This window comes from Ornithodoros turicata, chromosome 6 (genome assembly GCF_037126465.1).
Source record: "Ornithodoros turicata isolate Travis chromosome 6, ASM3712646v1, whole genome shotgun sequence".
In the NCBI taxonomy this organism is placed as follows: Eukaryota; Metazoa; Arthropoda; class Arachnida; order Ixodida; family Argasidae; genus Ornithodoros; species Ornithodoros turicata.
Window position 1 is genome coordinate 31225171 of NC_088206.1, and position 72089 is coordinate 31297259.

Sequence of the window (72089 nt, forward strand, 5' to 3'; positions counted from 1 at the left end):
ACTGCACTGAGGTACGCATCCAGAGGCCATTCGGACTCAATGCACAACGCTTCACATCTTCGTCTTACAAGCACTAAATTACCTTCAAAGTGCTTGTCGCTGCCACACCAGATGGCTACCTCTGTTTTGTATCAGACTTGTGGGGTGGGCAAGCAAGTGACACATTCATTACAGAGCAAAGTAAGTTTTTTCAGCTTTTGCAGCCAGGTGACGCCGTCATGACTGACAAAGGCTTTAAAGTTCATTCACTGCCAGATGGTGTTAAAGTATACATGCCACCATTTAAGAGAACTGCGCAGATGCCTGCCGCAGATGTGTCTTCCACTCGTCGAATAGCCAGCGCACGTATTCATATTGAGCGGGTAATTAGACGCGTAAAAGAATTTCACATTTTGGACAAGCCATTCCCCATTAATATGACTGACATTGCACCCCAAATATTCAGAGTATGTTGTTTTCTCAGCAACTTCCAGTCCCCCCTAATTGCAAAGGCAGGTCCATAACATTTGTAGGGCCCCCGACATTACACCCAATATTTACCCCTGATTCAGATAAGGAAAAACAGGGTTTAACCCGATATTTTCCCGAAAACTGCTAGACCAGGGGATCCAAAGTCATCACAACTACACAGAACTTTAGAAACGTTGTAATAGGTTGTGTCATTAGCCCTTTTGCACGTCTTAGGAGTGAGCAATGTAAACATTTTAGCTGTCTGTCATCTCATTCCATTTATCTTCCCCCCCCCCCTTTTTCTGAGTTTGGTACACAATATTACTTGATTTTGAGGCGTATTGCTGGTCCATTGTATTTATTCTGGCTTGCACATTTTTAGACAGTTAAAGGGTATCCCAGTTGCGTCCCTTTTCTTTATCATCCTCCTCTCCCATTCAACATCCCCAGTTGCTTTACATGCTTGCTTTGATAAATTTTTGAGATAAATTGAGAATGTGGAAGGACCACACTGTTCATATGTCACGATAGTGATGTTCGCAAATGACTGTAATGCAAAATTCTTTGCTTTGATTAATGTTCTTTCCCATAAATAAAGACTGCACTGCTTATGATCACAGTTGTCTCCAATGTACCCCGCCAACTGCCACCACTTGCACCGCACAATGCATGCAAGTATGCGTCGAAGAACGACAAGACTCGTTCATTGCATGTAAATATATGATTATCATTTAAAGAAATATGCACAAAAGGGTTACAAATGACATGATATGCGCACTTAACAATCACTCAGAAATTTACATAAATAACCGACAGGAAAGTTCTGCACTTTTTGCTCTTCTTGGAAACCTGCAGAAAACCCCTCGAAAGCCATCATCATACATCTAAAACAATATGCACTGCTACAAACTCCCAGGCCCTAATCATCAATATATAAAACTATTATTGCTCGCGTATGTACATAAATATGAAGGGGTCTCTCTTTTTGGAAACAACGGTTCACAAAGTGAGTGATAAAATGAAAACGTGCAGCATTTTTATTGTACTTGTCATACTTGTACACGTTACTCGAAACAGCTAATTGATTACCGTTACTAGTATTAGAAATCACTATTCCAAAATTGGTGAAAAAAGTGACGCATTACCTCGACCGGTACTTTCGTAATAATAAGTTGTATGGCTAATTCAAATTTGTGAAATTACACATACCTTGACCCGCTCTGAGAGATTGGAGCTGGTCGCCTTTGAATGGGAATAGGAGCTTACTCACAAAATTACTAAAACAAAACAAAGTAATTGATTACTAGTAAAGCAATTACTTGTAATGTGTTACGTACAAGCCTGGCACTTGTGCAGAAAACATGTAATACTTTTCATGTAATGCACAAATAGTAGAACAAGAGAACTGGTGTTCTGAGGCTGGAACAACACAGACAGGACAAACACATACAAAGCCTCAACTTATTTGAATGTGGGTTACTGTCCTACAGCTGGCTAACCTTTTCAGTGACTTTCATCTTTCATCGCACAAACAGTCTGTTTTCTTCTGCTCTTCTACTGCTGTTTGACAAGTGTTCTGCTCTCAATAGAACTGCATATCACGTAAAGAAAACACGTTACCTAAACCTTTTGATTTTCATTTTCTGTCCGCTAAAAGATGACACAACAAAGAACCCCTTCTTTGCCTTCTGATATGGTACATAGCCAGGAAAACATTCATATAGCTTGCCCCCGTTCCTAACACGCATCGTAAGCATTTCGGGCACAAGTGCATGCCTGTAAAAATACAGAAGACCATTCAGAACTTCCTCCTCCCAGAATGCTGCATCTGGGTATATTCGTTCAACACTTATTGACCGTGCAAGGCATGATGCACATTGTTCGCTACTCATACAAAGGTTACATGTAACATTTGTCCATACGACAAAATCACACCAAGGGTATGAAGTGACTGCCAGCTGTCCTTGGACCTGAAAATAATAAGCATGCCCACGTTTGAGGGTAACACCATCTTTTGTGAGGCTGCTGCAAAAACCATTATCTGCGCATGCATCCTCTGGTGTCTGACCCTTGTGCTTAAAGGGGCATTTCACTTCAACAATCCCAACAGTGTCTCCATACTTTACGACTCGATCAGGAGACGCAGCCAAGAACGGGTACTGTGGGTGAACAAGGAGGCCGGTCTCCTCACAATGTATGTCCTCCAAGTGCAAAGCACACATAATAGAGCGGTATGCTGTCACTGCATCCTCTTCGTGCTGTACGTATCCCGTATAACTGTGCCGCACATGAAGGTTGATAACTTGCAGGATACAAGATGCTCCTCAGTAGCCCCTCAGGAATCCGGCATTTCACTACACGCCTGAAAATGGATGATGTCAGACGGCCCCTCTCTGCTTCCTCCATTCAGTGTTCCTTGACTGTCCTTGTGTCTTTTTCACAATAGTGGCTACCTGTTCTGGTGACAGACACTTGTTTCCTGAAACACAGTATTAAAAAATGGAATATGTAAGATGGCCCAGCCCCTCCTCTAATATGTGACCCCTAATATAGGTCCTGTCAGGGAGCATCTATTGTACCTTGAATATGTGCTTCAAACAGTGCACTATTTCTGTCGCTCCAGAGCGAGGAGCCACTTTCGATGATTGGCTGAGTTCGATTTGTCGGTGGAGGTGTGGTAGGTGTGTGCTTCTGTATCTCCGCAACATCTACCTCGTCACTTCTGTTTCCTGGTCTATTGTATCGCAGCCAAAGGCAGTCAGGAAACGAAGCCTGGAAACAAATTTGTCAAAAGAACAAATGTACAAAAGCATGTAAATGACAGTTACAACATTATAAACAAATGTGTCATTGCAGTTTCATGCACTTCACTGCACCATCCTCTTCAGTAGCAGTGCAGTGACTGGCAATAGTGTCGGCCCAGCTACTGATAGTACTATTGATAGTGTGTTACGGACTACTACCCATTACTACCGTTGTGTGACATGTGGGGTATCTAGAGAACACGTTCTAACCTGGATACTGCGACAAAGCCCATCTGTATCGTCTAGAGCTGCTGTCGGACATGGACTGTAACATCGTTTCTTCTTTGGACGTGGTGTCGGATTCTCCATGGTGACCTTTCTGAACGTGATGTCCTGGAGGGGAATGGTTGGGCCAACTTTTTTGGCTGCGTGGAAAATGTACAAATCACAAATCGCTGGCACTCTGACAAAATACAAGCATGGACAAAATCAAGCTGAAACCCCTATTTCATATCTGTGATGGAATACTCATATACATTATTCATGAATTTATAAACAAATCTGCCCTGATACAAGTATGATACTATTTTACTGTAGCAAGTAATGGTTACGTACCATCCGGTGGCACGACCCAAGTACATAGGACGTCCGTGCAGGAAATATTTTCCTGTTCCTGGAGGCTGAACAACAGGCCAGCTACATGTTGGCAGTTTCCAACAAGACTGAAATGTAAGAACGATACGCCTCTAACGTTCTCAGTACGTAAAAAAGGTTATTGTTTCTGGCCCTTCAAACTTCCAAGGGGGCTTGGAACTAATACATGGATTGACAGAACGGTGATGAATACGCTCTCAAATTTATTAATGGTCCATATCACTCTCACGTTAAAAGCGAGAGGAATATCAGCTACGTACCCAACAGTACATCCGCAGTAGCAACCGAGTACGTCGTTTGTAGTCTTGTCAACGGCTGCGTAGACTTCATAAAACCCCTTCTTCATTGAAGGCAAACATACCGCCTTGAAGAGACGCACATTACCGCTACTGTCCAGCTCGTTCAGAAGTGTGTGACGAACATAACCTTCCGTATTAAAACGAAATCCCCTCTGCGTTTGTCGGGAACATGGGAGGTCCGCGGAACGCAAGTAGCGCAGTATTTGGTCACTACTTGGGCACAAAGAGGTTCTGATCTTGTTCCACCCTGTGGTGACCGATGAGTACCCGCCAGAAACGAAATTGCTTCCTGGGGGATCCATGAACTTCACGAACCAAAGCTAACGAGACCAAGACGCACAACTGGCACTGTGGCACAAACACACACGAGCAAAACGAAACCATATGTGCTTGCCAACCAGCGCTTCGCGCGTTTGCCGTTCGGTGGCGCCACCGATTCCTGAAAACGTGCATTCCCCGGAACACAGATACAGGCACCCAAACATTCTACAATACCAACTGACACTCACGCGCCAGATCCCATCGTCGTCGTCTTCCACGTAACCTCTATAGCTATAGACTATCACACCTCACCCCTTACCAGACTTGTGCCCGTTACTCGAAAAAAGTAATTGATTACCGTTACCGTTACTTGTACGGAAAAAGTAATTGATTACCGTTACCAATTACAGGACTTCAAATGTAATTGAGTAACGAGTAGAAAAGTAACGCGTTACTCCGGTCGTTACTCTGCATTCACGCAAATTATACCCGTCTCTGTGTGCCTTAGCAAAAGAAAAAAAAAAAAGAGAAAAAGAAAAGTTTAACAGTGCAACAGCTGAAATAACCCAAAAATATGTACGTCTACTGTAGTTATCGCCCGGGAAGACGTTAGGGTTGTCACCTTTCGTAGTGAAAAATACCGACTGGGGGAGAGGAGGTGGAATAGAGGGAAAGGAGGAAAGGCTTGTGGAAAAGGAAAAGTGGGTGATGGGTGGACGAGACACACACATAGAGAGAGAGTGCTCGCTCAAGATAATAGGAGGAAACATATGTCCCTGTGTTTGGCTGTATCATTGATGCTAGAAATAACAATGATAATAATAATAACAATGAATAATAATAAGAATGAATAACTAAGAAAACGACTGGTGACTGCGGAACTGGGTCTGTGTTCCAGATTTATTCAAGCTGTAGTGGAATGTTGAAGGGAAAATCCCGTAAAAGCCCTTATGAAAAGTGTTGAGCCCCAAAACCGGCAAAAGGCTGCCGGTATCACCTTCCTACGGGCAACCGGCAGAGCGCCCAAATAACCGGCCGTGTGGCAACCCTAGAAGACGTTGACCCGATTGTGGAAGATCATGCGTGGAACTTCCCCATGACTCACTAAACCTCCAAAGCTACCACCAAGGGAACCACAACACTGGTGTAGGAAGAGATCAGGGAGAGAGACTCTGAAATTCCAGAACAACCCAGCAAACCAGATACATCCAACAAATATCCGTAAGATATCTCGCCCGGGACGTTTGGATATCCAGTGGAGTTTGCCACAGATCCGTTTTACATCCATGCGATATCCCTGCGACTAGCATTTCTGCCATGTTTGTAGATCCACTGAAAGTCCCTGCGACGTCTGTCGCGGATATTTGGATATATACGGGAGATTACGAATATCGTACATATTTTGCTTTTAACAATTTTGTGCATCAGATATTTAGTGTTTGTAGAGTGCGTAGAGACCACTGCAACTGTGTTCCAGCAAATAATATTTATTGTGTGTTTTAACCCATTTGATACTATTGGGAACAAAAACATTACCTTAGCCTAACAGGATTCAACACAGTACAGCAACACCGTGGGATACGCCAGCGTAAGTGCCGAACCCTGCCCGCCTCACTTGGACCACTTGGAAAAACCCGCAGTAACCTCTATTTGCGAGCTGGATGGAACATATACTGAAATACAAATCGTTACACACACGTTCGTTAGGGGTAGCGTGGCGTAAACCATTTGTAACGGTGACGAGGATGTATCTTCGCAATTCCTGTGTTTCTGCATCAACCCACAGTATACCCAACAACATTTCTGACATCCCTTCCTATCAACTACTGTGTTTTTAATTCAGGTTACCGTCTCTATAAGGACAAACAAATATTTCCTGGATCTCCCATAGACATCCCTAGGATCTGCAGGCTGCTTGTCATGGGACATTCAAACATCCAGAGCGCGATATCCTTCCAACATACCAGGGACATCTGTTGTTTACTGGAGTAAGCCCAAAACGCAATGAAATTGTGCGATATCCCATAGATATCCTATGGATGTCGAGATATTCAGGGCGTTCGCGACCTTGTAGGGATGTCCCATGGATATTAATGGTTTGCTGGGAAAGGCTGATGGCACGAAGATCTTGACTTGGGGCAGAACATCTAAAAGATGAGTTAGTCTCTGCCGGGAAAGTAATCAATTACTCAGTAATCGATTACTCAGAAAAGTAATTGATTACTCGAAAAATTACTTCGACTTTAAAGTAACTGATTACTCGAAAAATTACTCAAAAAAGTAATTGATTACAAGTAACGCAATTACTAGTAACGCGTTACGCACAAGTCTGCCCCTTATTAGAAAATACAGACACGCAAGTCATGCAACCTGTTAACACGATGTCCAGCAGTCCACACACAACTGTTCCACCAACCTGTCTTTAAACATATTGTAGTCTCTCAGGTTGCTTCCTCATTCGGCTTGAGCGACAATGGTCTCAGGAACGACAGGTGTATTCACAGGTGTTACTTGAGCGTGTTCCAGCTCACGAAATTCGGTCCAAAAACACTGCTCATCACCACGCAACCTCAGATGATCCGCATGACAAAATCGAACATTCTCCCCTACTTTCACCAGATATGACACGTCGGCCATCATCCTGATCACCTTTCCTGGCCGCCAACTTATCTTTTCAGTTCTTACGCTTTTCACACAGACGTCTTGACCACAAACGAACACCCGATACTTCCCCCTTCTGTGATCAGCCTTCACTTTGTTGTGTGCCGTCCTTTCTGCAAATTTTGTCAACGAGTTCGGTTTTAGCATCGATAATCTTGTGCGTACATGGCGCCTCAGAAAGATCTCACTCGGTGACTTTTCCGTAAATGTGTGAGGTGTCGCTGTATACGCAAACAGGAAATTGCCAATCTGGTGTTGCAAGGTGCGTTTTTTTTTTTTTTTTTTTCGTTAGCATTACCTTCACAACGTGCCTTTAACAAACGTTTTTTTACCGACTGCATTACTCTCTCAATAGCTCCATTGAACTGCGGATCATAAGGAGGGGTACATACGTGCCTTACTCCATTCTCACGCAATAAGGTTTTGAACTCATGTGACCGAAATTGCGGTCCACTAGTCTGTTACTGCCTCAACAGGAAGCCCATACGCGGCGAAACATGTCCTCACAGCCTCAACGGTTTGCTCTGCTGTCGTCGATGTCATTATCTTGACCTCGACCCACTTTGAGTAAGTATCCACCATTATCAGCAGGGATTTCCTTTTTACGCCCGCAAAATCAATATGTATCCGCTCCAAACGTTGCTTGCAAGTGGCCAAGGCTGTAAGGGCACGCACTGAGCGGATTTTTGTACACTTTGACAAATGTTGCACTCCTTGACTAGTTTTTCCAAGTCTCTATCCATATTAGGCCATAATACCCAGCTTCGTGCTAACATTTTTAGTCTACTTATGCCAGGATTTTCCTCGTGCAACAACCTTAACACTGCCTGTCGAAGCGAATGTGGAATAATCACTCGATTGTTCCACAAAATACATCCCTGGTCAGTAGACAATTCATAACGACGTACAAAATATGGCCTGTACTCTTCGTCTAATCTCTGTTGCTATCCACAGATTACCATGTCATACACTTTGCTCAATACCACATCATTTCTAGTTTCTAATTCCACCTCGTGAGCTGTGAAGGGTATTTCAGTAAATGGAGATTTGTAATCCACGAATTCTTCCGTTCTTTCGTTTTCCGGCAAGGGTAACCGCGACAGTCTGCATGGCTTATTTCGCGACCCTTCCTGTATTTGATCTCATAGTCGTAGCCCATGAGCAGATTTATCCACCTTTGAATTCTGGCGGCTGCCACTTGGTTAGAGTGCCTCTTCGGATTAAAGATCTGCATGAGCGATTGATGATCCGTCACTATTTCAAAATGACGACCATAAAGATACGTGTATTTGTTTACGCCAAATATTATGGCTAAGCCTTCTCTTTCGATGTGGGCGTAGTTACGCTCAGCACCGGACAACGTTCGTCAGGCAAACCCAATTGGCCTGTCAGTTTCGCCGTCATACTGTGATAATACGACCCCAAGGCCGTAAGATGACGCGTCACAGGTCAACTTCAGTGGCTTTTTACTGTCGTAGCGGTGGTGCGGACTTGGGTCTCCCTTCTCCTACTCTTCTTCCTCTTCTGAGTTTAATGTCGTATAATGCAAGAACCTGACTATTCTGCAACAACCCTTGTGCGCTTTTGAAACTGTTTTCACAGTCTGCTGACCATTGCCAGTGTGCATTCTTTTTCAGGAGCTTGTACAGCGGTTCAAGCACAGTCGCAGTGTTTGGCAGAAACCTTGAATAAAAATTCAAGAGCACTTAGAAAGCCTTCAACTCTGTGACATTACTTGGTGTGGGAGCTTCCTAGATGGCTTTCAGCTTATCTGAAGTGGGACGAAGGCCATCTTTGTCCTCGTCTATTTCGTGACCCGAGTATATGACTTTCGACCGAAAAAACTGACACCTGTCACGGTTAACCTTGATTCCGTGATCTCTGAGTCTTTGCAAGACTTTTTCTGTCCGCTCTACGCACTCACGATGGTCTCGGCCTGCAATCAGAACGTCGTCCAAGTAGCGGCGACACGCTGTAAGCCTGTTGTGATTTGGTCCATCACTGACGGCGCGCTTGCAATACCGAATGGTAGTCGGTTCATCCGAAAAAGTCCCAGACTAGTGTTACCGTTAACAGCTCACGACTGGATTCATTAACTTCCAACTGTATGTATGCTTTAGATAAATCGAGAACAGTAAAATTTCTTCCACCACTCATCGACGCAAAAAACAGCCGCAGGTAGCTTTAATGGGTAATGTGCAACAGTGATAGCGGGATTAACAGTCACGCGATAATCCCCGCATAATCTCACACCATTGCCTCCGTTCGTTTGCACTACAACCAACGGTGTAGCCCGCTGACTTTGCTGCACAGGGCGTATGACACCCTGTTTTTCAAGTCTTTTTCGACTTGATCACGCGGCACGATCATACGGCATAGGATGCGCTTTACAGAATACTGGGCGTGCTCCTTCCTTCAATACAACAGATGAACTGAAACTCTCTATCACACCCATGTCTTTAGTGAACACATCACGGTAGGATTCAACCATCCGTTTTTCATTGACGGTGTTAACATTCGCTATCTGGGACCAGTTTAACCTTACATGCCTCATCCAATCACGTCCAAGAAGCGTTCGCATGCGACTGTTGCCACTATTCTTAGCAATCAGCAATGGCAATTCATAGGCACTTCCAATGTGCATGACTTTTAAATCCACACAGCCTTTAACAGGTACGGTACTACCATTGTAGGTTCGCAACGTTGCACTGGCCTGTATTGCACGTAACAAAATGCCTCCGCTTCTTTTTCAGACATCAAAGACACGGCTGACCCAGTGTCTACTTACATTGGAATATTCTTCAACTCGACCACAATTGGCTCATTCCGTTGGCCAGTTACATTGTGCAATTCGAGCTCGTGCAAGCTGGTCGATTCGACATACTTCATGTCAGACTTAGTTCTACACATTGACGCCAAATGTCCTATCTTAGAACAGGAGAAGCATTTTGCCCTACGATGAGGGCACTTGGCTGGCGAATGTTGAAATCCACATCTGTAGCACAACGATGGGTCTTTTTTCCGACCAGAGAGTCCATTTCCACCCTTCGTTCCTTTCCGTGGACGATTTCCTCCCTTCGTGTTCTCTTGACCTTGCCACATATCGTCGACTTCCTGCGGCGTCTTGCCGGCTGGCCGTAGAATCATCTGTTTCGACTGCCCTTCGGCAGCTTCCATTGCGGACGCCATGGTGCACGCTTTCTCCCATGTGAATTCCTTGCAGTTTTCAACAGCTCTAGTCCACTATTCCGTATTCCACTAACGAGCTGATCTCGCAAAGCGTCGTTCAGTAATGTTCCGAAGTTGCATATGTTAGGGCTAACCTCTTCAATTCGACAATGAAGTTTTCCACCGACTCTTCATCCTGCTGAACATGCTTATGGAAGGCATATCTCTCCGCCACCGCAGACCGGCGTGGCTCATAGTGTTTGCTCAACACTTCTTTCATTTCATCGTAGCTCTTGGTTTCCGGCGTCGCAGGAAATAGCAAATTTGTCAGCGTGACGTACGCGTCATCACCTAAAACCGTTACGAACATGTCCTCCGTTGTGGATGTCGTCAGACCATTAAAGGGGCAATAAACAGGTATGCAAGGTAGACTTTTTTTTAATGCACTGTGATTCGTTTCCTACAGTGACGTTTAGCAAAAATTTTTGTCTCAAAAAAGTAAATAATGGCTTCAAAACAATCGAATATTCACTGCACTCTTTCGCGCTCATGCCCCGCCCTGCGATGCCCTGGCGACAATAGCCACACGTCATTTTGACGTCGCGCACCATCAACCATTCAAAATGCGGGGCGCCTATACACTGATTTTGTTTTAATATCGGGTAGTGAAGTCAATTCTAAACATATTTACACTTGTCAAACCCAAGGTAGCCAGATCAAAAAGTACCAAAAGCCCACAATATTCCATTTCATGTGCGCACTATGTTTTCAGCGCTGTATTGCTCCGCGAGGTCACAGCGGTGTTCTCACAACCGGTTCTCCCCGCACGCTGCTGTTTGTGTCAAAGAGGCCCGTCATTGGCTAGGAGTCCGAAATCTCCCCCATCTCCAGTGACTGGAATGCAGCTTTGCTACACGTGCGAGACGTGTGACGTAGGTGCTCTCTGAGTAGGAAGGAGAGACTCACGCGGATTATGCTGTTTGAATGGCATTGTTTCGTGGTAAAGGCGCTCGCTAGAAGTAAACGAATTTCATAATTGCATATCGTTAGCCACGTTCTTTCATAGAGCATAATAACTGGAGAATATTCCTTGAGCTGTTTAGTGCCCCTTTAAGGGAAGGCTACGGTCTCACGGTAGCCATCTTGAATTTACTTACGGACTTGCTACAGCGGGGCGCCACCGTCGCGGTTTCCGTGGATGACCCCGTTAGGGAGAACCGCGCGTCAGCCGGGACGCGCAGAGCCGCGGACAGCTGTCCCACGCGCGATTCTCCCGACTGGACCCTTTGACATTGAGTCTCTTCTGTATGCCATTGTACCCGGTGTTTATACGCTTCGTGCAAAGCGTCCGCCGCGCCACGGAGAATCCTGGCGGCAGCCATAAGAACTTGTTGTGTGAGTCCGCTCGGTTCTCGAGGGCTATTCGTACGCTTTCAATATCCACATTGGACGCCGCGCCTGAATTCATAGCTGCTAAAACTAATGCCGTAGAGCTCGAACTGTTGCGCCGTTGGGTGCACAAATACGTACGAGAACGCCGGGTGTAGGAAAAAATGGTCCCTGGTTGTTTGGGCAGCAAAATGGTCCCACATGTTCCTGCGCGCCCAAAAATACAGGGGCGTAATGGCAAAAGGACAAGGGTGCAGGCCAGCTGGTACATGGTAAAAAATTGGAACCCGAGAAAGGGACAGAGGAGGGACGACACGACACGTTCGAGAACGTGTCGTGTCGTCCTTCCTCTGTCCCTTGCTCGGGTTCCAATTTTTTACAGGGGCGTGGTTGCGGATAACTGACGAAACAAATCACAGCAAACCGAGTGTTACCACTCGCTCTCCCGCCCATTCGTTGAAAAATGAGGCATATGCCTTTTTCATCTGTTAATAGATAATAAAATCCGCAGGTCGTTCAATGAGTTACATAAAAGCGACATCATTCGCAGCACTAGATCGCTAGCACTATCGTTCGCTGGATGCTAGTACTGTTCTACTGTTGGTCAGACACGAGTTTTGAGTCTATTAGTTTGAGCTTCATTCGAAAAGAAGAAACGAATAGGAAAAGGGGACACGAGTTTTACAGTTGTCTCCTGCACCATTTCCGTGTTGTGTTTATGGACAATAAAAGCTGTTGTCCTCTCATTCGGTGATTCATTGGCTTTTCAACTCCGCTTCTGCTGAAGCTACGGTTCATCGACATAGAAAGTATGACAGAACAACTGCAAAACCTGTCTGACCAATAATAGGAAAACACCAGCTTGAATTGGGAATTGTAACACTAGGTTGAATTGGGAACTACATCCAAGGACCCCCCGTACAGCGAGTGTGAGGTGGGAGCCAGGCTAGTGAGCTCAGTGCAAAGCGTTTATGTGTGTTTTATTTTATTGGTACGAATACAGAAGGTAATGTGCCTCTTTGCTTACTCCTCTGTGATCCGTCCTGTTATAAAAGAGCGCAGGTACCATTTTTCGGACATATCTGTAAGAAATCGCATTATCTTACTACACGCCAAATCCACACGAAGTCGACAGGAGAAGAACATGGGTGTGGGCCGTCAAACGTACGTGTCACAAAATAAGCTACTTGGTGAATTCTATCTCTCTTTTTTTAGGCCAATGATCCTAACCGATTGCCGTAATCAGACCGTATATCGTTCGTGATGTGTGTTCTCAATCCAGACATGAACTTCCAACTAGCTCTGACGTTGTCACTTTGTCCCACTCAGGTAATGAGACTTCTGTATCCTTTTGGTGTGGGTGCAACCTTTGCAAAGTTACTGTAAAAGGTATAAAAGAAAACACAGACAAGTGCTGTGCGCAGGAAGAAAAGCTCAAAAAATTTTAATTATGCTGACAAACCTGCTTCTGCATATAGTCTTATGCCTTTTTGGCCGCTGAGGACAGAAATTAGTCGTTGGCAGTTTAAAGCGATTGAGACCGGCAAAATTACACAACCGATTCACACATTTTTGATTTGCATGACGCCCGCCACATACACTTTTGACTGGTTCTGATATCGGACGACTCACACAAAAAGTTCGCTATCCCACCGCTACGTGCCACGCAAAGCGCCACCTTTAGTCTGTGCACGAGGCGTATACGAGTGTAGAAGGGAGGATTGTCTCGTAAAAGTCTTCTGAAACTGCAAGACGGCGAGTTGATTTTCGTGCTTTCGTGGTTTGAGTAGCACGGGGGGTAGCTGCCGCGCGCGTAGCGTGTGACGAAGACTGTGCAAAATATAATATATTTGAGGTATATAAAAATATATATCTCAAATGCAAAATGGTCAAACAACCGTCATAAAAAATGGACGCAAATACTAAATAATTGCAGTCAGCTGTGAAGAGTCTGTTCACGTGCCGATCGGTAGCAGTTTTATCTCAATACAGCTTACAGAAACAGGATTTCTTGAAATGAATTATGAAATTACCACTTCTGTTGAAACTAGAAGTTCAACTCACAGTACGCACACAAAATGATAAGAATCAAAGGAATGGCATAACCGAAGTAAAATAGGGAAGTCGACAATTATATGCTATGTAGCCTGTCCGTATTCCACATAGCAGCGGCCGTGACTAGTAGGTGAAGATAACTTTTTTTTTTCTATTTGGCTGCGATTCGTGTTATCGCTTTGTGAGATGACGAGAGGTGTGATCTTTCGCCACGAAATGTGGTCATTTCACTAGTTTATTTCAGTCGTCTCCATCGCATTACGCGGCGCTTATTGCCCACAGTTTGTCGTGAGACGATCGTTGTATTTGCGAGTAAACGGAGGATCCGTCTACAGATTTCAGAGTTCAATCCAAGAAATTGCATTTGCATTGCAAAATAGTTGTCGTGCGACAAAAATTCCTCGTAGCAAAATGGATGCGACAGCACTCCTTAAAATTCCTAACCACTTACTAAGGGTTTTTACTTTGAAAGCTCGACCTACTTTCACTTGCGATTTCTCGTAGGGAATACACTGCAATCAATTTCAGGTTCGTTGATACAACGTGACACGGGTTCGAATCCTGTCACCAGGTGTGCTCTCTGAGGTTTTCCTTGGGTTTTCCGTCGGACTTTCCTGACGAATGTCGGCTCACTTAGCCCTGAAGTCAACCCAGGACGCATATTTGCCCCCTGTCACCCTCCCTCCAGCTGTCCTCTGTCCACGCCTGTACACAGCGTACAGCAATAGTTGCTTCGCAGCGCTAACACGGAAAAACATTTTCTATGCTAATTAGCACAAATGTGAAGTGTCACAGAAAGTAGTACGACGTCCAGTTTCAACAAATCAGCAGAGAAGACGTCATTCGGAATGACCAGGAACACGTCGAGTTCTTTTTTAGAAGTGCGCAGATCGACGTGCACGGTGATGTGTAAAGAGGGAAATAAAATGCGGGGGGCAAGCAATAAAATTTACAGACAAAAATATATTTCAATATGTCTAGCGGTATCACATCTCGGGAGCCCCATGACTGTACAGGCCGCATTGTTGCAAGACACAAGGAAGTAAATTCACCAAAACTGACCCACAGCGACTACCTAGGCAAAGAAATGCTATGTGTGAATAGTCATTTTAAAATGGAATTGAATACGAATAAATTAAGCTACTCGTTGAATAACCGTAATTGGATACATATACAACATATATTGGAATACAAACATGCACGGTACGTATATGTATGCGTAAGTATAGCGCTTACTCTTTTTTTGTTCTCCATGTGCCGGGTCTCTTCAAATATATTCAATTTAGTAGAAGCATCAATTCCATTTGGAATTCGAACATTGAATTCCATATTTGATTAGGAAATGGAATAGGATATACGATTACTCGCTTCGGTGCAAACATTCACACCGTCCTATATAGTAAAAAGTCAACGTCCGAAGACAACCAGTCCACGCGTACCAGAAGTGAATTTTCCTCAGGGGACATTTTTTCCGGGGACGTTTCTTCCGGGGAGCATTTCTTCCGGAGACAATTTTTTCCGGGGGCATTTCTTCCGGGGACATTTCTTCCTGGACCCGTGCTCTGGGGAAGGGGATTGGCTTATATTCTTTTTTCTCTGAGCAATAGTATTGTACAATTGTTTTGTAACAGCCTGCTTTCCGCCCCTAACTGGCTTCGCTCTCATAGAAGTTGTCAGTGGCACTGGGAGACCGAAGTTGATTCGTCATGCGCAGCGAAGGGCGCAATTGTTATGATTCGAGCCTATTGTGATAATTGCAGTTTCATTGTGATAAGTATTGTAATAATAACGAATACAGTTCTATGACATTTGACAGCAGGGCTGCTTGTCCGTCGCGTAGCGAAAAGATTGCAACGAGACAGCTGTTGTACGAAATGCCGCAAGCGTTCATTGTACACGCACGCATTGCTTACTAGGGGCAAAAATAGGATGCTACGATTTTTAGTTCTGTGCACAACAGTTGTTTCGATCCAAAGCCAATATGTTACTCTGTGGAAACCTTGCAAGAATGTCAGAAATACAAGCGAAGAGACACTCAAAAGCCAAGCTCTAAACAACAGCTTTGTTCCGTTCCCCTGTGATTCTCTCTTACAATGAGAAATGAGATACAACAACCGAAGTAATGTCAACGCGTGCGCATTCTCGTTGTTTTTCCTCGGTCGTTCGTCCTATGGCCATGTGTCACGTTGACCCGGTTGCAGCAGCACAGTGGATGCCAATCTCCCGTGAGGTGGTCTATTACCAGGTCTCGCGTAACGGACTGTTACACTGGTTACACACTGGTCATTTCAGATCTATCCGCTGCGCCGTGGAGCACTACGTAGAAGGTGAAGAGCATGTTGGTTGGAACTCATCAAAGGAAGACGTCACCTTTGTCAAGAAACACGCCCCCGGGTGCGGTAGGGAGGATTTGTGTCAAATAAACCTGGGTTGCTAGTTGAACGCCGTCCGTGTCTGTCGTGTTTGTGTTCGTCCACCACGATGCGTCGCCGAGAAAGCACGAATTCAGCTGAAATCACCCGCAGAGCGCTGTCGTCACTTCCGCACTTCGTTCGCAGACTATGGCGCAGACGATATCCCCAGGGTTCAACTGATTTCGGTATTATCGTTGCTGAGTAGACTTTTCATGCAGCTCTCATTTGTTTTGAGCAACGACCGCTCGTCAAAAACGCTTAGGAAACGTTCCTGGGTGGGTTTCCGCGAATCTGCAGTTGTGAATGTAGAAAGGCGCGTGTAAAAAAGGGAAAAATAGATTTCCCCCATTTCCTGTCTTTTTGCTTTTTTCGCTAATAGAAAAATCGGTAACTCAGACTTCGTGAAAAGCATGGCGGCAAATGGTGCGCAATGGTTCGTTGTGCTTTGTTTCTATGATGTTGTTTTACGCTTGATACACATAACCAACCAGCCAAGCAAATACAGTCGACACTACAGTACGAGAATACAGTAGCATTTTAGTAGTTATATTAGTTTTCTCTTTGGAATACAGCGTACTGAGGAACGTAGACCGGGACAACGTCACACGCGAAACTGATACATTAGGGAAACGGCACAGGGAAATGTAACGGGGTTCATTTCGTCATTTCGACTGGGACATTTTACCCAACGCCGTTTCATCGAACGCCGATTTATCATCCCTTGCCTTTCGTCGTCCCTCGTCTCGGGATTTTACTGTCACGCAAAGACAATTCTCCAAAGCATCGGGGTGCACAATCGGTAATGAAAAGCAGAAAAGCGTAAACGCAAATACAAGAAAACGTACATCTGGTAAAAACGTCTGTGATCTTGTCAGCATGCTGGCCGGCATCAGCCCCACGCCATCATCGTGTCTTCGTGTGCGTGTGTTGTTGTAATCTTGTATTTTGTTTCGTTAGAACGGATGCGGATGCGTTTTCTTCCCTGTCCCGCAATAATTATACTTGAGCCACTACGCGAGGGGTTCCTCGTGGCATTCGCACTTTAGGAATTAGCTAGCTCTGAAATTAGCCGCAGGAATACCGCTGGTAGCCTGAATAACGCCGTCAGTCGGGGACATTTTTGGGGCGAGAACTGGACATTTCGGTGTGGAAGTTTCGGTGTACGGACTTTTTTTTTTTCGGTGATATTGTTTCCTACAACCATTCATCGCTGTTTGCGAAGGCAACGACGATAGCTACTGTCATAATAATAATATAATAATAATAATAATAATAATAATAATAATAATAATAATAATATAATAATAAGATGGCGCCCAGGTTGGAACCATGCGCTGTTTCCTCTGAGAATATTCCCAGTAAGCAACAGTCCCTGCGTTGTTCCGAGTGCGCACTGTGTTTTCACGTGACATGTTTAAACCTTCTGAGCACCGAATATGAAGAACTGTCTGCCGGTAACGCACCATATGTCTGCGAAACTTGCTCTACATCGGCTTCGGACGTTAGGGTTAAGAATGCCCCGACCCCGAAAGGTTCTGCCGCTGATGACGATCTTCGCACCTTGCTGTTGGATCTCCAAAAACAGATGTCGTTCCTGACCGATGAAGTGATCTCCCTGCGCGAAGAGAATCGCACGCTCAAGAAAGCTATGACTGAAGGATTCGCGGCGACCACTATACAGCTGAACGGTGTCCGGCGTGAAATCGGCAAGCTGCCCCCGGCAATGCAAGTGACCTTACCTCAAGGGAGTTCGGTGCCTTCCTCTAAACCACCGATGTTGATGCCGAGACACCCCGCCGCATCTGAGGACCGTCGAGTCCTGCCCGAAGCCAGTGCTTCAGCCTGGAACAGCCACCCCTCTAACGACGATTTCGGTCGCCCGCAGCATTTCCCGCCATTGAGGCCTCCTTCAGTGCCGTCTATTCCTCCTGTCGGCCATTTTTCTGTACATCCCAATATGACCCGCCAACGTGAAAGGAAGGAGGTCACACGAGGGAAGGCCACCGCCTCGCTACTCAAGGCCGCATCCCCAGCCAGCGCACACAAAGGTAAAGCGGTCTTTGTCACCCGTCTCTGCCCGTCGACTAGTTCTGAAGACGTCGCTTCCTACTTGCGAGACAGTGTAGGTGTAGTGTCTCCCGTGTGCACCAAGTTGATTACCCGCAGCCCGGCCTATGCGTCATTCCACGTTACTTGCAGTGACGCCGACATCACGAAGTTGCTGGATGAGAACGTCTGGCCAAGCGACTGTCTATTCCGTGAATTTTCTGGCGTTCTCCGACCTACCATGATTCAAGCGGCTCCCCGCGATGACGCAGCCACCTCCCCTCAACACAATGCAGTACCTGCATAACGGCAGAAATAATGTGTTTGACTGCACCGTATATTATCAGAATGTCCGCGGCCTTCGTACGAAAAACGTTGAGTGCTTCCACAATGTCATTGATCTTGATTCTGATGTCCTTTGTTTGACTGAGACGTGGCTGTGGCCAGGCATACCAAGTTCCTCGTGTTTTCCAGAATATTACACTGTCTTTAGGTCCGACCGTTGTCAGACGCAAGCCCAAAGGGGTGGCGGTTCGCTTATTGCTGTACGATCCCGTTATAGCTGTCGCCGTCGTTCCGATCTTGAGCTAGTGCCCGATTGTGTTTGTGTTGAGCTTATCCTCAGTGGCAATGACCGTATACTAATAGGCGTGCACTACTTTCACCCTGGATATAGCCCAGATGCCCTTGAAAGGTACTTCCTACTTCTGGGAGAAAAATTAATTCGACTACAATGTAAAATATTAATCTTGGGTGACTTCAATGCTCCTGGTGTCGACTTTACTAGCAATAACGTAACAGCGCATAGCTCCTTCTCAGTCCGTTTCTGCCATTCACTTCTTGACTTTGCTCACTTTCATCAGCTCATGCAACTGAATAATGTCCCTAACAAGGACGGTTACACGCTGGACTTATGTTTTTCAAACTTCAGTGCCTCTGTCGAGCGCTCTCTCTCGCCTATCGTTCCTATTGATGGTTATCAGCCCCCTCTGTCCATTGTACTCCCACACGTACGGGCCCATGTCACGCGTCCCCAGTCCTCGAGGTTGGCTCTCAATAGAGGAGACTATGTCGGCCTCTATCATCATCTTGATTCGTGTGATTTCTCGTCTGTACTTAGCTGTTCTGACCCCAACGACGCCGTATCCCGCTTTACCGAAATTTTTGTTGACAGCATTACTAAGTATGTTCCGCAGTATACGCCTCGTCGTTCAAAGTATCCACACTGGTTTTCCCCTGAATCGCGTCGCTATCTCAGTAAGAAAAAGTATTTTCACAGGAGGTATAAAAAACATGGGAAAGCGGCTGACTACGAACAATTTGTTATTTTTCGCGCACGTTTGAAAAAAGCCGTTGTGCACGACCGCAGGTTGCACTTGAGCACCGTCGAAGCGAATGTAAATGATAATCCTCGTAACTTCTGGAAGTGGCACAAACTTCAGAAACGCGGTCCGGTCATGTCGCCTTCTCTCAGTGACGGTCACGCCTTGTATTCTGACCCTCCAACCGTTGCAAAGATGTTTGCTGCGCAGTTTAGTTCGGTGTACGGCGGTACCAGTAACACTACTGCTTCCGCTGATTTCAAGACCGCACCGTACACTGATGATTTGCCTACATTTGCTATCACTGAGTGTGATGTAAGCGACGCGATCCGCAGGTTGAAACCCACAACAACACCTGGCCCTGATGGAATTCCAGCTATTTTTCTGAAAGCTTACTCTGATGTTGTTACACCTGTACTATCGTTTATTTATAACTTGTCACTGAGATGCAATAATTTCCCTAGTCACTGGAAGTCATCCGTTGTGATTCCTGTCCACAAGTCAGGAGACCGGCACATTGCGACCAACTACAGACCGATCAGTATTCTATGCGCGCCTTCTAAGGCGTTTGAGCACATCATATATACGCACTTGTCGTCGTTTTTCAAACGCAAGCTCGTTGACTCTCAACATGGCTTCATGGCAGGCAGATCTACGGTAACAAATTTGGTATCCTTCATGTCTTCCGTTGCCCCTGTCGTCAGTGCTCGCGGTCAGATTGATGTTGTCTACTTCGATGTGTCAAAAGCTTTCGATTTAATGAGTCACGGCCTCCTACTAGATAAGCTACGTACATCCGGTGTTTCTGACCCGCCTGTTGCATTCTTCGAATCATACCTAAGTCAGCGTTCCTGTTCTGTTTTTGTCTCTGGCACGTACTCAGATGCATATGTTCCCACATCTGGGGTCCCTCAGGGATCCAACCTAGGTCCCCTGCTTTTTAATATCTTTGTGAATGACATGCCATCCTGCCTCAAACATTCTACTCTACTTCAGTATGCGGATGATTTCAAATTAATGAAAGCGATCTCTTCGGTTTCCGACTGCTTACAGCTACAGGCCGATATATCCAGTATACTGTCATGGTGCAGTGCCAACGGTCTCAAAATTAACAGCGCAAAGACGAAGGTTGTCTCGTTCACACGCAAGACAAGTATATCTGTGTTTCGATACTTCTCCGACATTGAAATATGTCGTGTTGACAGTATCCGAGATTTAGGAGTTATTTTTGATGCCAAGCTGCTATTCCATGAACATGTCGCAGCGGTTCGTTCTTCCGCTCTTTGCACGCTGGGCCTCCTGTCATACACATGCAAGGAGTTTCCTGTATGTGTAGTTTCCTGACAGCAGGAGACTCCTGCTGCCTTCGTTAAACTTTACAAGCCCTATGTTCTTCCCAGGCTTGAATATGCCTCTGTTGCTTGGAACGCACTTTCAGGTACTGATACAAAGCGTCTTGAGGCTGTACAAAAACGAGCGCTTCATGTCATGCACAATGGCGTTTTACGAAAAAAGTTATTGTATGACTATGACGCACTATTGCAATATTTTCACCTTCACCCACTGGCCACACGTCGCTCTACCGCCGACGCCCTATTTCTGTACAAATGTGTCCATGCCCGTGTTGATTCGCCACTCCTGCTGAGCCTCCTAAACTTTTGTATTCCTCGCGCGGCTTTTCGTAACCCACCAGTCTTCTACGTTAAACGCTTCTGCCCCAGCGATCCAATTACCCGATGCCAAATTCTTCTGAACTCGCTTCCCCCCACATGTGATATTTTCCACGCCTCCAGCGCATCCCTTAAACGCGACGTTATTTCTTTCCTTCATCAGTGAATTTTCAATCGTGATATTCTTTCCTTTGTTTTGTACAGTATATCGTCTCATTCCATCTTATAACTTATGTGCTGTGCGTAATCTATGTATTGTAGTTTTGTTGCTGATATTTCATTGCATGTACTGCCTGGTATACTTGTCTGTAAATATGTAAGTACGTATGCGTGTCATGTAGTTTTGTTGCTGATGTTTCATCGCGTGTACTGCGTGGTATATTTGTCTGTAATTATGTAAGTACGTATGCCTGTTATGTTTGTAATGTACCTCTGTTCTTATCCCACTGTATATGTATTATATATATGTCTGTACATAATTATTTGTGCGTTTATGTCTGTATTGTATCCACTGTGAGTTATGTGTATTGTGTGCGCCAACACCAAGGCCTTAGCGGCCGTTCTTGGGCACTAATATAAATTATTATTATTATTATTATTATTTTTATAATTCGAGGCTTTACGTCGCGAGACAACTGCGATCAGTTACTGTCATGAAACAGGTTCTCCGTTCATGGGCTTATCCCCTTTACTATATACTGAGCCTATACTGATATTATGACAATGACGTGAAGGTAATAGCAAATGCTATGAGCACGATATGGGGAAATGCAAAGAAATCAAAGCAAGTTTCTCACAGACACGTAGCTGATTGACGTACTGTCACTGTGACTTCCCTGAGAGAAACATGCGACGCATATGACACGCTACTGCTATTTTCTTTTCATGTTCACTCCCAAAATCGAAAATTCTCTTTCCACACCCAAGGTCACCGAGTACAGCTTTAGAACAGGTTTGCTAGCCAATTTTAGATAGCTTTTAATTATGACACCCAAGTACTCATAACGTTGTACTCGCGCGCTTTAGCCCGAAGAGGACAAGCCAGTTCGTCGCGTGACTCAGAAGATGCACCCGAACATATGTATGTATATCCAATATCTTGTACATCCTCGAAGGAGGAGCAACAGTCGCCAAGTAAAGATGCTCCAGAGCAGTCGTGTGTTTTGAGCATCTAGACGAGCGAGACGTTGTCTACACATTGAACACGCGACCATTAGGATATCCCGCGAAACATTCGTCCTGAGTGTCAGCTGGATAGACTGCTTGGAGGGGACCTCGCCCCAGCAAGATAAAGTTGCGAGGGGCAGTGGGGCAGACACTCAAGCCCCCACGTAGTTGTGTTAGTGCATATCACACAAACAGATGTCGTTGACTAACAACGCAGTGTGGGGTTGGTATGACATTTCAGACGCGACGGAGCTACGGCAGACGAGGACAATACGGAAAAGGGCGGTGTGGTGCCTTTCCGTACTGTCCTAGTCTGCCGTAGCTCCGTCGTGTCTAAATGCCGTTGATCACACATTTTCCGCAGCACCCTTTTTTTTTCTTTTCTTCTTGTCTTGATGGGAAAGTTATGCATCAACTTGTACAACTTCAGGAAGGTGAATTGCATTGTTGCATTTTTGGTGATACCATATGTCATGTAAAACAGTTGACATGGTTGCAGAAATACGTTTTTTTTTACTAACTTATTTAGCTGACTAACTACTGACTACCATGTTTTTTGGCTTCATAAGAAGAACTATTACCTGGAAAGCCACATAAGTAAGGACGCGTACATGTTCACTTCCAAGAGTCAAGGACGTCGGCAGATGGAAGGAACGTTATAAGGAAGGTTTTCGAGATCGTGCAATGCGAAAGACAAGAATACATAATACAGAAGTAGTCCCACAGCATATGCCTAATCTAATTTTATGAACACCCCCCCCCCCCCAAAAAAAAAGGTAAATTTTATCACGATTTGCTGTTTCTTGTTCTCTCTCTTTCTTTTGTTTTTCCTTTTGCCATAAAAAAATGATTTGACCGACAAAATCCCCTTGCCTACATAACGAATGTTTATCATGGTGCAGACGGTACCTGAATTCTGTCATAGGCGTTACATTACGGCACACATGTGCGTGATTCGGGGACGTTTTTTTCTTTTGTGTGTTTGCGTGTGTGGCTGGACACGTTTCCTTGTCGACAGACAGTGCTGTGCGTAGCGGCGCTACTAACAGAGCAGCTTTTTTCGCTACGTTTTCAGTAGCGGAGGAGCGCTCGCGCTAAATTTCTAACCAATAGCGGAAAAATAATTCCCGATACAAATTTTGGTAACGTGTCCGATGCTGCTACCGCTACTTTCCGGCTACTTTAGTGGGCAAGACAAAAGAAGTAACTCGTATTCCACGCCATTTCACTTCGATAGGGCAGTATCCGTGTCACAATCCGGCACGACCAAAGTGATATTTTCTAATTTCTGTACGCTCTTATTTTGCCTAGGATAAAGTTCAGAGCTGGTATCGACATTTTTCGTGCTTATTGTTCCTGCATAAAACAATATTTTATTGCCTAAGCGTTGTGTGGGCTATACTCATCATGGTTACATGTTCGTCATAAAAAAAAATAGCTTACGAGGCAGCTTGGCAGTAGCGCCGGTACATATTTCCTTCCGGTAGCGGTACCGCGCTACGGTTCGGAATGAGTAGCGGCGTTTCAGAGGATTAGCGAATAGCGGTACTCCGCTACCTAACTGCCTACCGAACGGACAGGAGGCAGGCAAGCTGGTGCATAACCCGGTTCCTTCCGTTCGACTAGAAACAATGAAGCAAAAAATAAAGAAAGGAACAACACGAAGAAGCGTGTGTTTGGGAGACCGAGGAGAACTAGCTCGTAGCCTTTTCTGTGTTCACATTCATTGCCTAGCAGTGACAATTCTTTTGTAGGAGCCTGCTTGTTGCCCCTAACAGCTTTATCTAACACGCAGGATGTCAGTGACACTTGCAGTAACCAAATATGATTCAGCATGCGCGGCGAGCTGTGCAACTGTTCAACCATATTGCGATAATTATGTTCATTACGATAATTATGTTGATGATACCGATTACAGTTTTATATTCCCTTGAGACCATGGCTGCTTGCGCACCGAAGATAGTGCTGCACGAAATGCTACAGTCGTTCATTGTACCGCTAGATTTGGTCCACAGGCACACTACACGCACGTATAGCTCTCTAGGCGCAAACATAGGGTTCTACGATGTTTAGTTCGTTCACAACAACGATTATGAGCCAAGGCCAATATGTTAGGCCGAGGACACATTGCGAGAATGCGAGAAAGACAAACAAGGAAGCACACAAGAGACACATTTCGAATAACAGCCTTACGCGTTCCCCCACGATTTTCTTTTACAATTAGACAGGTGGTACAACAACCGAAGGAATGTGAACGGGCGCGCTTTCCCATTATTTGTCTCGGTCATCTGTCCTCCACTGGCCGTGTGCCATGCTAACCAGATTGCAGCAGGTCAGTGGTCGGAAATCTCGTGCAAGTTGGTCAATTTCCTGCTCTTGCATAACTACGACCATCTCTATAATACACGACCATCACACTCGCACCTAGCCCCAGCGCCACTGATGTAGTTTCGCCGAGCGGCCGCCGCGCGTTTGTGGCGCTGAATACGGGACCCTCGGCGACACAACCATTGAGGAGCGACGGCAGCCATAACTCACGCTGGATTTGGATACGGATTGCAGTGGCTATTTTGAGAAATAGCATGCTCGGTGCACATTGTTTGCAGATAATTTCTACTTCGGTACAAATCTAGGTGGCAGATTTTGCGATGTTGGCAAGAACTGTCCCACAAGATGGCGATCCCCGTTGTTTTACGCGGGGAATGGGCCGAAATACATGGCAAGATGGCGACTTTGACCCACCTGCCCTCGGCAGACGACGCATGCTATGCAGATACCGTTGCTGCCGTCATTCGCGTTTGGTTTTTGCTATTTTTCACGCGGTGGACAGTGTTTGTCTCCAGTGCATGGTTTGTGCATGGTGCAGACGTGATGGTGTACTGCACCGTCACGCTTTGCAAGCTGAAGAAAGCAGTGTTGAACACAAGTATTTCATTCCATGAGTTCCGCCCAAATGCTGTCTTACGGGAGAAGTGGCTCGAAATATATTGCGGTGTCTTGACACAAGTAACTTCATTGCGAATTGCGATTGTTTCATTTCACATAGGGTGCACTTTTTGGATGGCTGTGTGTACCATGAATAGTTTTGTCTAATATAGCTGAGTACCTTTTACGCATCTCTCTGAAAAAAACGCATAATGAACCGTGGTCTCCGACCAGGGGTGGACATAAATGCATTTTTTGAGTATTTAAATATAAATACAAAATACTTCGTTGAAAGGGGTGTTTAAATACACTTCATAAATACTTTTCGGTAGGAGTATTTAAATATAAAATATACAGTATTTAAATGTCGTAGCAAGTACCATAAATACTGTGATGAGGATGTCATCTGGAATTACAGAAATAACGATGAACATAACAAGTCAGCAAGGAAAAATAGCATTTATTTGTTAGATTATCACGGTAATTTTAATATTAGAAGTTTTTGACTGCATCACTTAGGATTCTTGTGTTTGGTCTGACAATCAGATTCGCAAAGGAGAACAGCAATTTCACTGGTGCCGATGAGTAAAGGCTTGCATTAAATTTGATGAAGATGCTTCGTACAACAAAGTAATCAGCCGCGACCATTGTTTGCAACAACAGCGAAATACTCTCCATCTAAAATCGTTTTTCACCTGCATGCTAGCTCGAACTCTGCGTGTTCTCGGCATTTCAAGGCCGAAGACTTTAGCATCGGCGCAAAACGCAAAATTCTCAGACGTGGCACCGTGGCTACGGTACCTACGTTTAGTGATCACGAAGTTTACACAGCCTTGCATCTCCCTGGAGTGCAAAACGAACACAGAAAAGGCACCAAAAGGTAGCGTCGCAGAAAAGCCACCATCAAGAAAAATTCTCAGAGTGGCGTACTCGTTATTTTATTCCCCCCATTCCATCCAGCAATGGGGTAGAGTATCGCCTGTGGCGATGAAACTCCCCACTCTCCAAGGTCGAAAATAAAGTTGTTGTTGTTCAGGGTGGCTTCTATCCGAACAGCATAATAAAGCTTAGCAGAGCATTGTAATGGCACACCGCAAAAGAAGAAAAAAAAGTGTAAAAGTAAAATAAAAAGGGACCAATAAGTAGGAAAACAAAACAAGCAACTTCTGATTTAAAACTGAAGTGCTTGCTTATACAACAAATTCTGTTCGACGTCGTAACAGGTGTCAGTCATCTCTCTGCCAGGAACAGTTTCTTCTTACGGTCGCACTCACCCATTCTCTGTAACTGCCCTGTATGTTAACACGGAACGCCTCTCACGTGAAACGTAAAGTATGAACGCGCTTGCGTCTGACAATCATAAACGCATGATAACTGGCCCAACACACAAGGTGCTGCTGCCAAGTTTATGTGTACGATGTACGGCACATAGTGCGCGAGTTTCACAGTTTTACATGCCACCTACGCTTCAGAGCACAGCCTATTTCTGAGTATTTAGTTTCAGAACTCTTAGCTCTACATGAACAGAGAACCTGCGACAATACACAAAGATGTACGCACGAAGAATTAACCACAAGGACCACTCATATTGCACACAGCTGAGCTACAACAGGCGCTCTTCTGGGTCCCGCAAGTGGCGCTCCTGGCGGGCGCTCCGCGCGTAAATACGGCACTTCCGCTCCTCGAGGCGCGGACGGAAGTCCCATAGGCGAACGGGCGAGTGTTATAGTCGTGTATTGTAGAGATGGTCGTGTGCATAACGTATTCAAAGTGTTCGAAGACTTTTGTGGGAGAATAATCTATACGATAACTTTTCACGAGACCGTGGGACGTTGGAGAAGGTAAAAAAAAGAAAGAAGAAGACGAGAACACATGGTGAGACTAAAGGAATGTACCGGTCAAATTTCAGGTATGTTAGTACGGGCATTGTGATATTGCTATGAACATGCCAATGCTGAGTTCATCGTACTGCGGAAGCGGCGATTCGCTTGTCGAGGGTAAAACAACGGGATGAGTAGTGATAGATATTGCATTTGGTAACAATGGGCCGCTCAGGTTACATGCGACACGCACACGCACGATAAGATATCTCAGAAAACAATGGAAATCATGTATCGATAGTGTGAACAATGGGTTCCCAGGTTTCAATAACATGCGCCGCCAGGATAAGGTAACGGTTAACTCGGGTAAACAATGGGAACTCACGTGTCGATAGTGTTTGATGGGCACCTGGATGCACGTTTAATGACATTTAATAACACGCAATGACATGTAATAACGCGCAATGACATGTAATAACACGCAAATGACATGTAATAACACACAAATGACATTTAATAACAGGCAATAACATCTGATGACATTTAATAGTATTTTTCCGATCGGGTTGAAGTCAGTCCGTCACCTGGTTTGGTTGCCGCGTCAGAGCGCCAGGTAGTTTCGGTTCCCACCAAGCGCCCTCTAGTTTTCAAGCTTTGGCCGTCTGTAGTTTCGGTTTCGGTTTTAAATGAATGGACGCCAAGCTTGGTTGCTCCACGTGTAGTTCTGGTTTCAGTTTCGAATTCCTACGTGTTGCCAGATGCCCTCTGGTTTCAAGCTATTGACCGACTGTAATTTCGGTTTCAAACCGCAGCACGCTAGTTTCGCTGTGACAACGTCAACGCAGGTTTTTGAATGGTTACCAGATGTCCCTCTAGTTTCAAGCTTTTGACCGTCTGTACTTACGGTTTCATTTGACAAAAAAATAAATGCCGCGTCACAGCATGATTTTTCCCCCCATTTGATAAGTACACTCAAATAATGATGTACATCAGAGACCAGACAACACTGTATATATTCCTTTTTTATTTCAGCACATTATTTTACTACTCTTTTATTCAACTAACGAAAGATATGTTACAAATTACTAGAGTCTTGCTTGACTTCATCCTTGTACAGAAGCAATCTGCAAAAACAAAGGGAAAACGAAACATCCTGTGAACGCTCTTCTCAATCAGGACAAAGTCTACGATGACTCAAATCTCGATCAGGTGTCACGCAACAACAACAAGCAGCATTATCAAAGAATCGGTTAACGTTTTCCACTTTCCGATATGTCTCTGTTACTGTGTCATGCATTTGCATAGGAGTACGACGTTTGGAAGTAAATAACCCAGTGACAACAATCACAATAAAATAGAGGTGTTCTATACACGCACATTTCCAAACTTGTGTTGCGCATTGCGACAACAGCATACAATGAATCGAGAAGCATTGCATGACTACGTATTGCGGTTACCAGCTGTGATGGTTTCGAAATAAAAATAACAACAAAAAAAAGGCATAAAGACAAGAGGTATACTCACATCCTTTCAAAGTTGCGTCGTCGATGAAGGTCTGATCGGTCTCAGTCGTCGACAGCTAGCTTATAAGACCCTTCATTTTTGTTTTATTTCAAGGGAAGGAAGGATCACGTGAATGCATCGTGGACAGCTTCTCCTTTCGCAGGAGCAGCATGTGAAATGCGATACCTCTTGCCGACGCGCTCTTTTTTCTTCTTCTTTTGGTATGATAACACAACCGCGAAACACCCGTCTGGCTTTTTCCAAACGCTCTTTGGGAACACCAACCACACACACAAAAAAAGAAACCGTTATCGCCCTCGCAAGATGAATTTTCGACTGGTGGTATACGCTGTCTGCCACGTACGAGCTTCCAGCAGTGAGTGTGCCACGTAAGAGCCAAGTGATGTGAGTATTTCAAACCATTTCTTGTGTTACAGTGTATCTTATAGCTAAATGAAATGCGGGCATGTATTTGTTTTAAATTCTTTTTATTGTTTCGCTCAGATGAGACAGCAGAGACATGGTAGCCGATTTCGAAAGAGTGATACCGTAACCGCTGTGCTTTCCATTCCCAATGAGTCTTGCAATATTGTACACATTGCCGGGACATCGTTCTATTACTTGCCTGGGTTCGAAGCTTATTTCACATAGCTTCGAGCACTCGAAGTTATAATAATTGTGCGCGACATTTGCTTCTTTCAAGCAATGCCATAGTTGACGTGTATCATTTTGCGACAGATTTACTCCGTATCTCGTCGGATGACCATTGCTGAGCCAAAGGCGTACGGCAGTTACTGCAGCTGGACATCGGTGGACGTAGATGTTATGGTCAATCTGAGTCACGGTAGTGCATTTTCCCTGTTTCAGTGTTGGTTTTGTAAATTCTGTTGTAGCTACGAAAACGAACAGGGAAACAGCACTCAGAAAGGACAAGGTGTAGCAGAACATCTCCGGACATCTATTTACCATGACGACCTACAGTAAAATGAGACAACTCGTCATGGATTTCAATATTTATTGGTAAGCGTCTTTGGGTGACAACCTATTTTGCAACAGGTCAATTGTCATGTCGTTTATGTACACAGCCAGGTAATGGTAGCCAGTCTTCATTGCGTAGTACATGATACATAGACTTTCGGCCACCAGTTGCATTACGTCGACGTCACGATCACCGTAATAGCTGAATATTGAGCTCATCTGTTTTCCCCATTCGGAGACCAGGTCGAACGGGTGGTCGGATAGGTGCTCACACTTCCTGTGCACTCGGGCATACATTGTTTTTGAAGACTCCCACACAGTCTTTTTCGCGGGAAGGTTCAGAGGCAGGGACTGGAACAGGAAAATGTCTCTGGTTATCTTAAATGCTGCGACGAGCACTGTGTCGTCCGTTGACTTCGATGAACCGCATTCTAACACGTCATTCCAACAGGTATGAGGACGGCGACATTTTCCTTGGAGTTGATGATCCTGGGTAACGTCCCGCATGCCGCACACATCATCACCCGATTGGGACCAGGAATCGCCAGCGTTGGTTGGCTGTTCGACATCGGACCAGTGATCGCCAGTCATTTCGTCGTCGGTGGTGGCAGGTAGTTCTCCGGAACCCAAGTCCTTCTACGACTTCCAGAAGGTTGCAACAGGTACTGCACCTTTCCATTCCGAACGCGTCTTTTTATAATGCGGTGGCCCTTTCCAGGCTGCACACGTGTTAATTCGCTTGCATAAAATTGACCTTCAATAGGTTCTTCCTGCTGGTCACGTAAGAGATAGGTATTCGGGTAACCAATCTTGACTGCTCTCACCACAAAAATTTCACGCGTAAACGAACCAAGATAACTTTTGACTAACTGGTGTCTAGACTTTGCTATTCTGACAAGCTGGCCAACGCGAAAACGTGGCTTCTCTGGGGGTTTGCTCGGAGTAGGATAGAGCTTTTGCCTAAATAAATGTTCATTTTCTTTGTTGACATCCACAGGCCGTGCCGACAGAGTTCTATGAACACGATGATTATATGCTTTGACCAGAGGCTGTAAAATTTTCAAGTACGATTTATGTCCCTGATATTCAAAAGCACGATAAAGTGGCGTCATAAGACTTCGAATAGATCGTTCTGCAATACTTGCTTTCGTATTTGAATTAGAGTGGAAGAGAGATATCCCTTTTGATTTTAAAAATGCTCCGACTGACTTATTGGTGAACTCTGTACCTCTGTCTGAATGAATCAGTCTCGGAGTCCCAATACGTCTAAAAGCGAGTCTCAGTCCACGTATAATTTCCGCTGCTCGTTTATTCTGCACAGGCACTACAGCAAGCATACGAGAAAATGCGTCGATACAAAACAAAAGATAGCGAAAACCCTTGTTGTATCTCGACAGTTTCTGAAGGTCTTTCAAATCTATTTGGAATATATCCTTCACACCCAAAACGATGGTCTTCCGGAACTGACGTGGTCGCTTAAGTTCTCTGAAGAGAGAGTACACATCACTGGTTTCCAGGAACTTGGCAACCTTCGCCGGCTTTTCACCGATCGCTCGTGCGAGTCGTTGAACACCACCTAGAGCACCAGGATGGTATACGTCCACGTAAGCAGCCATTAGCACAATTTTCTTCCACGAACACGAAGTCCGTCGAATGACAAGTAGGCATTTATAACGGCTGCCACGTCACCTTTGTACCAAGAGGGCGATCGATTGTGCAGTTCGTATTTTATAAGCTCGATGACGGAACTACTTGGAACAACGCGAGAATGACAGATAATCCTTCCCTCTTCATCTATCGCAAATACGGTCTTTAGCATCTGCAGAATGGCGAGGGCCTTCTTCCTGTGTCGTGCGGGAAAATGCGCCAGAATGTTTTCGTCCCGAAGGTAACCACAGTGTTCCTGTTGCGTTTCCAACGTGCTCAATACCGGTTCCATTCTCGAAGTCTCTTAGCCGCTCTTGTGATAACCGGAGAAATGCGTCGACGAGGTGTCTCAGGTGTGAACGTAGGACTACCGGCTGATGGCTCTGCAGTCTCCTTTTCAAGTCGAGATGGATGTACGATAAGTGTCGGTATATTTAGCTTGACCAATAGTGGTAGGATCCTCTCGAGATACGCGGGTCGCCACACATTTCGCGCTCTTGTGACCAAATAATAAACAAGGTCTACAACGTTGGTATTTGGTATTTGTTCACCATTGACAATGAGCTCAAACGTTTTACTATTCCAGCCGAGCACGGGTTTTAGTAAACGCAGTAATTGGCTTGCTCTCATCTTGTAGCCGCTGCTCATAAAATTAACGATGGCATCTTCCTCCTCGTCCGCTTGAATCTGTGTCTGCTCTCTTGTCGATGCCACATGATTTGTCTCCTCACCTGCTGCACTAGGCTGTCTTAATGTGTTCGCGGGAGGATGCAATAGCTTGTGCAAGTACTGGATGATCTCCTTGGCCTTGATATCATCAGGCTCCTGTTTATTCAATATCGACGGAATAGTGCTTTCCCGATAGGGAACAAGCTCGTATTTCTGCATTATTTAAATGCCGATTGCTTTTGCGATGCTTTTGCCCGCTAAACTTGAAACGAGACCTAACATGGGGGGCAACAAAAATTGCAAAAACCCGCCGGACTGATGAAGAATCCGTTTAACTTTCTTCACATCTGCACGGTCTTGCCTGGAAGCCAGTGTCCTAATGGGTGTTGCAAAAGGCTGCAATTGCTTTTTAACTTTCGCCGGTACGTCGATGTTTCCTTTGCAGAGGTTCATACAAATCTCCCTGATTGTTCGTAGCTGTTCCCTGCTGGCATGTTGAATCAGGTTGTAACGATCTTCCCCTGTCTTTGCTTCAGCGATCATACGAAGGAAACGAATGTGTTTGTTAAGCCTTTTCATGACCTGTATACGATCTGTCTGTGATCATCCGGGAAAATGTTGGTCCACACCTTATAGTGATCGTTGCTCTGTTGAGACAAGTCGATAACTAAGTATGAGTATGGTTTCTGACAGGCATCTTTATATATCGTGGGCAACAAATCATTTCGCCCGAAAATCTGCCTGGACAGCATACGCAGCTGGTCTGTAGTGCGTGGTGAACGAAATAAAACGAGAGCCGTGCTATTGAATTGTATTGTGCGATACAAAGGGTCGTTGACGAACAGGTATTGCGAGATGAACACAGCCGTGATTGACAGGTGGTGACACCCAGCGATATAAAATTTGCAGATTTCTTTGAGTCTTTGCCGGTCGGCTAAACAGTCGTCAAATATAAATAATGAGTGGCTATAATTCTCCGGATCTGCAGGGATGTCTTGACTGAAATTTACTTCAGGAAGAGTATCGAATACCGGCTGCTTATAAAGATAGATATACCATATTTGCTTGAACGGTTTGTCAAAGAGGACAGCTCTGTGTTTAATTAGTCGTGCCACGAAGGTGGATTTCCCACTTTGACTAGCCCCTGAAATTGACACCGAGGCAGGCGTCACGAACCTAAAAGGTGCTATCACTGTCATTTCGTGCAAGGGAATGAAGTCTGGTCAAGATACGTTTCGTTAGATAAACAAGTCCGTGCTTGCAAACTGCAGGGAAAAAAAGCAAACTGCAAAGGTAGGTTCGACTGCAGAGTTGACGATGTAAAAAAAAAAGAAGACTCCTCAAGGTTGCCATGCTGGCAACTTCTTATATAAGAACTGTCTGACGCTCAGCTCCTTCACTCTCGAACCTCCTTCTGAGGAGGTATGGTGTTCAGAATGATGAAATATTTTGCAGTGTTCTAACATGTGCTCCTTTTGTTTTCAGTCGGTCCAACGTGTCCGAAGGATCATCGTCGTCATCATTGCATCAGTGTACAAGTAAGCATCATGTCTTCGTCGATCTTGCATAAACTTGACAAGTTAAAGAAATGTGGAGAGTTTCAAAAAATGGCGACAATTCCTAAAAACATCAAGTATGATGTGGTTGATGTTAACAAAATTGAAACGAGGTATGGCGAGGCGGTCTACGTAGAAATTATGAAGGATCACGAGCACGTAAAGGTGTTTCTTCCAGCTCGGTTTCATAAACTAAGCACTCAAGACATCGAAGACATGAGGAACACGAGCGGGCTCTGGATGGAGAAGAAAGAGCGAGTTGGAAAAGAGGGGAAACGTCTTCTTTCGCCAGACATCGTGTTCGGTCAATCCGAGTAAAAAAATAAAAAGAAATGGTGACATGCCACCTTTGTCCTCCGGCCGATCGGCAGCACTACACAACAGCGCTGGGACTTCAAGTTCATCTGGCTAACGTTCATAACCTTGCAACACCCTGTATCCCATTTTGTGAGACACTCTGTACGCTCCGCAACTATACCAACCGCTATGAGCTTCATCTACATGACAGAGACGACGACGGGCAGGATGTCAGCACATTCTTTCATGAAAACGGACGCTACCTTGCCGGTGTACTTCGACATTTCGGATTTCCGTTACGCTTTTATGTTTTGCTGAAGGCGGAACTCGGTCGACATACGCCTGAGGATGAGATCATATTTGTCACTCAATTTATTCCTTCGAGTGTGCATACGCTGTGGTCGGAACGAGACGTAGAACGTGCTGTCATTGAAGTAGGCACTGAAGTCACCAACAATTTAGAAAAGCTTGAAATGCAAGGGTCGGGATTTTTCTTATTTCGAATTCACGCCTGCATTCTTCATGTCGGTCGTCTCGCACCACAGCTCATTGGTTGTACCGACTTTGAATTGCCAAACGAATTGAAAAAAAAGTGTCGGTGTCTTCTGAATGTCGACCTTCACGAGGATAGTGAACAGAACATGTGTTTCGCATTTTGCGTACTTGCCGGTCTACATCCTGCAAAGGGTTCTTACAGACGCAGAGCTTCATCCTACAGGTCATACCTGTCTCAATATGTATTTCCAGAGACGTTTCCTGTAGTGTTCCCGAAAGATGTAGAAATGTTTGAGAAGCAGAACGATGTGAGCATTAACGTGTACGGTTATGACAAAGATGAAAAATATGTTTACCCGATTAAGGTTGTTGACGACCAGTGCAAGAAGCATGTCGACCTACTGCTGATTGACTTCCATTTTGTACTCATTACTAATTTCAATGCTTTGTTCACACCACCTGGTTATTTTCACTGCAAACGGTGTACGATGGGTTTCACCACCCCGGGTGTACTCGCCGATCATCTACTAATGTGTAAACAACAAAAAGTGTCCAAGACTATTTTTCCAAAGAAAGGTGAGACACTGTCGTTTGCCGGAGAGCATTTGATGTCGGAAGTTCCCTTCTACTGTGTATACGACTTTGAGAGTGTACTATCACCGTGTTCGGGAGGCGGGAATGTCTACGAGGAACACATCCCTTCATCCTTCTGTCTCCTCGTCATACGCTCGTGCGATTCGTATGTCTTGAAGAAACATATTTACCGTGGTGCAGACTGCGTTTCCGTTTTCATGGAACTATTGCGTAATTTGCATGATGAGCTGTATGCGATGTTGCACGAGACTGTGCCCTTGCAAATGACCCCAGGAGACGAACTCGAACATTCTGAAGCCACTCACTGTAACATCTGTAAAGAACCATTCACTAAGAAGCAGAAAGTGCGAGACCATGATCACGTAAGTGGAGAATTTCGCCAATCATTGTGTCAGGGATGTAATCTGAAACTGCGGATACCACGGAAAGTGCCCATCATTGCACATAATGCCAATTATGACCTCGGATTCATAGTAGCTCATCTGCACCTGCTTCGGAAGACAGACATCAGAGTGATAGCCTCCAGTTGTCAAAAGTTTAAGGCTATAGACATTGGTGTGTTCCGCTTCATAGACTCGTTAAGCTTCCTCAATGCTAGTCTCGACACACTGACGAAAAATCTATGTGACAAAGGTGAATCTAACTTCAGGTGTCTGCGTCAGTTTTTCGCAGAGGAGGACTACTTCAGGTTGGTTGTACGTAAAGGGGTTTTCTGTTATAACTACGTTACCTCTTTTGAACGTTACGACGAGCCCTGTTTGCCATCACGTGACCAGTTCTTTAACCAACTGAACGGATCAGAAGTGAGCGAGGAAGATTACCGCCATGCGCAAAATGTGTTTGAAAAATTTCAACTGAAGAGCCTGGGCGAGTACTCGGATTTGTACCTTCTGACGGACGCATTGCTTCTGGCAGACGTGTTTCAAAACTTCCGAATATGGGCGTTGGAGACGCACAAAATTGAACCACTTCATTTCGTGTCACTCCCGGGACTAAGCATGTCTTGCGCACTAAAAATGAGCCGGATTAATCTGGATTTAATCCACGATCCCGATGCCTATCTGTTAATTGAACGGGGCCTGCGTGGTGGTATGACCCAGTGTTCAACGCGAATGGCCACTGCAAATGTCCCAGGGACAGATCAGTACGATCCCGAAAAACCAAAGACCATAATTCATTACATGGACATAAATGGACTCTATGGCACAGTGATGCGTGAACCACTCCCATTCGGAGACTTTGAATGGCTGTCACCCGAAGAGGTTGCAGGTTTAGATGTAACCCTTGTTGCAGATTATGCAGACGTTGGTTATTTTTTAGAGGTAGACCTGGCCTACGTACAAGAGCTCCACGAACGACATAAAGATTTACCGCTCGCGCCCGAAAAAATGAGCGTCCCGTATGAGTTGCTTTCGGATTATCAGAAAGACCTGATGAAAAAATTTAACCTCCCACAGCATGATATAGAACCGAAATTACTCCTTACACTGCTTGACAAGAAGAAGTATTTTCTTCATTATCGCAGTCTAAAGTTGTACCTACAGTTGGGTCTTCGGCTCGAGAAAATTCACCGGGTGCTCAGGTTCAAACAAAAACCATTCCTGCGATCCTATGTTGACTTCCATCATGAACTACGCAAGCAGGCAACCAATACCTTCGAACGTAACCTGTACAAGAGTTTAATTAACTCCGTATATGGGAAAACATGTATGAATGTACGAAAGTTCGTCGACTGTCGCTTAGCAACTTCCGAGGAGCAAGTGTTGAGATTCTTGCGTAAACCGAACCTCAAACAATTCAGGGCTCTAAGCTCTAACGTAGTCTTGTTTCAGTTCGCTCAATCGATAGTCCGTATGCGACAGCCTCTGTACCTGGGGTTCACTATTCTCGAGCTGTCTAAAGTCATGATGTATGACTTTTATTATAACAACTTGCTTCGGGTAGCCCCGGACACAAGGCTCTTGCGGAGCTCGCCGATACCCACCTTGATACATCTGGTCATTCTTGTGATGACTCGATGTATTCTACGAAAAACAAGATGGTGCTAGGAAAATTTAAGAACGAAATGCCCCACGACCACATCCTAGGGTTCTGTTGCCTGAAACCAAAGCTCTATGCACTAGACCTCCATAGTAAAAGACGATACAATCGTGCTAAGGGGGTGAAACAATGTGAAGCCCAGAAGTTGCATTATTCAATGTACATAGACTCTCTTAAGCTTGGTGAAGTGTACAAAGTTTGTCAGAACCTCATTGTGCGCAAGGAAAATATAAATAAAAGTGTATGTGTTACGAAAGTAGCTTTAAATCCCCTAGACACAAAGCGTTTCATTTGTGAGGATGGTATCCACACGTTACCCTTTGGGTACGCATCCAATGGAAAGATGTAGACAGTTTTTATGCATATGTTGCCCTACCTGGCTGTTGTTGTTGTAATGCTGTTTTTTATATATATATATATAAGATTGTGCCTGTAACGACATGGAAATAAATACAATTTTATTGTGTCAAAGTACACTGCAACATGACATGTTGTCTGTCTTTCTTGGGAATTGCTTCCGTACAAGGACGGGTACCAGCTTGTCGTTCAGCGTGAAGTTCGTTGACGAAAATCTCTGAGTGCACTCTCGGAGCGAGAATCCACAAGCGAGCATGCTGCCTACATACAGGCAGTAGAGGCCACATGTAGCTGATCCATAGCCCTGAAGTCTTTTCTTGTTATAGTAAAATGACCTGGTAGGATGAATGAATTGGTAGAATTCTTTGTAGACGGGCTGAATGCCGTAACTATCAAAATACGTAACTACATTGTCACCGGAAACATAAGTCATGGTCCAGTGTTCACCGTTACTGCTCCTTGGAGCTGTGTTAATCACATAAATCCCGGGTATGGCTTCCTGTCTTGCGATTTCATTGCATGCAAAGGTTCCCCGAAACAGTTCTCTGGTGCAGTAGTGTCTACTGAATGCTGCATAGAACTGCCACTCCTCCATGTTTATTTTTCAGACAAATTTCACTCGTCTGTCTTTGTTGATTTCTAGCACACGTGGTGTTTCGGATACAAACAACACCGTAACTGCTTCTGTTAGATTGGCAGCAAACGTTAGGGTCAGACGAACGTTGGCTTGAACAACAGGACAAAGAGCATTCACTTCTGCATCTGGAGTCAGATGGTAATAAAGCATAAATGTCTCTTTTGCATACGCAGCTGGAGCTATTGGTATATCCTTGCGTTTTAGTTTGTGAAGCAGGTGTATATAGGCTTTGGAATAGATGTCTCGTTGGAAGTCGAACTCATCCGTGTACTGTTGTCCACCAACGTCCAGTAGTGCTCGTTTTAGTTTGAAGTTCTCAAGCTTGAATGGGTTTCGTGGTCTGCTACCTTGGTAGGCATCGCTCCTGACCATCAATACTGTTAACTTGGAGGGAACTCGCTCGCTGTACAAGTCGTCAAATATCACCTGAGATTGGTTAGGGGCGATGGTTCTGTACTTAATTTCCAGTCCTCGGAGAAGGTATACTGCAGGTGTTGTTTGAAGTCTTCGTTCTATACCAACAAGTATACTCGGCGATAACTGAACACGTCGGAGATAGAGCACGATACGTGAAAATTCCACAGTGTGCTTTTCTGTTGCACCATCAGCTTGCAAGAGACGAAAATCATCCGACGCTTGACGTAGCACAACTCGAATATCGGTTCCGTTAAGAATGAGCTTCTGTTGTTGACATATGTCGCTGAAGATTGGGCTGTACATGTCACACAGTGCCGATCCTTTGGTTCGCTTGTAACGAGCGAAAACTCCTTTTGAATCAGATGTGGGAGCATATACCTCACTCGTGCCTAAAGGGTCTGGCTCGTATAACATTGCTGAAAGGGTGTGTGTCTGAGTTACATTGTTGGCATTCGTAATGATGTCCAAGTAGGAACGGTAGCCATAATGTTCGAAACTCGAAACCAAGGTTGAATTCAGGTAGATATGTACGTGTTGAAACAATGATGAACCAAACGCTTGGACAGGTATGACTGCATCAGGTGTTGTTGAAGTGCTTGTTGTAGTTACCGCTGGATCTCCATTCTTTCGAATGATCTTGCACTGAATATGCAAAAAGCTGGATTGAAGATCAAAGAAGCCCCCACCGAGTCCCGGAACATTGTACTCGATCACTCCGCTTGATGTCGGAGCAGATACTGGGAAAAACTCGACGTATTCAGACTTCTCCAAAGCAAAATTTGTAGGTGGAAGAGAGAAGAGTTCCAGCTGGTTTGTAGTACACAGACAAGAATCTTTATGCACTACTGCAATAGACATTTTTTTTTTTCTGTCAAGTAAAGAAGTCAGATTTCCTCCGCTTCTCCGCAGGTCGAGCTTTTTTAATGGCCTTGCGTTTTCTTCCTTTCCCTGTGAGTCTCTGAAGTAACTCGTCACGAGTTTTATGCACTGTGCGGTCTACTCCTTTCTTGACGGCTTCTCGAAATGATGCTCCTTGCTGGACTTCCTCGGCTATATGTCTTCCAGTATCAAGGAGCTTTCTTCCAACGTATGGCGCTACCTTCTTGGTCAGTATGGGCAAGAAACCCCTCAATACGTCACCAAATATGCCTCCTCCAATCTGATAAAGCTCGGGAGCAGTATAGTGTGGTAGATGCTCTCGCTTTCCTGCACCAAAATGTGCTATGCAACATGGTGGGTTTGTTATATACATTTACGTAGGTGGATCGTCAACCCGACACGTCCAGAGCCAGAAATGAATGGAATGAAATCACCTATCTCGTTTGCCAACTCGATTTGAATGGTTGTCAATTCCTTCGCAGATACATATTTATAGTACAGGTTTGTGAATAAATAAGACATCACATCATTCCTACCCTGGACTCTGAATGGTATCGATCGAAGAAGTGGTGCTGTCACGTCACCCACAAATTCGTTCTCGATGACATCGCAGTATATGAAAATATAGTTTTGAGCAGGGAATAGACAAACGTCTCGTTCGGCGACTGCATAACTTGAGAAAGTTGTCCTCTTTCCGAAGCCCAACATCAAAGCCAAATAAGGATGAAAGGTCACATAGCCATCGTTCATGCGTTCCAGGTGACAAATTCCGTTGTATGGGTTACATACGAGGAGACGAGCATCTTGCGACAAATGAAGTTTTGTTCGATAGGCATGGTTAATGGAATTAACGAGGTCCTTCCCCGATTCGTAGTAGCCTTCTGGAACTTCATACTTTACCGTTCGTGAACGATAGGTAACTATGTTAATCGTTTCTTCCGTATCCACCTGGTATTTGAGTAGCTTCACGGGTGACCCTCTGTCCAACTCTCCACAGCCGATTATCTTTTCAGCCATGCCAAGCTTAGCGGCAAGAGTTGCGCTAATTTCCAAACCATAGTTCAGAGGAAGTTGTATCTCATAATGACCGCTACCACGTATAATTCTTGTCTTATGCTGCAAATGTTTTGCTAAAAATTGTCTCAAAGACAAGAGAATGTTTTCATTAGCGTTGAACTTGACCTTCTCTGTTGCTTCAATCGTAGAACCAAGGAATGTCGTTTCCGATATACTATTGACTGTGTCAGTTACATTTTTAATCGCAAAAGGGATGTTGATTTCTGTTAAAGCGGCCTCCCACCTACCCTCCAACGTCTGTGGATGGGCTAGCTTTACTCGGAACTTGCTCATTGTGTTGTCGGGAAACACATCCAAAGATGCATTTGAGAGCAGGTTCACATAGAACTGGTCAACCATGTTTTTTTTTTCTTTTTCTGATGAAATTTCTACGCGTACGCTTAATTTATATCGCCAGAAAATGCGTTGACGTTGTCACAGCGAAACTAGCGTGCTGCGGTTTGAAACCGAAATTACAGTCGGTCAATAGCTTGAAACCAGAGGGCATCTGGCAACACGTAGGAATTCGAAACTGAAACCAGAACTACACGTAGAGCAACCAAGCTTGGCGTCCATTCATTTAAAACCGAAACCGAAACTACAGACGGCCAAAGCTTGAAAACTAGAGGGCGCTTGGTGGGAACCGAAACTACCTGGCGCTCTGACGCGGCAACCAAACCAGGTGACGGACTGACTTCAACCCGATCGGAAAAATACTATTAAATGTCATCAGATGTTATTGCCTGTTATTAAATGTCATTTGTGTGTTATTACATGTCATTTGCGTGTTATTACATGTCATTGCGCGTTATTACATGTCATTGCGTGTTATTAAATGTCATTAAACGTGCATCCAGGTGCCCATCAAACACTATCGACACGTGAGTTCCCATTGTTTACCCGAGTTAACCGTTACCTTATCCTGGCGGCGCATGTTATTGAAACCTGGGAACCCATTGTTCACACTATCGATACATGATTTCCATTGTTTTCTGATATATCTTATCGTGCGTGTGCGTGTCGCATGTAACCTGAGCGGCCCATTGTTACCAAATGCAATATCTATCACTACTCAGTGAGGCAACTGTAGCAAACATAGAAAAAGAGGAGATGGAACATAGCCATTAGGAATTGGTAAATGCATATATTGTTTATGATAACATCCGGGTCGACCTGAACCGCATCACATCGTACGCTCTTGGATAGCCGCAAGTGAAAGTTGGCACCACTGTGGTAATCTGAAAAAGTCAAAATGCACAAAAACTTGGCAATGCTCTCATGGGCAGAAATGAAATATCGAAGTGAGATACACAGCAGAAGACAGTTCCAAACCTAGGGAACGCTGTCCATCCTCACCCTTTTACTCCTGTGCTGTACCTCAGGCCATCAAAACCAAAATCATTGGGGGAGAGTCGTAATACAAGTGCTTCTCAGTCTTGCCCCCAGAGTCAAGGCAATGACACTAGACTAAGACCACTGATGCCTAAGACCATACAACGGGGGCAAAGACCACAGCTTGGATTGCCTACGGGGAATAACAAATAAATAAGGGCAAGCGCACTACACCAGTACAAAGTTACAATCACTTGGTACAGCTTACCGTTTCTCTCTCGCCAGCCGTTGACGCAGTTTGCGGACTGATTTCCGACCGCAACTCCGCGGTTTCCGAGGATTCTCGCACGGCCGTGTCATTGCCGCGCGTTTCCAGTTTGTGCGAAGCGGCAGCAGCAACGATACTATGAACATGCAGCCTACCGCAGTATCAACAATTCAAATCAGAACACGACAGTCAGCACCTATGAATGCGTCCCGCAGCACAGCGGCACAGCCAGAGCAGTAGCAGTACGCAACCAACGTGACGTAACGAACACAAGTGACGCAAGCGCCACCTTTCGCAGAATACTGGAATTGATCACACGGTAGTTACATTCTCCGCCACGATGTGGCCATCGCAAATTCTGTATAGTTTCGGTTTGGTCGGAATGTTTTGGAATGGCTTGAGAGCGTAATAACCTGAGCTGTGCTCTTCCAATCATGCTGAAATTTTCAGCAATTGTTTTGCGCATAATTGCCCATCCACTGCCACTTCTAGGCTGGTGTGGTGACATTAGAACACCTCGAAACAGGAAGCCAAAGAAAGGCATTTTTTCATGTTTTTCTGAAGGCGCTTCCGGATTATCGGCGTCATATATCAATAAGAGCGAGACGGTCCACCCTCCATGTATCACAGAACAACACAACGCAAGAAATTGTGCGCCGCTATCTGCTCTCCCTTTTGCGCAGGTTTCGTACAAAGACTACCCATAATCGGAGATATTGGCATGTTCCAGGCCTTATGGCGCCGCAACCGCATGCCTGACCGAAAATCGGAAGACGGTCCCCCCGAGTCAAGAATCATAACTTCCGAATGGCACCAGTTTCACCACCAACAGACGAAAATGAGAGCTACAGGTCTGGTACAAAGTTGCCTCTTTTTAACAGGGGAGTGAGATCATAGCCTTAAGTCGCGCAAAAAGCCTCAAAGCGCTTGGCGTATATTTCAAAGTTTCCCGTATTCGGGCAGAATTCGGACATTCGTCCGATGAGTGGCTGACCGCTTTTGGTTGATGCGTGTTCCATTGATCTATCTTCCTGCCCTTCCATTTCGATACCACGAGCCTCTTCATGTCTGGAAAGCCATCTCTCGGCGCATAGATGCCATCTTCCGTCGCCAGTGTAATAACTTGAGGTCGTGGTCTTAACCATTTATTCCAGTTCCCCGGAACACAGATACAGGCATCCGAACATTCCAAAATACCAACAGACACTCAGATCCCATCGTCGTCGTCTTCCACGTAACCTCTATAGCATTGACTATCACAGTATCTACTTGCGCAAGCATGCTTTAGAGGGACTGTCTGGAGCTGTCATGCAAAGTTTGCGGGCGTTGTTATACGATTTCTTATGTTTCCTGGAGCCACCATGCAAAAGCTTCCCGTTGGTTTCGGCCCCGGTAATTTTCTTATTGAATTTTGCACTTTGGACACTACCCCCGATTGAAAGCCTCACTCCCATCACTGGTGGCGTCACCGGTGTCGAGTTTCGGTGTCTGCTCCGCCGTGCCTCGGACGCCTGCGTCTAGCAGTCGCCAGTGGCTTTTCGTACTTTCCATATTTCAATACGTGCCGCCTTTTTGCTACTTCGACGTCGCTGAACGCGTTTGTGGCAATGGGAGGACACAGGTTCGCTGCAAGAACAACAAAGAGAACGCCTCAGCAGTATCGTTTTTCGGTTTTTCCGAAGTGCGAGTGTCGACAGCTATCGATAGCAAAGGTTCGTCGCCTCGGATGGCAGTTCTACGAATCAAGTACCCTCTGTTCCGAGCACCTTACCGCTGACAGACCTCAGCGGGAGCTCGCGGCATATCTCATCCAGGAAAGACGAAGCCACACCTTGAAATCTGACACGGTACCTTCGGTTTTCATTGATCCTCCGGTTGGTCTCAACGCACCATCAGCTTGTTCGAGCTACGATAGCGTAGGTCCCTAACTTTCCTGTTCATCTCAGGTTCACATATTGTTTGCTACACATGTTTGATTGATGCGCAGGAGCAAGGTCGCGGTGCAGTGTCACTTCCTTTTGAAGAGACGGGTGGGTACGGTGAAGAATCAAATTCTGCTTTGTAGAAATAGAAAAATACGTACTGAGCCGCAATATTTGTCATCGGCACATTTCCTGAAACTAATATCGCGCTCACAGCCGGAGTGGCACTCATGAGTTGCCCAATGGTTTGGCGTAGTCATGATCCCAGGTGAACTGCATGGGCAGGGGAAATGTGTGCTGTGCTTTCGTAGTTCAGTTGACAGAAAGAATATGGAGGAAAAATATACAGAAGAGACAAAGCCTGCATGCGCAACACTCTCCACCTGTTTCCCAGGAGTCTGGTGTGCATTACTTTGCATCTTCAGGGACAAAGGTGGCACAATTTCTGTTAATACAGCCTCATCAGGTTTGAAACTTTGCAAATATCCGTTGTAAAACCACATTGACTAACTACAATACATTTTGCATTCTGGTCAGATGCAAACTAGTTGTTCACCCTTACCTGTTTAAAAAGCCATTGATGATGTAGCTATATCTCGGTGTTTGTGTATAAGTTGAATATACCAAGTCATTATGGTCCTGAAAAAAAGTATTTTGCACACAGTCAAACTAGTCACTCGCTTTATAAACGTAAGTTGCTCACTGCAGCTCCGTCCCCATTCATAGGGCCTCGGTATGCAATGAAAGATGCAGCAACACAGAGAGATAAGAGACGTTTGGAAGAAAGCCCACAGTCGCACTATGGAGACCACCGGCACAAGATGCAACCACTCAGACGGTGCCTACAGAGGATCTACCTCGTTTGGTCTTAGAAGAAGTTCCTGAGCCATCAGATAGTGTCCAAGCTCTCCCTAGATCATCAACATCTGCTGTGGAGCCTCCACCTTTTTCCTTGTCAGTTTCATCACCAGGGCATGATGACACAGCCGATATTGTCAGTTTTGAGGAGGAACCCAGGTAATTAACTGTGCAATCATGCGTATTTTGTCAGTACTGTTCTGTTCAGTCTTGTCAGTATTGCACTGAAAAAGCATGGCATGTTTGGTATTTTTATACTGAATACATATGTTTGACCTTTGTTTCACAAAATTAACGAAGGCTATAGAGTGCCAATCTAGTAGTAAAACATAAATGTGGTTAATTTTATACATCTGTGTATGAGGCTGTACTGATGCCTCACTGCCATCTTACATAGGTCCTGGCTATGTGTGATGACCTGTCATGTCAACTCAGCTTAGCGCTTGGCTATGACAGTGATGGAGAGTGAGTGCACAAGTTTTTACGCCATGTACATTACCTAACCTTCTGCCACAAACCCGTGGCTTATTGCTTCCCTAACAGGCCAATAGATGTGGTAGGTACGTGCCATCTTGTTGATGAGTTGGATGGTGACGGCTAAGTATTACGATACATTGTGGGAGGATGCTCTTTACCTTCGCTGTCTGCTTCATTATCTGCTGCAAGAAAGCAGTTAGTACTTACATTCCTTTACAGCAATGGGATCTTGTCACCTGACTCCCCACTTGCTCTTATTATTACAAATGTAGGAGAGATGCTGTAACAAACTAGCAACGGCAGGAAAGCATGGTGTGATGTATTTCCTGGAGCATTGTTTAGTTCAGAGTGTGGGGTTGTATGACTTTTGAAGTTTTGTCATGTCAGTTAGATTAAATATTACTCTTCTCACGTCCGTAGTGCAGCCTTCGTACACAGCACATGTCTGGGTTTAAAAAGTCATCAATCATGTGATGGTCATGGCTTCCAGTGTTGACGAAATTAAGATTCAAATGAGCATGGAAAATGTGGCTCTGTGTCATTTGTCTGTCGTTGTTCAGCTTACTTGTTAGAATAAGAATCCACACCCATGTTGTGTATGCCAGTTACATCATTTAGTGACTGCAGAATAGCGAGACTAAGCTGCAAAATGCACAAATGCTTTTCTTCTTCTTCTTTTGTTTTTTGTTTTCTGAACATCACTTTAAATATCAGTTTGTGTCTTTAGTGTTTCACGTGGCTAAATTAGGAATATCTGGCATTGTGCGCTAGCATAAAGGTCATGGAAGAAAATGTTCAAATGTGGAGAAATTAAATACCACAAGTATGCTGAATAGTAATTGTCCTCCCCTGTTATTTGCACAAAATATAATTATATGAAACTAAAGTGTTTTTTCACAAATCAATTATTTCACAGCATTGTTGCAAATACACAAAAACTGAATATCTACAATAATATGAACACACCGCACAATACACACCAGCCTTACAACCTACATACTGCGCACTACATGCTGATGAAGAGGCCTACGACGCATTATCCTGCAATGAGAAAGAACGTGATTATACAGAGCAGATAATGGCAAGAAATCTTCTCAGTTCCCTAACTGGTTCAAAACTGAACTGGGCACTATACCCACACGTACTTCTATTATGATCCAGGATGTCTAGGACAATGTGCTAGACATGCAACGCCTAAATTTGAACCACATATGGATTTCATATCCGTTATCCCTGCTTGTAATATTTATAATATTAGTTTTCAGTGCAGGTGTTCCAAATGTCTGCCTCAGCTTGATGCAGAGGTAGGCATGCAATGATAAAATAATATTGCGGTATTTTTCAACATGGGTCTTGGATGGACATGCAACTTCTGCAAGCCATCCAGAAGTCCTGTAATCTCTGTAGCATCACAAGTGTGTGTTTTTATCAATGTAAATGAAAATTATTTGTTTCACGGTTTCTGTGTAGCTTGTACAAGAGTACATCCAGGTTTCAAGGCAGGCTGGGCAGCAAAATTGTTCTCCAATCATACAGGGAGCAATCTCTGAAAAAAAAAATCATTAGGTGGTCAATACAAATCATAGCAACTTCAATGAACTGCTCACCATCGGAACTGTTTGTTAAGTATATCTCTCCCACTTTGAAATCCGTGATAGACTGGTGATGGAAATACATTGCGAATAAATGATACACTGCAGCAAGGTATTTGCCTGCGATGTCCACGGCCAAGGCGGCCCCACATACCCGACATACGAACACGGTACATGCTGCAAACCGGACGGTACTGCACAAAATAAAAGGAAAGAATAAGTCAAATTTACGGGTGCTGTCCCGTAACTTTACATTTACATGTTTACATGTACTACTCACAGTTCCGTGGTTTTCATGTGTAAAAACACGGTTCAGTAAGTATAAATATTGTTGTTACAGTACCTGTTCTCGTCTCTGTGCCGCTCCAGTTGGGTGAGGATGTAGTGCCTCACGGAGAGAAGTTGACGGTGAAGGCACAACAGTAGAAACACGTGATGCTGAGCAATGCAATCAATGTTGTTTTGGTCGCACATTCGGGAAATAATCACGATGCTTCGGCGGCACAGAACACAGCCTAAGCACTAGCATCTAAACAAGATATGCAGATAATGGCTCAACAACATATGCCGTGTGAACAGACACAAAACCCGCGTGCGGACAACAGACAATGAGCTGTCACCTAAATAATTTTGCTGCTTGAATGGGAATGTCCGGCGACGAAGGAGCCTCATCGTTCGTACCCGTGCATGCTGCCGTGCGTACTTGCGCTACTGGCAAAGGGTCTGTTGTAAACTGACATTCGCCTTCGACGTAGTTGTCATAATAAAGGTTGTCGTCGCTCTCAGAAAGCAGCTCTTCGTCCGTAGCGCTCATGCATGAAAACACTTTCGATTGCATTGCGTCTCGCGTCGCCGCTGCAGACGCTGCTTTGTCTCGACACCCGTGACGTCACTAGTGTCGGGCGTGGTTGGGAGATACCGAAACCGGATAAGGAATTCACGTACAATTAAATTCATTTTCTCTACATCGAGGAAGAATTAAGCTTTATCGTTTCACATGTAGCATACACGTCCTGTTTAGAATCGTTATTCGAAAATCACCACACCTCCAGACTGTCGCATTAAAGGAAGTTCCTAAGGAAAATGCCTTTTCTTGTGGCTAGGAATACAAATTTTAACGATATTGTGGGATAGCGAAATGGCGAGAGAAAAGCCGTTTAATGAGGGCAGGAAGAATGAATGCGGGTGGTTGCAACTCCCGCTAAGATGCAGTGATGATCATGGCGATGATTCTGCCTCACATCTTCCCGGTGGCGAAGGGGAAGCCATCCTGGCTTCACACTGTTCTGAGAGATGACGTTCCTTGTAGGGTTTTAGGCGGCAAATGTGTGCGTTCTCGCGGGAACGACAGCGGCGGTCGGAAGGTGGTTGAAGAGGCTCGATGGCATAGTTGGCGGCAGAGTTTCGAGCTTTTCGAGAATCAGCTTTTCGCAGAGGCCAGGTTTGCGAATTGGGATCCACAGCCAAACGAGGTCGCCCACTTCGTAATGTACTTGCTTGTGGTGTTCGTCATAACGGTGCTTTGCCGTGGCCTGCTGCCCGAATGTGCGACACCGGGCAAGTTGGCGGCATTTCTCGGTTCGGGATGTAGCATCGGCCAAGGTGAGATTGTGGTCGGTGGAAGGATGATACGGGAAGATGGTGTCCGCGGGACCCGTTTCGCAGTCCGCCCTCCTTGGACCGCGGCTATTGGTTTTCGTCTTGCATGGGTGACCGACAGCGGTTGCGAGGCGGCGGCCGTGGGTCTCGAAACCGTGGTGACGGGGATCGTGATCGACGACCGTTGGGTGACATTGGACGGTCTCCGTAGCCAGTGCGAAGGGACACGTCAGGCCGGTCGTAAAACGTAGGGCGGGTCCGGGGTCCTGAGGCGCTGTATGAACTTGAGCCCCTTGAATCATACTCGAAGTCCCTGCGTCGGCGGCAACAGTCACGGGCAATGTGACCTCGGATGCCGCAGTAAAAACACGTAGTGATTCTCGGCGCGGGGGCAAATACGGCTGCTCTTGACGGAGTACGTAAGGGCTTCTCTGAGGATATAGAGCAGTTACAGGGCGACGGCTTCGTAGTCCGATGCTGGAGGCGCTGGAAGGTTATACGCAGGAACTGTGCGAACCACGTCGGCATAGGTGCGATGCATCGGCTGGAGAGGGTGCAACGGGCGTGAGTGAGTCACGTCCGCACTGGTTGGCGCTGTTACAAAGTCCTGCCTGGGCGTTACTGATACCGCGCAGAGCGCGGCGGACACTTCCTGTTGCACAAGCGCATGCAGACTATCAGGAGAGGGTGAAGACACTTGGCACGTTGGGCTCAGCCGGGCTAGTTTTTCCCTGAGAATCTGTCTAACAAGTGCCCGTACAGCTTCACTATCCGATGTGTCTAAAGTAATGGCTGAAGCAAACGGCAGCGACTGGGAAGGAATTCTCAAATTTTTTGCATCGTGAAGTTGCTGGCACGCAGCAACAACATCCTGAACAGTTGAGGGTGACCTTAGTACAAGCAGATGAAATGCATCCGGCGCGATCCCTTTCAGGATGTGCTTGATCTTGGCCTCTTCTGACATCGTCGGATCTGCACGGTTGCACAGAGACAGGATGTCTTCAATGTAAGAAGTAAAGGTCTCGTCGGCAAATTGTGTCCTCTGGGTCAGCCTGTGCTCGGCGTCGGCTTTCCGGAATGCAGGTCGTCCAAACAAATGAACAGCACGCGAGCGAAATACTGACCAGGAGTTGATTTCCGTTTCATGATTGATAAACCAAGTTGTTTTCGCAAGGTCCGTCAGGTAAAACGCCACATTGTTGAGCTTGCAGCTGTCATCCCAGGCATTAAATTTGCTCACCCTTTCGTAGCCAGCCAACCAGTCGTCAATATCGGACGTACCGGTGCCGGAAAATATGGGCGGGTCTCGTTGGCGTGCTGCTGGAGGTTGAGGCAGTCTCGCAGGCGCCGTTTCGGCGTCGCCGGTTGCTACATTGGGGGAAGCCATAGACAAAAGGGAACGTCCGGAGCGCAGCTCCAGCGTACAGGTAGAAAATGGCAACGGGAATTGGGGAATGCGTAGTCAGGAGAGGCGGGATCTCCAAGTCGCACCTCCACCAAATGTGGGATAGCGAAAAGGCGAGAGAAGAGCCGTTTAATGAGGGCAGGAAGAATGAATGCGTGTGGTTGCAACTCGCGCTAAGATGCAGTGATGATCATGCCTCACAATATTTACGACACGGAGGCCGAGAAAAAGGGTTGCCCTTCGCGCAGCAGATGGCGCTGCTCGTGCCGTACCGTGCCGTACCGTGCTAGAGGGTGGCTACGCTAGTCTGGAGGATAGCCGGACGCCGGTCGGACGCTCTTCGCGGGAAGTTTTGAAGTGTGGGAAAAGATAAGTATTGCATGCAGTTTTTCTGGGGTGCTTAGTGTTAGTGTGGAGGGTGGATAGGTAAATATAGCGTGCGTGACAGGTGTACAACGCGGTGCTCGGAGCTAAGTGGTTTGGGGCTGACGTGGAAAACCACCTGGGAGTTAGGCCTAGCGATGCCGCGACAGAAGAAGGGGCAACAGGTGGACAAAGAGGATTTCGAGGACATGATGGAATGCGAGGGATGTAAGAGGTGGTGCTATCTATGTGAAACACCATTTAATGAGCAATCCGAGGCGGAAGGGAAGGCTTTTCTGTGCAACCTATGTGTACAGGTGGGCTTTTTGAAGGATACTCTTAAGGAGGAGATGAAAAAAGAAAGGCAAGGAAGAACGGAAGGAGAAGAACAGACGAGGGCCCAAATTGTGGCGTGTAGAGAGGAATTGATGAGCATGATGGTTGAAGGGGTTGACAAAATGCAGAGAGGAGATGGTGGTGATGGAGGCAAAATGGAAGGAAAGACTGGAAGCGGCAGTAGCGAGGACGGAGGTGGCCGAACAGAGGGTTAGGGACCTGGAGAAGGAGGTGCAAGAGCTGAAGGCTGAAAAGGAGGCAGTCGGTGGAGGCAGGAAACAACAGAATCCCCGTGAGCTGACATGTAGCTGGGCGCACGCGGTCTCGGGAGCTCAGTCTGAAAAATACGATCTGGGGTTGGTAGAATCACCTTTGAAGGCATCGAGTGAGAAAAGTGACGAGCAGCTGGAGCGGTTTGTCCCATTTGCCCCATTTTTAGAACAAGAAAATGACCAGTCGGATGGGGACGACAGTAGCAGGGACAAGCAGCCGCGAGTGGTGGTAATCGGGGACTCTAACGTAGGCAGGGTTCGACAGGTGGTGATAGGGAAAGTAAGAACAGACACACGAGTCGAGGTGGTGGCGCAGCCAGGACGAGGCATGAGAGATGCCGTGCAAAAGATGAAGGAAATAGTGTGGGAAAACCGCGAAGGGGGGAGCCTCTACGTCATTCACTCTGGAGTAAATGACATCTTTCAGGGGAGACCTAAGGCAATAGAGCGTCATCTTGAACAGGAACTACTGGAGGTCAGAGAGCTCAACAAGGACGCGAGAGTCGCTGTGTGCACTATCCCCGAAGTAAGGGGCCAAGCCTTGGAAGTGGAGCGAGAGGTGTTGACGGCAAACAGAGCAATAAAGGCATTGGCTAGGAAATATGGAGCGGAACTGATAGATGTCAACCGAGATGTGTACCAGGCGGGCCTTTATCCCTTTACTAGGGATGGGATCCACTACAATGAGGATTTAGCGAGGCAGATAGGGGGAAGAATAGGACGCAGAGCAGTTGAAGGGACCAGCCTAACCACAACACATGCCAGGAGGAGACGTAGAGCTAGAGGGAAATGTAGTAGACAAAAGCAGCAGTGCACAGTGGGCTTTTTAAATATACAGGGAGGGAGGAATTTGGGGAAATGGAACGAATTGGCACTCCAGCTGGCAAAGGACGATATCTCACTTTTCGGCACGGTAGAGACACATCTCAGGGAAGAGGAATGCCCGCCATGTAACCCTGATTATGTATGGGAGGAGTGCAATAGGAAAACAGGGGAAAGAAAGGGTGGCGGGGTGGGTTTCATGATTAAACGGTCAATGGACTTGAGACGAGTGAATGCAGAGTGCCAGGAACATGTGTGGTTACAGGGAGCGTTGGGGAGGAGACCAGTGATAGTGTGTGTGGTATACTTATGGACGGGGAACGCCAGGGATCGGAATAGAGAGATTATGCAATGTTTGTCGAAAGACATTAAGAAGCTACGAAAAGGACACGGGATTGTAATCATGGGGGATATGAATACGCATATACACGAGCTAGATGGGAAAACGGACCAAACGGGAAGGATGTTGTTGGAATTCTGCGACGAGCACGACCTCATCTGGCAAATACCAGCGATAAATGCTCAGGGGAGATTACATGGGAAGTAGGTTCCCACCACTCTTCTATACATATACAATCTATATACAATCTATATACTGCTCGCTGCACGAGATGCAAATTGAGGAGGAGGGGGATAACAATTTGGGAAGTGATCATAAGCGTATCACAATGACATTTAATGGTACGGACACTGCACAGGATAAGCAAAGGGAAGGAGGTAGGGGCTTCTTGACCAGGGCCAAGCTTGAGGAGATAGCGGCGTGGATGGAGGAGGTGGTGGAGGAAAGTGCAGAACGGGAGTGGACATATTCAGACTTCATGGGCTTTCTACAAACTGAGGGGAGGCAGGAAGAAACACACCGAAGGAACACAAAGCGGAGACCCAAGGGCTGGTGGGATAGCGAGGTCAAATTATCAAGGCAAAAGCGCCAACAAGCGACCAGAGAGCATAGGCGGGCAAATAGAGAGGACGAGGATATAGAAATCGTGAGAACAAAATGGGTACACTATCAGCGGTGCAAAGCGGAAACGGCGCAGCTAGTACAACGCAAAATTAGGGAGGCCGGTAACAGGTGGATGACCGAAATAAACCAAAAGGATAGAAAAGCCGCGCAGAAATTCTGGAATTATATCAAGGAGCAGGGAAGGAAGACGGAAAAACGACAGAAAAATACAGTTTTCTAATAACAGAGGGGGATACAAAGTTGGAGGGCAGCTCAGCCCTGCAGCATATCAGAGAGAAAATGCAATCGGTTTTCGGTTCTACGGAACAAGCGGAAGCTGCGAAAATACCGATGGAGACGGGAGATGTGGAGGGTCTTGAGGGCAGCTTTGATGGGGTATCGGAGGCAGAATGGTCGTGAGCGCTAAGAGCAATCCCAAATGGTACAGCGACAGGACCGGATGGGGTCCCGGTCGCATTCATAAAACTACTCCAACAATCGAGTCAGAGGATTCTCCGAGAGATAGTTAGCAGGATTCTAGCCAGCGGAGACATACCCCCTGAATGGAAAAAAGGGAGAGTCAGTTTAGTGTATAAAGGTAGTGGGAGCAAAGGAAAGGGGGGGAAAGGATTGAATCGTACCGACCGATTACGGTCACGTCGGTGCTGTACAGGATAGCAATGCAGATCTTGAAGGAAAGAATCCAAGCTTGGGTGGAGGGAAATGGGGTGCTCGGCGAATTGCAGAATGGGTTCAGAAAGGGACGAAGGTTGGACGATAATCTGTTTGTGCTAACCCAGTGCATGGAAATAGCGCAGAACGAAGGGCGGCCATTATTTCTCTGCTTTCTTGACATTAAGGGGGCGTATGATTCTGTTGTTCTTTCGGTTTTATGGGAGAAACTATACGCATTGGACATGAGCATTAGCATGATGAATCTGATACGAAGGGTATATGAGGGCAGCTCGGTGGACATTTCATGGGAAGGGAACAACGTTGGGAATGTGCAGGTAAAACGGGGCCTCAGGCAGGGATGCCCACTGTCACCGATATTGTTCATGCTGTACATTAGAGGTATAAAGAAGGAGCTAGAGGAATGCAGCCTGGGCTTCGACATCAGCTACGGGGTGGGCCGACAACAAAAAGGGCAGAAGATTCCAGGCTTGATATATGCGGATGATATTGTACTGATGACGGACACAGCACAAAACTTGCAAGGGCTCATGAACATATGTGGAAAAACCGGTCAGACTTTGGGACTCAGGTTCAGTGGCGACAAATCAGCAATCATGAGGTACAACGCGAGAGAAGAGACACCGCTCTTTGTGCAGGACACGGAGGTACAAACTGTTTCAAAATACAAATACCTGGGGGTGTGGCTATCGGACGAAAAGAATTACCTAAAAGACCACGAAGAAGAGCTAGACAAGAAAACAAGGATGAACTCGTCGATCATGAAAAGCAAAGCCTTGTGGGTGCACAATAAATATGAAGTAATCATAAGGGTGTGGAAGTCTGTAATGGTACCAGGTATCACGTTTGCAAACGCGGTACTGAGCATAAATGCCGGCATTATACAGTTTATGGAAGCTAGGCAGCGAGGTGTGGGGAGACTGGCACTTGGGGCGCACGGGATGACACCCAATGAGGGGGTGTTGGGAGACATGGGATGGGCGACTTTTGAGGGACGGGAAGCAAAAAGCAAACTTCGGTACGAGAACAGGGTCCGGAAACTGGGAGACAAAAGATGGACCAGGAGGGTTTTGTCATACATATACTTAAAGAACGTGGACACGCGGTGGAGGAAGCGCACCAGGAAGCTCGCGTCTAAATACCTTACGAAATCCAGGGACGAAAAGAAAAGCATTAAAAACCAAGTTAAGGAATCTGAGACAGAAGTCTGGCGTTCACATATGGAGGGGAAGAGGGCGTTGGGACTCTACAGAGAGAGGAAGAAAGACATCGCCAAGGAGAGCTTTTTTGATAACTCCCAGGGGAGCGCGCTGCTGTTCGAGGCCAGAACCGGTATGATGAGAACTAAAACGCATTATGCAAAATTTCAACCCGGCATCAGCACGCGATGCGACTTGTGTCAAGGAGAAGAGACCACCGCGCACGTCATCCTAGAATGCAAGGGACTCCATCCAGGACCGAGGGAGGGCACAGAGATGTGGTGAGCACTGGGCTTTGGGAATGAGGAGGGTGAGGTGGATTCCCATGCAGTCGGAATAACGAAGGCCAGGTTGAACTACTGGTGGAAGAGGAAGCTTATCAACCGTATCAGTGCTAAAACTGGGGTCACAAACGATTAGGCTTAGTCTTTTTTAACACTTTAGTTTAACACTTATTTCTTCTTTCTTTGGTGGCGCAACGTCACCGCCCGCTACAAAGGGAACAGCCACTATCCATCCATCCATTCATCCATGCCAGCGTCTTTCCGATCGGCGCAGTGTTGCCTAATTTGGGGAAAACTCGCTAAATCTAGTGGATTTCGGAGTCTGTCTAGCGACAAGATTTTGTATTTGGGACTACCGGATTTTTTGGTGACTTTCTGATATGTTTGTCGACTTCTTAGCGACACGAATATTCGTTCATGAAATCAGGAAGAATCGTGACTTTCCTTCGCATTTCGGTGGACGACAAGCTCTGGAGAAGAATAATATGAAATCGCGCCACCTTTCGCCTCCCGTAACTGCTCAGGTCCAATCACCTGTCACGGAGGGGGGGGGGGGGGGGTATAGGTTTATTAAGAAAAAAAAAAGAAAGGAAAGGTTAGCCAAGGAACGGTCACGGAGAGATCGAGCGTGCTCCCTGCGGCGTGCAGTGGTGCGGTTTCGTTGCTGCTCTTCGCAGCGCTAGTTTCTTTGAGCTGTTTCCAGTTTGCCCCTTTTTTTTCTGACGCGCCGCGTGGACCAGACGCTATCGCTTTCCAAAATGCCTCGTAAGTGAGATCAGAAGTACCGCAAGAGCTGAATGATGCTGCCAGTATTCAAGGGATAGCTGCGTCCAGTCAAAGACTGTGACACAAGGGCCCAGTGCATCTATTGCAAGTGTGAGATTTATGCGAGGTTCTGAGACATAAAGAAGCACATAGCAGGTCGCAAAAACACGTGAGGGCACTGGAACCTTTTGCAAGTAATAAACAAACCACGTTCGGTGCCTTTTTTTAACAACTTTCCTTTCCAATTTTAGCGACATTTCGGGACGCCACTAGCGACTTCGTGCGAATGAGACTTGGCAAGACTGGATGAGCATAAGCTTGTCTCTGGCGAGGTTCCGATCGGTTCCTTGCCGAATAGCCACGAGCGGACCCATCGAGCGATCGTATGCTGCGTGCCGGTTCCCGAAAAGTCTCTAGAACCCTGAAAGCGGTTACAGTTCAGTGTCAGAACTCTGAAAGCGGTTACGGTTACGGGATCCGCTGTTTTAATATTTGCGGTTACCGGTAACTAAATAGTTAAGCCGGTGTTTTTTTTTTCTTCTAGAATGTATCTCCTGCCGGATGTTGGATGTCACAAAATAAACTACAAAGTGCAAACGGGTAAAAAGGAACGTATTTATACGTTGTGCTTTGAAAGGGTGGTGCAGTGCCATCTTTCAGGTCCAAGAAGTCGAAGAATGAACTCTTTCTCCGGTGGTGGTGGTGGTGGTGGTGGTGATAGTGAAAGGACTCGCCGTTGGCGGCCTCACAGAGGCGGGCAACGTCACGACTAACGCCCTGGGGAATGTGCGTCCTGGGCCGACTTCGAAGGGAACTGTGCCGACATATGTCTGAAAATGTCTGAACTCTTTATCCTCCTGGCAAATGGCATTGCATCACCCTTTCGGAAAGACGACGCACTTTGGCAGTTTGTGTCGTTCCCCATACGATAAGTCGTTGCGGTCCCTGGTATCTCGTGTGCATTCATTTCGCTCGTGCTGTAATAAGCTACAAGGCAAGAAAAACTGCGTGCGTTCAGCTGTTAAAGGGAGACTTCACAACCAAATGGATTACAACTTGTCTGCTCCATGCAGGGTGACGTCGCTCGTTGGTCTTCGGAGGGGAAAGTTAAAATAAGTATTTAAAGAGATTGAAACATTTATTTTACTGAAAAAACAAGCTTTCGGACGGAGGATGAAGGACGGACTCCGTCCGAAAGCTTGTTTTTCAGTAAAATAAATATTTCAATATCTTTAAATACTTATTTTATCCACTCGCGAGTGCTAGACTTCTCCCATTTTTACCTGTTAGATGAAAGTTTCTACGACTCCTCTCCACGTTCCTGTTTCGGTTTGATTTCTCGCTTATTTGAGGCAGGATTCGTCACATGAGAGAGAAACAAAGTTGGTGGCAGGTATACTGTGAATAATATGCACCAACCAGGATGTGCAGCAATTTTTTCACCGATCGTTCCGAAGTACCCCTTTAAGCAAAAAGATGTGGAAATAAACAACGTGCAACGCTTGGTATCTTAAATGATCACAATAATACAGTTCAGAGCTCATAAAGAACGTACACTGGTGATGATGATCGCAGCTTTTATGGCGCACGAGCAACTAAGGCTACAGTGCGCCAAAACAGTGGCATGTGTGGCAAAGTAAAACTATAACTGTTCAATTACAATCAAATTATCTCCGATTTTTTTTTATTAATCTTCCATTTCTGGTCTTACAGAAATGTGGACCAGCCGCTAATGGCAGAAGCCTGACAAGGCAGCTGGACCGACACAACATGCAAGCAAAAAAGAAACAAGTAGCAATGTGACAATTTACAGCAATTACATTGCAGGCAAGAATAATACTGCTTCCTAACGATACATATATACATCAAGTGTACTGCATACAACAAGCACTATAGTGAGCTCATAACCATTCGGAAGATAACCAACGTTTTATGAATCATGGATGATAGTTTTACTATTGACGATGGTGATAGTATAAAGGCAGTTTAAAGAGGAGTATTGACATTTCCTTCAAGGTAAACGCGCAATATGCGTCTAAACTGCGCGTCCGTATAGTTTTGTGTTCGAAGGTGGGTAAACTGATTCTGAAAGAGTGGTATCAGGGGTGACATGCTCTGTTTTCCGTAGTTAGTCCTTAGGATTGGAGTCATGAACTTTCTTGCCGTTCGGATGGGATATGGGGTCGTCCTATGCGTGAGGCATATACGTCTTTCCCGTACTTCCCTATAAATGTGTATTCCAAGCTTTAGTATATATACATGTCTCCAATCGTAAGGACGTTAGCATTCCGAAAAAGTTCGGTAGAGGACGTAAAGTAGTCAGCATTCATCATAAAGCGGATAGCCCTTCTTTAGAGAACATGTAGTTTGTTCAAATTAGTTACAGTCGTCAGACAATAATATAACTTTGAGCACACCAAGGCATAGTAAATGTCTCGTAACAAAGGCTGTGGTACCAACCTTCTAATTCGATTCATTCCTCCAATTTATTTAGATAATTGGCGCGCAGTGTGATTGACGTGTGTGGCCCAAGAAAGGTTCTCGTGAAACCATACACCTAGCATATTAATTTCCTTTACTTGTTCAGTTGTCCGTAAATATAAGATTAAGGAGGGCACGACGTCTAGCTTTTCGATTGTGTTGTTTGGACGAAAAACGATAAATTTTGTCTTCTCTACGTTGGCTAATAACCGGTTAAAGACCAACCAAGATGACAGTTTTTCTAAATAACAGTTTGTCAGGTTGCAAATATACTGTAAGTTACTATGCGAGAAAAATATATTAGTATCGTCAACATATAACGTTATATCGGGGGTGCCAGGGAAAGAGGGTGGGCCCTGGGTGGGTCGAGTGGACTGACCTTCGGAACACATTCCCCCACGCAGCTTTAGCAAAAGGGGTGACAGTGATTCATGTCTCCTGGAACACCACTAACCCGTCAATCCACAAAAAATCCAACAAGGGCACAATCCGATCTTAGTAGAACACTAGGACTGACCTCGTTTGTTATACATCATTCCGACACCGGAATGTGGACAGGGTTTATGGCCTTCCCTATGGTCTCCTCTGTCGGCAGACCCACAGGAAGCGTCCAATACACCTGACATCGGGATAAAACGTGGTCAGCTAAGCGTCAGTTCTCATTTGACCAGAGCAGCAGCATTCGTGGACACGGGCACGGCAGTTAGAGGTGAGGCATGGCTCCAACGCGAAGGCACAGCTACGACAGTGGCTTCAAACTAAAAGTCGTCGACTTCGCGGGCCAGTACGGGAACAGGGCAGCTGGCAGGGAGTACGGCGTCGACGAGCGTTGAGCGTCTCTATTGATTTTGTATGTGCATCACTGGTCTAGCGCACAAAGCAGTCGGGTTGTATTACCCGCAGCTTATCTGCGAGTGCGGCTTATCTGCAAAAACATTTTCAAAATGTATCTAAAAACGAGTTCTGCGGCTTATCTGCGGTGCGGCTAATACGCGTGAAAATACGGTAACTGATTTTCAATATTTAGCACAATTTTTTCTTTGACACGTAATAATGCCTGTCCTGTTGATTTTCCTTTTTGAAAGCCATATTGTATTGGGGATATAATATTGTATTTCAAAAAATACTCTGAAAACCTATTACTAACCACTCTCTCAATAATTTTTGAAAATACCGGGAGGACAGAGATAGGTCTGTAGTTGTTCAAAACATTTACACTTCCTTTAACTTATAATAGTTACTCTTGCTAATTTTAGTGCGTTCGGAAATACTCCGGTTTGTAATATACAATTGCACATGTAAAAGAGCTGTTCACATATAAGGTGGGTTACATATTTGCCTTGAGCCCATCGGCGCCGGCTGCAGAGGAATTGTCTAAACCACGTATGATACGTTCAATCTCGTGAGAAGTCGTGGGAGATAGAATTATTGATGCTTCAGGTGATGGGAGCAGAAAACTGATAACTGGAAGGATAATTTACGGAAGGTGCTCCCACTTTAATTAGGTGGTCGTTTATCTTATCAGCTAGGCGTAGACCAGAATAAGATTCCCCGCCAGTTTGCATCGCTTCTGGGACGGGCCGCGTAGTACTGCCGAACAGGTGTAAACCACGGTGAAAGAAAAGTCATACACCTGTAAAACATTTAAATAGCCGATATCTCTAAAAAGTTCATCCCCAAGCAATTAGGTGAAAAGGAACTTCATAACGATAAAATTCTTTAAAATGACTACGACTGTGATTTTCGTGTAATGGACATGTCATTACAATGTGCACTACAAAGAGTTGCTCCCCGCAGCATGTGCATGTGGAGGCTCCTCACCACGTAGTAAAAATAAACATATGTGATGAAAGTATATCCGAGCCCTAGCCGAGCTAAAATGACTTCATGAAAGCGGTTTCCCAAATTGTGTATGTGATTCCGTATGATATCCTTAGTTAGACAGAGTTTGTTGCAGTGCTGTGTGTTCCAGTGTTGCTGCCATTGCTCTTCTCGGGACCGTCTCAAGGTCACGAGAAGGAACATCGAAAGGAGTCATGTCAGAAGTCGGAGGAGTCAGCAGCTGCATCGACAAGTTCATTGCCGGGTATGCCGACATGACTGGGTACCCAGCAAAAGTTTAAATATAGATGTTTGTTCATTATTCCACTGGCAAGGCACTGCGCTCTCTGTACAAGAAGGTTCTTTGATATATGTATGTTACATATGACTTGTAGGCAACTGAGTGAGTCAGTGTAAATGACTGAAAACTAGTCAGGAGACAAGTTCAATTTCTCCCTGGTTTTCTTTTAAATAATCAATCAATCAATCACTGAAAACTTGATGTGACGCTCTAAGATATAATTCAGTGCTAAGATTACACCACAAACTTCGGCGTTGAAGATTGATAAGATGTTTGGTAGGCGGGTGCGATCTTGTAGATGCCTCGGTTACCATCGCACATAAAGCCCCTGTACTGTCTTCGGCCGAAACTTTGCTTTAGTGCCAGAAATTCCTGTTGTAGCACTGCAGGCAAAAGTATCCTATTTCTTATATTTAGATATGCTGTGGAGGTGGCTGCCGCGGGGGACTCTTCTGCCAGATTCTACAACCTGCCAACTATATTCAGAGAAACCATATGATTCAACCCCGTGTTGAATACGCATGCCAAGCGGTGGGACAACCACAGGTTTATGAAGTAAAAGCTGTGACTCTCGTCATTGGAGAAATCACTGGTCAACCTCTGAATTAGTTCCGTTCGCAGGGATTATTGCACAAATCACTTCGATTGCAATTATCATGTGTATCATGTAGACCGTGGTAAGCAATCTGTAACATGCAACCATGTCTGCAGTGCTCTCGACTGCCCCTTTACTGTTAGAGAGACGTTTCCACATGATTCGCCAAGGCCGGTCTTCCAGGGCCTGCGTAACTCGGGTTTTCGTGGAAGTTATGCTTTAGCATAACCATCGCGCATGAAGTACAATTATATATGCTTGGACATCCATTATGTAGTGCATCATCTAATCCTCTGAACTATACAGGGTGTCCACGCTAAGTGTGAACAGATTTTTTAAAAATATATCAATCACTTTTTCCGAGATGAAATCAATTGCAATATAGCATATGCTGAAGGGCACTCCCTAGGGGGGCATTAACAGACTCCTAAGGCAATGTCTTAATTAACTTTCAATAATTAACTTTTTAATTATAACAGCTACGAAGTTGCTCCAATGAGAACATCTAATCTCTTCGGTCACCAGATACCAAAACCGTTTTGAGAACAAAAATCCGTTCGGTAGACCGTCCGCAAAAAATTCGTGAAGGAACGCCATTTTTTTCTTTATTTGGTTTATTGCGCATCTTCAAAGAAGCGGCTTTCCTTTACCCCCAGTGTGAGAGAGTGAAAGAGCACAGTGCCGCCTCATGCGTCGAAGATTAGCTTTAACTTGCGGAAACAAAACAAAAACACAGATCTATCGGGTGACTCTATCGCGACTGCCCTTATCTTGGGCTGCATTTTCTGTTTTCTTTTAATCTTTTTCCAGGACGCAAGAGGCGATAGTGTGCTCTTTCATCCTCTCGTATTGGGGGCGAAGGAAAGACACGTCTCTAGAGATGCGCAATGAATAAAATAAAGAAAAAAAATGGCGTTCCTTCACGAATTTTTTGCGGACGATCTATCGAACGGATTTTTGTTCTGAAAACGGTTTGGTATCTGGTGACCGAAGAGATCAGATGTTCTCATTGGAGCAACTTCGTAGCTTTTATAATTAAAAAGTTAATTATTGAAAGTTAATTAAGACATTGCCTTAGGAGTCTATTAATGCCCCCCTAGGGAGTGCCCTTCAGCATATGCTATATTGCAATTGATTTCATCTCGGAAAAAATGATTGATATATTTTTTAAAAATCTTTTCACACTTAGCGTGGACACCTTGTATGTGTGGCCGCATATGAAATCATTTTTGGGCGCATGCTGTACCTTCCTAGCCATACATATGCTCCCCAATGCGCACGAATAAGAGTAAATATATGTGAAGTGACAAAAAAACAATGCTAGGCACTGCTAGAATTGTGCCCCTTTACCTTTGCAATTCTTAAGTCTTATGAACAGGGAATATTTCATTAGAAAAGGCGACGCTTGTGTAATGTTTGACCAGCAAATAAATCTCGTTATTTTCGTTTTCCATCAATCAGCAATGTTGGGACATTGTGTAAAAATAAATGTCAGCAAGGAAAGTGCTTACAAGCTATTCCTATATATTCAAATGCAGATATGAGATTTCTCTTTTTTTTCCTCAGCACAGTACAGCTTCAAAATTAACAAGCTGTACAGGATCAGCAATCTTAAAATATCTCGAGAGAGAGAAATTTCATAAAGCTCCAATAATAGGCTGGACAATCGAAGTTCCAAGACATAAAATAGTTCTAGAAAAATTTGAATAATTGTTTGCCGTTCTGGTGCTATTTACAGTTCATGAATTGAACATATTGCCCTATTACGTTGCCCCCGCGTGAGCACTAGAATAGGCAGCTCTCGAGGTCGCTCATTCCGTGTTTTTCTATGGTTTTCCCTTTTTTGCAGTAGCAAACATGGCCATAATGAAACACAAGCAGCAAAGGACAGGACGAGACAACAAAAACGCTACTGCTACTGCTAGCACAGCTACGACACAACTGCTAGTACTCAACTGATAGATCTATTAACAGACTCTGGAATATACACACACATGTTGCTAAAGAAATGACAATTTAACCAATACAATCACAGACAACACAAAAACTGTTACACATCTTCTCCGCCTCCTCGTTCCATTTCACAGCCATAGTACCACCCTATGTGTGGTACTATGGCTTTTGTGGTACTATGGTATTTGTGCACTATGTGTGCCCTTTGAGATAACGTATCTCAGACAGAATCAAATCCAACCACGGACTGCTTACGCATGCATCTATCCTGAATTTCTCTAACCACGTTGTCTCTCTTGTTGTTTAAGAGCAGCCTTGTCCTCTGTGTTATGGAAATTTGGGAAGCATCCAGAGTCCCTATAGTGTACTGCGAAGTTTCCTGAGGGCATCAAAGCTCTGTCCTTGGCTCCTGTGTTTCACTTTGACTATCATATACGTGTCACACTAACAACAAATATTTGTGTTTTAAACAGGCGTAATGGACCTTTTCCGACAACGCGTATGCGCATGCCCAGCCCCTGTGTCCGCCATCTTTGACCGGAAAACATCGCTATGGACCCACCTGCGGGCGACCGTCATGTTCATTGTGGGGAGATAATCGGTTTCAAGGTTACGCGGACGTTTGAGGTCTGGTAATGAGTACAATGCGCATTGTTGCAAGATTGGAAGAAGAATGCGGAAAGAGTGAAAGCGCGCGCTCCAGCTCCGGTTGCGCAGCGGTAACGCGTGCGCTTGGAGACTGGGAGGTCCGCGGTTCGAATCCGCGGGCCGGCTGTGCCGTCTGGGGTTTTTCCTGGGTTTCCCTCAGATGTGTAATAGGCGTATGCCGGCACAGTTCCCCTGAAGTCGGCCCATGGACGCAGCTATCCTCCCCCCGAACGGATTCCACTCGGTCTTCCACTTCACCCTTTCCTCTCCTCCTCTCCACCACCTTTCCCTTCCCGAGAAACATGCCGCCTAATCAGGCAGGCGGACCTCTCGGGTTCCTCCCAACGACACTCCTCCTCCTCCCTCCTACTCGCGCTTTCACTCTTTCCGCATTCTTCTTCCAATCTTCTCTTGCTTATACTTTATCACGCAACGTGCCAGTCCGAAAAATGTCACCATTATTGGGGGGAAAGACACGACGTTCAACATTCCGTCGCCACGGGCGACGCCAATATGGGGTTAGGCCTCGTATCCTCCAAATGCCCATTTCCACCGACGTCCCAAATCAACCAAAAGCTCATTTCATCCGAAGAAATGTTTGGAGGTTCCGGGCTCTCGGTTGATCTGGGCACGGGGGTGGCAGTGACCCATATCCCCCAAATGCTCCTTTCATCCGAGCGCCCAGAACCACCGAAAGCGGGATACTTGAAATAACACCTTCTCCCGTTTGTCAGGGAGAGGAGGAAGGGTGAGCGGTTCTTCGGTGTGCGGGAATCCAATGTACTTCTTGCAACTGACTCAGAAGTGAAGTTTGCCAAGGAAAGATATTATCGATGTCGATCGCGTTCAAGCAGTGATCCGATCCCAATAGAGATATTTTCCATATGAGTGACTGGAGTCCAGGCACTGTGTAGGTCATGATAGTGGAAAAGAAATAGTAACAAAGCGCCCACGGCACAGGTCCCGAAAAAGGTTACTTATCCTTTATTTTTATTTAATGCATTCTGTTAATACAGTTCAGACGTTCAGAAAGCACTCTATTAACCGGCTGAAACAACCCCAAGAAAAAGCTTGCAAGCAGTATGAATGCATGAAACCAACATATCGTCTGAACTGTCAATCTCCTCAGAAGGCGCTTGAGGTTTGCGTGTTTTCCGCCGTCCCGCTATATGTTCCAGCCCCAGGACATACCATTCCCATCATGTTCTTTTTCCGTGCCTCATGACGCGGACCTCCATGAGCTTCCGAAGATAGAGATTCTCCCGTGAGCAACGTGCATACGAATAAAATTCATTTTCGAAATATCTCTCCGTTCAGATCACTTCTTGAACGCGATCTCATTTGTACACACCGAGTGTCGTGTCATTTCTACCCACCCAAGCTCAGGCTTCTTTGATATAGATTCCGTGCATCAGCTCTCATTTTTATATCAGTCATATCTGTTACATCTCGCGGAGATCTAGATGCTAGACCTCTAAGGATAATTATTAAGCACGGAAACAAAAGTAGCTGTAGACGTCAGCGGACCGCGTACATCACGTTACAGAACATTTCGAGCACCGGATGAGCAGCACCCAGGGACCCACGTGATGGCTATAGAGTCACGTCACCCTCTCTGGTGAGCTGCAGAAAGCACAGCTCGAGGCAGACTTAACTGGAACGCGACTTCGACTGCCGAATCAGGAAGACCGGCACCCTAGCGGCGCTTAGGAGAAATACAGGGAAATAATGTTTCGACTGTCCTACTTATGGCAAATTCGGGTGGTCATTTTATGGCAACATGGCCTAGCACTCGGAAATTGCTAGGTCGGCTCTCGAGCTGGATCACGTGACAGTTGCCACCCGAAAATGAGTGCCAGGGATCTAGCGGTTTTAGGATCAGGATCAGGCTCGCGTCATCCCTTTTGAAGCAGGGCAGAGTTCGTACACTTGGATCAAGTTAGGGGCATCGCGGTCGCCCGTCTTCAGGTTCTGTCGTCTGCTAAATTACGTGAACTTCGACTTGCGGGCCAATGAGGGCACTCGTCACCGTTGCAGTGCGGATTTGACGTCACTGGAAATAGTTGGGCAACCCACTGCTCGACAGTTTCGAGATCGTGCGAAAAAAGTGCTAGCTGGCAAATTCTCGGTGCTCGGAAAGCGCCACGCGAACACGCGAGATTGCTTTGCTTCGACCAAACGAACATGACTGTTCGGAATCTGGAAAAAAAGTTGCCGTGAAATGATCACCCGAATTTGCCATTATGCTGCGCGGGTGTCCGCCTTGGCATGAGGTGTGGACTCGGGGTTACCCTCAACTGTGGTTATCATCGCGACGTTTGTTTCGGTTTGAGGCGATTATGTAAAGGTGCATGCTGACCGATATCACGCGGATACGACGCTGTTATCTCATTAACACACAAAGGTGGACACCAAATTCAAATTCCCTCGTTCCCGCATTGAATTTGCCACTAGACTCCGTACATCTCATTTGTCTCATCACAAATCTGAAAATGCTCAACTGAGCGAACGCGACCATTTTCGTGTGTATCAATGAGAAAGTCAGCGCATCCGTGCGATATCAGCCGACATACAACTTCACATAATCGCCGCAAACACAAACAAACATCGCGATGATAACCGCAGCTGAGGGTAATGCTGAGTCATCAGCTCACGGCAAGGCGGACGCTCCAGCAGCAACAGTGGGACAGTCGAAACACTGTTTGCCTTTATTTCTCGTATGAGCCGCTAGGGTTGCTCTCTCCTCGACATTACCTCCGTCAGTCGAAGTGGCGTTCCAGTTAACTCTGCTTCGGGCTGTACATCGGATACCCCTACACTTAGGATCCGCTCGCCCTTCCTCCTTTCCCTGTCAAACGGGGGAATCGTGTCCTTTCAAGTATCATGCTTTCGGTGGTTCTGGGCGTTCGGATGAAGAGGAAGGAAGAGCATTTGGGGGATATGGGTCACTGCCACCCGCGTGCCCAGATCAACCGAAAGCCCAGAAGCTCCGAATATTTTTTCGGAGGAAATGGGCTTTTGGTTGATTTGGGACGTCGGTGGAAATGGGCGTTTGGAGGATAGGAGCTGCTACCCCAATATGGAAATGGTCCATTCACCGTATATTTTTCTCGATGATTAATGTGTAAGCCTTGCGTCCTCACGGAGAAAAGAGGTGTCCATTTTGGTGACCTGAGTAGCCATTCCACCGTGGGAACGGTGGAGCTTGCAGGGTTGCAAAAGAGTGGGTAACGTTCCATTCCCAGAATGTGACGGAGGCAGCGACCTATTTGTGACTAGGGAAAGTGGGCCACGTCTTACGGACGTTGTAGAAAGCCCCGTGATGTTAAAAGAAGGAAATCTAGGGAATAAGGTCACTCTTCTAGTGGGCAGCGAAAGTGAAAGGTGTAGTGAAAGCGGTGGCGGTGGTTCTTCGCTGTGGAGACTCCGAGGTGCGCAAGTCGGTACGTTCAACGGGTGGACGGTAGTGTAACGGAAGTTCGAGAATTCGACGACCATGGAGAGAAGACGACGGTTGCTGCTGCTGAGGGAAATCTTGCTTCTAAAGCAACGGCAGCGCATGTACCGCTCTTCGTGGGTCCGCCCTGTATGGAGGAACAGGAAAGACGAAAGCGAGTACTTCACTGCGGTACGTTGTCTTGTTTGTTGTGCTCATGACAGAGATAAAATCCTCCCTCTACGCTTTACAGATGAAAACCATGAGAGAGACAAACCCGGAGCTTTTCTTTAAGTTCTACAGGATGACTCCCGAGCTGTTTGACCAACTCCACGAGATGGTCAGGGCACAGCTCACCAAGCAGCATTGCGTGAGGGAGCCAGTTTCTTCCGGCGAGCGCCTCGCCATGACACTAAGGTAATGTGAAATGAAGATACTGGCCTCAGTGTCAAAATGCTGCATTTCAACGCAATAAAAACAAATGATCTACATGAAAACATGCAGGTACCTCTCCTCTGGCGACATCCTCTGGCGACCTCCCCTCTGGCAGGATATTGCTCTCAGCTTCAGGGTAGGGGTGGAAACAGCTCGTGAGGCGATCCATCTCACGTGCCAGGTGATTTGGGATACCCTCTCTAATCATTATACATGAAGGTAACACGCAAATCAACAATTCCTGGAAGACAAGTGAAGATGCTTGTTTACGCATGCAGTCGTCTGGATAGTTGTTTATGTTACTGTACTTTCATGGCTTGGCATCTAATCTCATATGTATGGTATTGGTTTTCCAGCCTCCCACCGAAGACGAATGGAGGAAAATAGCGGATGACTACTGGCAACGTTGGCAGTTTCCAGCATGTGTAGGTGCCGTCGATGGCAAGCACATACAAGTGGAATGCCTACAAATGAGCGGGAGTTTGTTTTTTAACTACAAGGTACTTACACACAGCTTGTAGCTTTTTGTGGACACGTAAGAGCATACTTTTCCACTTATTTACACTGTTTGCATATTTTGCACATTTTTGTCCACATTGGTGTTGATACACTCTTTAAAAAAGGGAGACTTTTTGGGGAGTGCACCCTTGCCACATATAGTATTAGTCGCTTTGGAGTGTTCGATTACTCACCAGTACGGAGATAAAGGGTTGTAAGGAACAATAGGAAAATGCTGTTGTGCTAAAGTTGCAGAAGTTATTGCGGTGTATCCTTAAGGCCAGTTCCTACATATAGCGCTTTGCTTCATTCAACCGTGACGTCGCAGAAGCTGAGCTTTCGATCACTGCTTCCGATCACTCTAAGCAGCAAGACAGGAAGGCGACGATGACGACGTGAAAATGGCCACGAGTTTCATCTGCCAGTGCATGGGTGTTTGGTTATATAGTTTGGTGTCGCGATCACAACATCAAAAGTGTCATCCCCAGTGACCTCCGGTTGCTTCAGACACGAAGCAAGATGTCGTTTCTATATACTGTAAAACCCTTTTTTTCGCGCCCCTAATTGTTCGCGAATCGGGGGCATGGACCATGTTCGCGACCACTAAATTTCGCGAATTGTGGGTGAGTCACTGAAACCAGATTCCGGAGGTCGCGTCCGTTGACCCTTCTTGTGAAAAGATAATTCTTTGGGACTCTGACCCAGAAGCGCAGCCTTCCCCGTTATTCCTCCGTGGAGCCAAGTGCTTTACGCCGCCCGGATAATTCCGTGTGGTTCACATTTGGCAGCCGACAGCTGGCCTGTACAGATCTCAGATGAGCCTGTACTGGTGGTTTCAGCCAACAAACGTGGGCGTCTCCCTCCTGGACCCTGAGTCCTATGCAACGCTGTCTGACCAGTAAGCCTGCGCATCAGCCAACAGCAATGTCGTGCTACATATCTTCAGCGAGACGGAAAAGAAACCAAGCGACGGAAACCCTACGGGACGTACGACTAGGGAACGCGGGCCAAGATCAATTCACAAATGGAAATTTTCGCGCGCCCTTTAAATTCGCGAAAATTTGGGATTCGCGAAAATTAAGGGCGCGCGAAAATAAAGGGTTTTACAGTATGCATTTAGCTCTAGCCAAATAATACACGTAGCTGCCTTATGATTACTTCACGTAGCGCACATGCTCAGTGCTATACCTTACCAGCCAGTCTTCATTTCCATGAGGGTAATAAAAAAATGCTGTTGCTTATTAATTGCTGTCTTGTATTGTATTATAATGCTATTGTTTATTAATGCTCTCACATTAATAAACTTCAGCAATAGTAACATCACGGTCCCTTGATAGCTTCCTGGTCAAGTAGCTTCTCCGTAACTTTATGGGGAAGCTTTGCCCAGGAACCGGAGCGCCCGCGTGGTGGCGCTCGTATCGGAACCCGGGAGGGAAACGCCTGCGTCTCCCAGTGCAGTACACGCATTTCGGCTATTGTCGCGTGACAACTGTGTGCTAGCAGCATGCCTGAAACCAGAGAGTCGAACCGAACCCGAACCTGAACCGAAAACCGTTATTAACCGTAATTTTTGGCCGAACCGGAACTGAACCGAACCGAAAGAGTCGACGCCATCTTGGAGCTGAACCGGAACTAAACCGGTAAAAAAATACCGGTTACCGGTTCAAATAACGGTTCACACGGAATTAAGTGCGGAACTTTGCATGTTGTGCATGAACGTAAAAACTATTTTTCCTCTTTTTTCTTCATTTATTAGCTTCGTAGACTTCCTTTTGCTTGCCGAAAAAGTCGTGCCCTGCAACAATGATCTGGATTTTCTCGAGCCACGAAGTAACAACAACAAAGATAGTAACTGAAAACTGTTAGGACTACTAATGTCTAAGACATACACAAGAATCTATATATCTTTTTTGTCACAGGTTTTTGTCACAACCTTTTCTCTCACAAAAATGCCGAACATAATTGTAACAGAAAAGGCGTACGCCTACTGTTTTCAACAAATCAGGGGAGAGAACGGTGTCATTCGAGATGATGGTTGGTTAAGAGGTGAAGTTACTGTCATTCCGTTTAATGCATTAAGTTTGCCGCGTGACTAGGGTATTAGCAGGGATGGGCAGTATTTAAATACGTTGTAATTAAAATACTATTTAAACTGGTATTTAAATACAGACTTGAAAAATGTATTTATAATTATATTTAAATACCAATTTACGGGTATTTATTCCTGTAAATACTTTATAAATACTCTTAAATACAGAATATACTGACTCATATCTTAAAGTTGCCCTGCATTTGACCTTTCGGGAACAAGAACGAGTTTGGGGCGCAATTATGCCGGGTTTGCGCTAGCATGCGCATGCGACAAACCATTTTAGATGGCGAGTTTTTCAGTGTTGACTACCCGATTACATTGTTCTACGAAGCATCTTCGTCAAATTTAATACAAGCATTTGTTCATCGGCACCTGTGGAGATGCTGTTCTCCTTTGCGAATCTAATTGTACGACCGAACAGAAGATGCCTAAAAAGAGCAGACTTTGAGAAATTTCTAATATTAAAATTGACATGGTAATCTAACAAATAAATGCTATTCTTTCTTGCTGATTTGTCCTTATGATCATAATTATTTCAGTAATTCCAGATGACATCTTCCTCACAGTATTTATGGTAGTAGTTACGGTATTTAAATACCGTATTTATATTTTGTATTTAAATACTCATGTTGAAAACTATTTATGAAGAGTATTCCTGTCAACAAAGTATTTTGTATTTATATTTAAATACTCAAAAAATATATTTATGCCCATCCCTGGGTATTAGAAAGTAAAGCGCTAGCCACCCTCATGCTGGTCAGGATGAAAAGAACATGCCAAACTGGGTTTCTTTGTGGATTTGAAATAAAAGAAGCAAAAACAATCATATTGACGTCGTATTTAAAAATCGGCAATGGGTCGAAAATTAGTCGAACCCTCTGTTTGTACTTGCTTTGTCTTTGTTCCGCAGAGACTTCACTCTAACGACGTGGTAGCACGGCGGCGGTCAGTGCTGACACAATAACGCGCCTTTTACATAAAGACGCCGAGCTCAGGATCGCACCATTGCAATCCAACTACCATGAAGCGTCGTTTGCTGATTAACGTGCATTCGCGACTCCGACTGGTGATGAATTATTTCTATCACTTAAATGACTTAGGCCAAGGTAGCAGGCTTGGTTGACTGGCGAGATGTTCCTGGCGCCTGTTCCTGGCGAGATTCTGCGAACAACCCGGTGGGTGAGTTAACCCCCGCGACATGAGCCACGTGCGGGGACAGTCAACCCAAGGCGGTAATTCATGGCTATGCTCCTGTTGTAACCACTATTAATCTTGTCTTTGATATCGCACAAAGTCTTTCAAAATCCTGAACGACCATTGACGCCTTCCTGTCCACTTCAAGCACTGTACCACACAAACGGAAGTTTGCTTTAACCTGCCTGTTGTGCTTCATTCGCACCCGTGGCCCCTGAACCGGTTCGTGAACCGAACCGTTTGGAAAGAACCGGTTTGAACCATTATAGTTGCCTTCTGGAGCTGAACCGGAACCGAACCCTTATTGTCGAACCTAAACCTGAACCGAACCGATAAACGTTTCGGTTCGACTCTCTGCCTGAAACACGCTGTGTTACGAAATGTCGCTCTGGGTATCATGGAGGTGGCTAGGTATCCATGTTCGCGTTTCCTGCGGATCCTGACAAAGCGTGAGAAGTGGAAACGTGCCATTCCTCGCATTGAAGGTGGCTCTTCAGTTTTGACTCTCCTCACGCACGTGTCTGCGCGAAGCACTTTGACCACAGCGATGTCGTGTGGCATGACGAGCTCGTCATCAACGGCGACAAAGTGCTGCACAAGCATGGAAAGCCAAAGCTTCGAGAAGATGCAGTGCCGCGCATATGACGGCTGCCGCCCTATCTGAGCACGCCGAAACAGCGAAGCCGTTCCGTCAGACAACGAGCGCAGGGAAACGGCCCCGTAGCCCCGCAAAAAGAAAGCGTGCGCCGTGGACACCAACAACCAACTCAGTGCTTTTATGAATGGAAATTATGCATTGAAATTATGAATAACCTATTATTACACACACAAGCCATGCCCATGTTGTAGAGGTTTTTTTGTTTACTATCGTACCTCTACTACCAACACCCAGGATCGCTCGCGCCTCATGCTGGTAGGTTTGCCGATGGGTCTGATTTGGTATTTTCGCTTGTGACAAAACAAAAGATAAACGACAAAGACACAGCGACTAAATTTCGTGACATGTCCGAGTCAGTCGAGATCCTTTTAGAAACCATACTTTTGTCTTCATTAGCTTCGCGGCAACAATTGAGAGTAAGTCATCTGGTACCATAAGAGAGACTGGTGTGATTGCGATCGGCACATCGCGTCAATTAGTACGCCGTCATGGGCGCAGTAACTGTCTACGATTAACTGCAGAAGGTCCTCTAAATAAAGTACGGATCACCTAAGCACCGTGCCCTATGCACATAAACGGCGCTTGAATCTCCGGTTGAGGGTTTGAAGATAGGAGACTCGCGACAATACATCCGTGCCAGTCGAAGTGATCGGCAGCAGCTTTCCGCATAAAACAAA

General features: G+C 45.6%; 1 protein-coding gene and 2 long non-coding RNA genes across 5 annotated transcripts in view; 2 read left to right on the forward strand and 1 right to left on the reverse strand.

Annotated features, from left to right (window-relative positions):
* LOC135397800 (uncharacterized) overlaps nt 1-1064 on the forward strand; it is a 2260-nt gene extending 1196 nt beyond the window's left edge. The window contains exon 2 of the long non-coding RNA XR_010423763.1: nt 1-1064. This exon is cut by the window's left edge and continues 585 nt beyond it. This is a non-coding gene — a long non-coding RNA (uncharacterized LOC135397800).
* Nucleotides 1065-28565: 27501 nt separating this feature from the next.
* LOC135396510 (uncharacterized) lies at nt 28566-57028 on the forward strand. Of its 3 annotated transcripts, XR_010423415.1 has the most exons (6): nt 28566-29568; nt 29978-30188; nt 33328-33380; nt 44419-44709; nt 44948-45015; nt 57014-57028. XR_010423415.1 is itself a non-coding variant. In XM_064627521.1 (5 exons), the coding sequence occupies exon 5, from the start codon at nt 33731-33733 to the stop codon at nt 36830-36832; it is 3102 nt and encodes a 1033-aa protein (XP_064483591.1). In that variant the 5' UTR covers nt 28584-28953; nt 29287-29568; nt 29978-30188; nt 33328-33380; nt 33577-33730; the 3' UTR covers nt 36833-37311. The 3 variants fall into 3 exon arrangements, 1 of the variants encoding a protein (XP_064483591.1); XM_064627521.1 differs by lacking the exons at nt 44419-44709; nt 44948-45015; nt 57014-57028 and adding an exon at nt 33577-37311 and having other exon boundaries at nt 28584-28953; nt 29287-29568; XR_010423414.1 differs by lacking the exon at nt 57014-57028 and having other exon boundaries at nt 28577-29568; nt 44419-45902.
* Nucleotides 46545-46809, reverse strand: LOC135397801 (uncharacterized). Its single transcript, XR_010423764.1, has 3 exons — nt 46774-46809; nt 46635-46686; nt 46545-46573 (listed from the first exon to the last, which is right to left on the reverse strand). It is a non-coding gene; the product is annotated as an uncharacterized LOC135397801 (long non-coding RNA).
* Nucleotides 57029-72089: the final 15061 nt, after the last annotated feature.

Coding starts and splice junctions, on each gene's coding strand:
- LOC135396510 (XM_064627521.1), top strand. CDS start 33,731: ATGGTGACATGCCACCTTTGTCCTCCGGCCGATCGGCAGCACTACACA.